The sequence below is a fragment of the Barbus barbus genome (assembly GCF_936440315.1).
Source record: "Barbus barbus genome assembly, chromosome: 46".
In the NCBI taxonomy this organism is placed as follows: Eukaryota; Metazoa; Chordata; class Actinopteri; order Cypriniformes; family Cyprinidae; genus Barbus; species Barbus barbus.
In genome coordinates this window covers 20,165,376-20,237,464 of record NC_136724.1, presented here as the reverse complement: position 1 = coordinate 20,237,464, position 72,089 = coordinate 20,165,376, and the positions used below count along the sequence as shown (strand labels likewise).

General features: G+C 34.3%; 3 protein-coding genes across 4 annotated transcripts; 2 read left to right on the top strand and 1 right to left on the bottom strand.

Moving 5' to 3' along the window:
• The first annotated feature begins 26,330 nt into the window (after positions 1–26,330).
• Positions 26,331–52,532, top strand: LOC306865078 (RNA-binding Raly-like protein). Of its 2 annotated transcripts, none has more exons than XR_013783836.1 (8): positions 26,331–26,609; positions 35,472–35,547; positions 40,063–40,241; positions 46,796–46,909; positions 48,518–48,687; positions 49,899–49,933; positions 50,483–52,013; positions 52,376–52,532. XR_013783836.1 is itself a non-coding variant. In XM_079409444.1 (8 exons), the coding sequence occupies exons 1-7, from the start codon at positions 26,573–26,575 to the stop codon at positions 49,929–49,931; spliced, it is 657 nt and encodes a 218-aa protein (XP_079265570.1). In that variant the 5' UTR covers positions 26,364–26,572; the 3' UTR covers positions 49,932–49,933; positions 50,483–51,845. The 2 variants fall into 2 exon arrangements, 1 of the variants encoding a protein (XP_079265570.1); XM_079409444.1 differs by lacking the exon at positions 52,376–52,532 and adding an exon at positions 38,270–38,317 and having other exon boundaries at positions 26,364–26,609; positions 50,483–51,845.
• Positions 52,533–61,840: 9,308 nt separating this feature from the next.
• LOC306864895 (ribosomal biogenesis factor-like) lies at positions 61,841–63,053 on the bottom strand. Its single transcript, XM_079409179.1, has 3 exons — positions 62,706–63,053; positions 62,503–62,619; positions 61,841–62,253 (listed from the first exon to the last, which is right to left on the bottom strand). The coding sequence occupies exons 1-3, from the start codon at positions 62,814–62,816 to the stop codon at positions 62,185–62,187; spliced, it is 297 nt and encodes a 98-aa protein (XP_079265305.1). The 5' UTR covers positions 62,817–63,053; the 3' UTR covers positions 61,841–62,184.
• A 1,264-nt stretch (positions 63,054–64,317) lies between these two features.
• LOC306865198 (carbonic anhydrase 2) lies at positions 64,318–70,972 on the top strand. Its single transcript, XM_079409665.1, has 7 exons — positions 64,318–64,450; positions 65,337–65,534; positions 66,251–66,369; positions 66,461–66,553; positions 67,729–67,791; positions 67,892–68,047; positions 69,196–70,972. The coding sequence occupies exons 1-7, from the start codon at positions 64,417–64,419 to the stop codon at positions 69,313–69,315; spliced, it is 783 nt and encodes a 260-aa protein (XP_079265791.1). The 5' UTR covers positions 64,318–64,416; the 3' UTR covers positions 69,316–70,972.
• The last annotated feature ends 1,117 nt before the right edge of the window (positions 70,973–72,089 follow it).

Here is a 72,089-nt window from a genome sequence, read left to right as displayed (position 1 = left end):
ATAAAACAGTTTGCACAGCAATACACTCAAAATGTCACAAAAGATTTAACTCGCTCGTTAGAAGTGCTTGAAAAACAAATAATGGATTTGCAAAAACTGATTCAGACTTCAAGTGATGTTAATTGTTTAGAAACCTTTTTAAGGAAAAAAAGATGAATTTAAAGACCTGCTAGATTATAAAATACAGGGGGCACTGGTCCGGGCAAAATTTTTGAACATTGTTCAGATGGATGCACCTTCTAAGTATTTCTTTGGCCACGAAAGGAAAAATGGACAAAAGCGCATAATTCATGTCTTACTTTCTGAGGATGGTATTTTGGTATCAAATCCCAGAGAGATTCGTGAGGAAGCGTTTTTACCGGTCCCTGCTTGGAAGTGAGTTTGAGCTAGAAGATGGGGAAAATCTTCCAAAAATCTCAGAGGAGTCCAATGTAGAGCTGGAAAGTGCCCTGACCTTAGGAGAGCTTTATGGAGCACTCCAGAGTATGGAGTCTGGAAAGACTCCGGGCATGGATGGGCTGCCGGTTGATTTCCTGAAGCTGATCTGCTGGAGGTGTTCAATGACAGCTTATTGAAGGGTGGGTTGCCATTGAGCTGCCGAAGAGCAAAGGTTACTCTTCTCCCAAAAAAGGAGATCGCTCTGAGATTAAAAATTGGAGGCCAGTCTCACTTTTATGTAGTGACTATAAATTACTTTCAAAAACATTGGCAATCAGGTTGGCTAAGGTAATGGGACAGGTGATCCACCCGGATCAGTCTTACTGTGTACCTAGTAGGTAAATTTTTGATAATATTTCTTTTATTAGGTATTTTATACAGGTTTCTAAACTATTTGATATCAAATGTGGCTTGTTGTCTCTAGATCAAGAAAAAGCTTTTGATCGAGTGGAACATTCATATTTGTGGAATACTTTGGAAGCCTTAGGTTTCCATGAAAAAATTTTAAGTATGCTAAAAATTCTTTATACTGACGTCGAGAGTGTAATTAAGATTAATGGTGGTTTATGTACTCCATTCAAGGTTAGAAGGGGAATTAGACAAGGATGTCCATTGCCAGGTATGTTATATTCTATTGCTATTGAACCACTACTCCAACAAATTAGGAAACGATTGGATGGGTTAAGAGTGCCACATTGTGATTTTAATTTTTGTTTATTAGCTTATGCTGTTGACTTTATAATAATAATCAATAAACAAGAGGATATACATGTCTTATCGAAATTAATAGAGGAATTTGGAAAATAGTCTTCCGCAAAGGTTAATTGGAAAAAAAGTGATGCTTTGTTATTAGGAGTTTGGAATGATGGAAAACCTACTCTACCCGAAGGTTTATGTTGGAGTAGATGGGGCATTAGATATCTGGGAGTGTTTTTAGGGGATGACAGTGTTTCACAAAAAAAACTGGGATGGAATGTTACAAAAAGTTAGAGGTCGGTTAGACAAATGGAAATGGCTTTTACCTAACATGTTCTTTAGAGGTAGAACACTTATTGTTAATAACTTGGTTGCCTCACTTTTATGGCATAGACTGGCATGTATTGATCCCCCTGCAAAATTGTTGGCTGAAATTCAAGCGGTTTTTGTTGATTTCTTTTGGGATAAACTTCATTGGATCCCACAGAGCATATTATATCTACCTAAAGAGGAAGGCGGTCAAGGATTAATTCATTTACAGAGCAGGATTGCAACTTTTCGGTTACATTTTCTACAAAGATTTCTTGATGGACCAGTGAATGTAAGCTGGAGGGCTATCGGTTGCATTATATTACAGACTGTTGGAAATTTTGCTCTGGATAGATCCCTTTTTTTGATGGACTCCAAATGTTTGAACCTCTCACACCTGCCTCCTTTTTATCAGAATGTTTTTAAAGTTTTTTTCACATTCAGAATGTGGAGAATTTTCATTCCATTTACTGGTTATTAAGGGAGCCTTTGATCTGCAAGGCATGATTGGACATTTCTTCCACTTTTTTACTGGGATTCAGCAACGTTCTACAAAATTCAGGAGTTTTTGTTTTAGATCAGTTACTGTCTTTAACTGGACCTCATTTTAAGGACACAGAGGCTGTAGCAAAAAGACTGGGACTCCGATCTATTCTCTCAATTAATCGGTTTTTAACTAAACTGACAGAGGCCTTTACAAGTGAAGAGAAGCTGATTCTGGAGGACTTTTTTCAGGGAGTAATATTCCTGATAGTGACGACCCCTTTCCCGGTTTTTGAAGAATGTTCAGGTATTTTATTAAAACGAGGAAGATCCTTTTTTGTTGATTTTTTTTCTTGTACGGGAAAGGAATTGTATAAAATGTTCTCATCCTTAATAAGAAAAAACTTGACAAAAGAATTGATACCCCATGGCGTTCGGTCTTTAAATTATGTGATGATGTAAAACCTGAATGGAGAGTGTTATATAAGCCACCATTATCAAAGAGAACAGGAGATCTGCAATAGAGAATTCTTTATGGAGCCATTGCGGTTACTTCTTTTATTTCTGTTTTGGATTCTAAGACTAACTCTGGTAGTCCTTTCTGTTTTCAAAAAGAAACAGTTTTTCATGCTTGTATGTACTGTTTTAGGCTTAAACCTTTATTTGTGTTGATTCAAGAAATGTGTGACAAGTTTAATGAGAGTTTCTATCCTGAAACCTTAATTTTGGTTTCAAGTATGCACAGAAAAACTCATTGTTTCAATTACTGAATTTTATTCTTGGGCAAGCGAAATTGGCGATTTATATGAGTAGGAAAAGTAAACTAGAGCAAGGGTGTAATGATGATGTGGTTATGGCTTTTAGGTCTTTACTCAAAGTAAGGATACTGATTGACTTTAGTTATTATAATGTCATGAATGATATTTCCACTTTTAAAATGAAATGGTGTAGTCATGATGTTTTATGTACAATAGCTGAAGATGAATTATTTTTCTGTTTCTGAGTGTTTAAAAAAATTATAATTCTATATATATTTACTTTGTGAAAATGTAATTTGATGTGTTTTGGGCATTTTGTGAATAAAGTGTTTTCAAAAATCTCTCTCTCTCTCTCCCTCCCTCTCTCTCTCTCTCTCCCTCTCTCTCTCTCTCTCTCTCTTAAGGCAATCACTGTTACTTTAGTAATATTGAGATGCTTATAGTTTTTATTAATATACTATTTTATACTATTTTTATGCTTATAGTTTTTATTAATATACTATTCATATTTTATTTTTATTAATATTTTGAATTAGTTTTTATTTTTCTACTTTCATTGTATTTTCAGTTAAAGTTTTAATTTAGTTTAGTTATTTTTTTATGTGTATTATTATTATTATTATTATTTTTTTTTTTTACATCTAGCTGAAATTTTAAAAAAAAAGTTTTTAAATGATTTTTTCTGTTTCAGTTAATGTTTAATTTATTTCAATACATTTCAGTTTAATTTGCTTGTTAGTCAACAATAATAACTCTGCAAGCAATACAAATCCAAACAGTTATATTAAAGGTGCCATAGAATGAAAAACTGTCTTTACCCTGGCATATTTAAATAATAACAGTTCTGTACATGGAAATGACATACAGTGAGCCTCAAACACCATAGTTTTCTCCTTCATATTTAAATCTCGTGATTAAAAAAGACCACTGAAAAACAGGCGAATCAGAACATAACACCGACTGTGACGCAACAGTCGGGATCACTACGCCCCCCAACATTTGCATAAACCCGCCCTTGTTCTAAGCCGGCCGAACCATCAGAAGCTCTGCAGGTATTGTAAATAAACAAGCGCGGACAACAGTGAAAATAACAAAATAAATGTTATGTTCCAGGCCGTGCAGGGGGTGTGAAGTGCAGGGATGGGTTGGTGTCTGTATTCAGAAAGGCACAGAAAGCAAATAACGCGAGCCACTAAAGGGACATGGTTAGCTCCTTGCTAGCGGTAGCCTGTTACAGTACATAAGATTTCACTCTCAGTAAGGAGAGATGAGGATGATGGCGAATGACTTACAGATCCTGAGCACCACTGACAAGCATCTGATCTTGTGAAATGTGTGGTAAGTACTGTTGCTCCATAATGTAAACATAGTTTGTGTGATCGCGTCTCTTGAAAGTGAACTATAACGCGATCGATGGATCGTTCAAAAGCAGTTTCAATGCCTCGCATATTAATAACGGCTCCCTGATGCCCGCGTTTTATAATACAGTATAATTACCCGACGATATAACTGCGAGAGAAAGTATTTAAATATATATTTTCCTCCCTGTGCTTCCTTCTTGCTGATGAGCCGTACTGTGAAACAGCCAATCAGAGCAGAGCTCATTATTATTCATGACCCTGCCAAATAAGCCAATAACAGACCGTTTCATTCTAGGGAGAAATCCTAGGGTTGTAAATGGACATGTAAAATCGTTTCTGGAGATTTTTTGCCCTTACCTAAGCCACATACCTTCTGTGTAGATATCAGAGAACAATTTAAAATACTGTATCAATGCATTCTATGGCACCTTTAAGGTAAATGCCTTAAAGGTAAAATTGACTTGTATCAGATTCATTGATTTCATTAATTTTTCCTAGGACAATACCCTGTTTTAATATAGCTCCATAGGAGTTTTATTGAATTCTGTTCCTGTTCACTAAGTTGGCATATCTAGAGAACTATAAAAAAATGAAATGGCACAGACACTGGAGCCTAAAAACAACAGTTGCGTGCAGGGAGTATTTACTGCTGGAAGGCAAATCTCATTATGATCAGACATTTTCAGAGGTGCAGGTACATCACAGCCTTTGTTATTCAGCCTCATTCTGTAAGGAAGCTTTTCTGCCGTCTCATTCCAGGTAAAGCTGTTTTTATGCTGTTACTACTGCAATAAAAATGATAGGAATCATCCTTCTAGCAGGCAAATTTCCACATGCTTAAGGGTCTCCAAATTGAGCACAATGAATGAACAGAGGCAAATCTATGTCTGCATTTGCCATGGCAACCGCAGAGAAGTATAATTACCCCTTTTCTTACCTGGTGCTTTCCCACAATGCTCTGTTTTAAAGGGCAATAGCAGGTCAGGACAGATCTAGAAATGACAGAATAGCTCACTTGCCAATTTTATTCCACTTAAAAGTAAATCCAGGAAAAGCAAAGTGGATTTTAATGACAGATAAAAACAAGTCCACAATGAATTTCTGGTTGAGAGAGGTGTGTGCATTTCTAAGTTTTAGTGAAATATGCTGTCATAATTTTAGGTTTTTAGGTTTTCAGAAAAGCTAATTGTCATAACTTCCAAAAAATGATCAAATAAAAGTAAAATAAAATTAAACATGTACACACACACACACACACACACACACACACAATCATTGTTATGTACTGATCACAGTGACTATAACTTTTTGAGGAGCTACAAAACATCCTAAAATAATAACATTAACTATTATTATTATTATTATTATTATAACTAGTATTGTTATTATATCTTGAAAAATGAATATAAAATAAAGTATAAATAAAATTAAATAACAAATGTACACATACATACACATACTGTGTGTGTGTGCATTTTTCTTTATTTAATTTTAATTATACTTTATTTTTAAATATAAAATATATAATTTTATATATTTAAATAAAATTTAAATATATAAAATTATATATATATATAATATATATATATAATTGTTATTATTATATATTTAAATATATTATTATATTATATTATTATATATTTATATTTAATTAAATGTCCATAATTATGAAAATCATACATAATTCAGTTTTACATGAGCTGTTATTCTGTATTTTCACTGCTAGACTGCCAGATTGATTTCTCCTTGTGAAACTGGACTTGTTTTGCAGTGTATTTCTGAGGCTGTTGTTTACTTCTTACATCCAACAAAGGGCTTCAATGTACTGGATTTGTCTTTGAACACTTTCAGCATCCTGTGTTGCGGCAATCTCAGACCAAATATTTCAAGGGCCAGACAGGGCCAGAAAACCATACAGCATTTTTGTTTTATTACAAAAAACAAAACAAAAAACATATATATACCTTGTCCTTTTTTTTTCAAGAGCTTTCCCTTCCGGCCATTTAGTTACAGCCATGGAACATAAGTATTGATTCGGTTTCTAATACTCAGCCTTTACACAAGACACTAATCCCTGCTTAATAACAGAAACTGAGCAAAGGTTATTTCTTTGAGGAAAATGTTGAGAAAGATCTGATTGCAGAAATGTTGTGACAGTATCAAAGCATTTATTAGAAAACCGATAGTTCAAGCTCTAAATTCAGATTGGAATGCGTCATGTTCAAAGCCGCCATAAAATCGCTATTCACGAAATAAAAGATGCGTAACATTAATTTCAAATCTGACAGGAAAAGTTTGTGTGCATCCTTATTATCGTCTGTCATCTCAATAAAAGTGTGTGCCTACAACAATCACAGAACGTGTCAAATTTGTGGTAAACTGGTTATTTTTAATAAATGAGTAAAGAAAAGATTCACAGCATGAATCAGCAGTTTGAATCAGATACATTAAATCAGTGATTGGTTCAGAGCCATTACTGTGTTCACAACTGATACTCTTGCTGAACTTTTATATGCTGGTTCTTTTAAAGTCAAAAAGTCAAAAAGATTCACGAAATTGCACAGATTATCCAAATGTATATATTTTATGAGGGGTCTAATTTGTGCGAACTCACTCGTATGATTTTACCCGATTTCTGTGAACGTTAAGTTTAGGGGCGAATTGTCCTTAAATGTAAAATACATACGATTTTTCACAAATCATAGGTGTGAGGTCATACGAATTCGTATGGATTATCCACCTTGTCAAATATATACGAATTGCTGTGAGATCAGCTTGGAATTAAAGGTTTGATGCATTCACTCACCGAATCGTTCAGAGCATTCTCTCACTCAACCGCGAGTCATTTTTCTGTTATGTCCGATTAGAAATGAACTGGGAACCATTACTGTGATGTACATTTATGTTTAGACGAGTCTGTTTACTATGAAGGTTTGTTTCCACCATATAAATAAATAAAAAATGGTAATTGCAACTCACAATCTCACATTTCTGACATTTTCTCGCAACTTAGACTTTTTTACTTACGTTGCAAGATATAAACTCAAAAATCCAAGATATAAACACTGAATTGGAAGATATAAATGCAGAATTGTGAGATATATAAAGTTGCAATTGCTTAAAATAACCTGAATTGTGAGTCGTTGGTTTGCTATCTGACAAAATGTAATTGACGATGCATATATAAATTAATAATGTTATTCTAAAATATATTTATTAATACATATTTATAATAATCAAAAATTCATTCGTTCCTTTATAACATGCAGAAATATTATTTTAAGAGTAATATTTTTGTCATAATTGTAATCAGGTTTGCGTGATCATAAAATGGTGGGAACCATCTAACCAATTTAATCAGAACCATATTTTATCCGAGAGCTGTGTCAGAGGGGTATAATAATGAATTATTATTCTCTGACAGAGAATAATGAATTATTATATTTCAGCATGTCATGCAAAGTTGTTATATGACTTCAGAAGACTTGGAATATAAAAGCAAAGTCTTTCCCCCCTCAAATTCATTAGAGTTTAATATCCCCTCTAGTGAAAGATGTACTGCAGATATTTACTTTATTCATGAGATGATCTGATGTGAAGGCTTTGAATGAATTATAGGGCTGAAGTTCTGCTGGAGTGTGTGTCCGTAGCATGTGTTTGCCCCGGGTGAAGAGCTGCTCTCTCCTCAGGCACGTGGAGGTTGTTCTGTCGGTGTGCTGCTTCCGCTTGTTCACTCCATATTGACTGCAGGATCCTTCAGTTCGATCTTTGTGTTTGTGAAAGTGCTGAAGTGAACCGCAGAGTAGATCTCTGTGTGTCGCACAGTGCCGTGTCCATTTACACATATGTTTGGTTCACATGTGCCAGTAGATGCCTCCAGACCTCTGGCTCCACTTGAACCATATGTGTTTTACAAAAATGCATTCTTAAAAGAATATGCATTTGTTATTTGCTTTTGTCATTGAAATAATTATAACATTTAAAACAACTCCCTCTAAACACCACACAAATTGAATTTCAGTTAATTCACTAAAACCTATGACCTCTAGCATGAAACCTGTTCTTTTCATTTTACTTAAAGGCATTAGAAATCATTACACTAGATTAACCATATGGACATATGGGCACATGCCCAGGTGCACCACATCCGAGGACCACCATGCAGGGCCGTATAAATGTTTCATAGCAGGAAACGTGGCGCTGTGGCCAAAGACACCCCATTAAATCTAATAAAATGGGAAAATTGTGTTTCAAGTTTATCTTGCAGTCAAACTGTTAGTGTCTTAGAAATATCACTGTTTAAAATGAACAGTTTGGGGTTTGGTAAGATTTTTTTAATGTTTCTGAAAGAAGTCTCTTGTGCTCACCAAGGCTGAATATATTTGATAAAAAAATACAATAATATTATTACAATTTAAAATTACTGTTTCTATTTGAATATACTGTAAAATGAAATGTATTCCTGCGATGCAAAGCTGAATTTTCAGCATCATTACTTCAGTCTTCAGTGTCACGTGATCTTTCAGAAGTCATTCTGCTCAAGAAACATTTATTTTTATTATCAACATTATGTTGAAAACAGTTGTGCTGCTTAATATTTTTGTGGATATGATACATTATTTTCAAAAGTTCAAAAGAGTAGCGTTTATTTGCAATAGAAATCTTTTGCAACATTATAAATGTCTTTAATGTCACCTTTGATCAACTAAATGCATCCTTGTTGACTGAAAATATTAATTTAATTTAATAATACTAGTGTTTTAGTATTGCCTAGCCTATACCAACATGTGTATAGTGCCATATTAATGTATTTATATGCTTAGTTATGAGTTATTGCATTATTGCTGTGCAATACACTGCATCTTAATATTACTTAATACATGAAAATAACCATTTTACTGAACTTTGGGAATATATGGTTAAAGGGATAGTTCACCCATGAACTTATTTCCTCACCTTCATTTTGAAGAATGCTGGTAACCAAACAGTTGATGGTAGCCACTGACTTCCATAGTATTTTTTCGATTCTATGGAAGTCAATGGCTACCGTCAACTGCTGGTTTCCAACGTTCTTCAAAATACTTTATCTTCTCTTTTGTTCAACAGAAGAAAGAAACTCGTACGAGTTTGGAACAACATGAGCATGCGTAAATAATGACATAATATTTGGGTGAAGTGTTTATTGCACATTTTCTTTTTTCCCACAAAATTTACATTTATGGATTTGGCATACGCTTTTATCCATGCAGCGACATTGCATTCAATAAACACTATTAACATTTTTGATCAGTTCTTGCTTGATCTTCTTTGATCTTGTTGCTGCAAGCGCTATACTCTACTGTTTGATTAACAGGAAAGCACCAAATTACAGCAAAGCTAAAATGTAGTTTCAGATCAAACAATAACTGCTGGAATCCTGCTAAGAAAAGTCTAAACTGGAGAATAATAAGTTCTTTGAAGAACTTTAAAAGGTTCTCTTATTACATCAGGCTGTAAAACCCTTTTTGTCCCTAATTTAAACCTAGGCTTTTGGTAGTGTTGATAAAGAACATACAGACAAGCATGCGGTTCCTGGCTCTAGTTTCTGAAGACCTCATTCTGTGCTGAAGATGATGAGCTGTGGTGATGGATGAGGATCCTCAGGGCAGCAGAAATTCTTGATCGGTACCGCTAGCCAGAGCGTGTGTTCCCTGGATGCGGTGCTGAGGACGCTGTACTGCTTAGTTGACTACAAAGAATCTCACGCCTGCAGCTACAGTCAGACTTTGGCTGCTAATGACATCTCCAGAGAGATGCACCTGTAGGAGACAGTTAGCAGGACCCAGGGATAAAAAAACGTCTGGTTACGAATGTCTACAGCACACCCGTGAGTTAAAGCCCATCTTACATGCTCAATGTTTCAGCAGGCCCAGACTAATCAGAGTTTATGATATGTTTTTTGACGTGCTGGGAATTGAGATGCTGCGCATATGAATTCATATACATGCATCAAATGTTTTTTTTGTTTTGTTTTTACACAGTACAAATGTTTTCAACTGGTAATAATAATAAGAAATATTTCTGGAGCAGCAAATCAGCATATTAGAATGATTTCTGAAGGATCACGAGAAATATTCAAATAGAAAATAATCATTTAAATTGTAAGAATATTTCACAATACTACTCTTTTTACCAAATTTTTGTATCAAATAAATGCAACCTTGGTGAGCATGAGAGTTTTCTTTCTATTAAAAAACTTACAAGTGTTAGAACCAAAACGACATCCTTTAATACATTTTTTTTTAGCATGTTTGTAACGGTGGATGACATATGCTTGGACAATCCATCATTAGTTGAATTTACAGTACAGGTTCATCGCTAAGACACTAGTTCAGTTGAACTTCAGGGTTAAAGGATGCGGATCGGTTCTCCAGACGCCACTGAGTGCAGGAATCGGATGAAAAAATCCATGTTAACGGCATTACAGTGAGAGAAATCCAACACTCAGTCATCGTTCGTGACGTTGAGATACACAGGAATGGCATAAAAACGCACTTAAAATAATCACCATGGCAAGAAAGCAACTATAAAGGCCAGACACATGGAGCCAGGAGAGGTCAATATCTGTCTTCCATCTTTTTATTTCTACTTTTCCCTACATCCCTTCTCCTGTCTGTGTATGAGAAGGAATGAGAGACAGAAAGAGGACGAAATATGTGTAATCATTTATTGGCACATGTAGAGCAGATCTCATACTCCAGCTGACCTCATTGTGTGCTATCTGAAGTCTATCTGCAGCGGGAGACACTTAGCCCCGACATTCTTCCAGACATCTATCTGTCTTCACCATTCATTGACCTTGTGAGCAATCGCAATGCATCCTGAATGATTGAGTGAGTCTGCATGTGTGTGTGTGTGTGTGTGTGTGTGTTTGTTTGTGCGCTCATTATAAGCAGAACGAGATGACTGCTGAACAAACAGTATTCTCATCTGACATCCCGTTGGCCGTGATTTGTGGCCCACTGGCTTACGCTGCAATCTGCTATCGGACGGTCACGGCATCATACATAATCGAGAGGGAAATGGGGTAGATATCACCTCTGTTTGTGGTATTGCTGAAATCTGAGTGTGATTGTGTTGTTCCAACTTTGATTACACAAGGTCACTCAGACCTGCTTCACAAACATTAAATTACAACAGGGAAGAAAATATAATTGAAATCCAGCTCCACTCTTGTTCAAGGATTGGTATCTCATATGCAGGATATTAATCCCTAATGCACTCTCTCACGGGTTGTATATAAGCTATGCATACACACACATAATGCATAAAATTGAATTTGTCAGGATGGTAAACATGCAAGGTTCCTATTATTATTTAGGTGAATCTGTCACAAACTCACAAAACACATACGTATGTAACCCCAAAAATATATTTTTTTATTTGATATATTTTACCATTTAAAATATTTTTACATGTTTTGAAAGAAGTCTCTTATGCTTACACAGGGTGTGTTTATGTTATATTTAATAAAAATACAGTAATGAAAACAGTAGTATTGTGAAATATTATTATAACTTAAAATAACTCTTTTCTATTTTAATATATTTTAAAATATAATTTATTTCTGTGAGGGAAGCTGAATTTTTAGCATAATTCAGTGTCACATGATCCTTCAGAAATCAGATGATGCTCAAGAAACATTTCTTAATATTATCAATGTTGAAAATAGCTGTGCTGCTTCATACTTTGTGGAAACCATGAGATTTGTTTTCAGTCTTTGATGAATAAAAAACTGAATTGAATTATTCATTCATTCATTCATTTAGAATTTAATTAATTTGCATTTTTGTTTACTTGTTATTTGCAGAAATACAAGAAATTGCAAAAATTATATTTAAGACCATGTAACATTATTTTCATGAAAGTTAAGCACTTTTTGCCTCCAAATCTTGTTACAATAAATTATAAATATTATTGTGAAAATTATAAATATTATTATTCAAATTATAATTTGAAATGTATGCTTTCATACATCATTGTAGTATTAGTTTTACTCACTTTATTGCTAAGAAATTCTTTGTATTACAATCATTTTATTAATATAATTAAAACAATTGCTGTTATATTTAGGAAAATTCCCACTGAGCATAGATAGATAGATAGATCTTAAATAAACTTTATTTTTTAATGCAAATATAATTTCTGTTTTGATTTTCCAGAGAATTGTGACCTGGACTTGTTTTCATGATATTTACCCGTATGCAGATTTTTCATTCAAAGAAAGCAGCAGACAGCCGTGCACTCGAGGATTTGCTATTCAGGGCTTTGATTTACAGCTTGGAATTTCCTCGCACATGAATTCTAATTTGTAATCAAAGAATTAGAGCTGTTTGTCCTAACAGTGCGCTCAGATAATCCATTTCACTTTGCCCACGCCGAAGCTCTGGCCCAGTGTGTAATGAGCATATTTTGGCACATGAACCCCCTCGGTGCTTCTCTCCTGGGTTTTATTCTGGACAGCGATGTCTACAGAATTACCCAAATTAAACACAACCAACTGACAGGTTTCATATGCCTATAGTCACAAATGCCATCCTGATATGAAGAGAAGAGCTCTGTTCCAAAACATAGTGGGCTGCCTACATAGACAGCATTTTAAAGCATGATGAATAACATAATGGTGCCTTCTAAGATACGTCAAGATACCACTCTTTTATTCATTCTGTATTTGATATAAATGGATATTAATCATCTTTACCTGCAGTACAGTCATTTACAAACTGCACTCACAAATAAAGAGTTGGCAACCCGATCTCATGAAGGTGTGTATGAATAGTAGGCCTACGCCAAATAAAAACTCGTGGTACTGATATGCAAAAATGGACTTTGGCGTGTATATGCTACATGATGGGTATAGGGTTAGAGTTGTGGGGTAGATGCGTATCATATGCATGCCAACAAACTTCGTATCATATGCACGTGAAAACTGCTTATTATATACACACCAAAGTCCATTTTTGCATATCAATACCACAAGTTTTTGTTTTAATTTGGCGTACTATTTATATGCATTTTCATGAGACCGGGCTCAGAGTTGCTTAGTAGTTGACAAATGATAGAAGACATTTGCGAGTTTTGTTTCGTACCATGAGTTGTAGGTAAATATCCACTTCATAGCACTCTTTTTGTTTCTATCTTACAAAATATCCGTTCACCACTTCGAAGCTGCAAATGATTCAGTGTGTGAGTGAACTATCGTAATGAATTGCGAACAATTTCAGACTTATTTTAGGGTTTCTGTGTGTTTTAAGAAGGTCTTAAAAAGTCTTAATTCGCCCTTCCACAATTTAAGGCCTAAAATCAGAGATTTAAAGACTTAAATTCATAAAAACATGGCAATCAATGTTGTACATGACATTAAATACGTGTATTGCAAATAAAATGTATGAGTATCTTTCTCACTATTTTTATTTGGCTTCCCAATACAAATATCTAAACACCCTTAAATGAATACACATTTGCTCAAATATATCAAGTCTTGTTTTCCTAGAAATTGGACAAAACTAAGTGAGCTTATGCTTAAAACAAGAACAAATATCTCTCCCTTTTTTTCTTTGAATTAAGTTGATTTTTTTAATTTTTTTTTCAATTGGTAGGTTTATGTTCTTCTTTTAATCAAACATTTTAGATCAATTTTTCATGAAACAAAACTGCTTCATTTAAGTTAATGTCTTTAAAAAGTAATGTAGATTTTTTGTAAGTTGTATTTTCTAACTAATACAAGACATTTACATTTAGAGACCATATTAATATATTGTCTTCCATTTATTTATTCCTTAAATTTGTATTTTGTTCTTTAAAAAGTCTTCAATTTACCTTCATAAAACCTGCAGAAACCCTATTTTTAAAAAGCAACAAGTCCATTTAAACCGATTAGATCAAAAGATTGATTAATTTGTGAATCTGGCATTGCTATTTCTGATTCTAAACAGCAATGACATGCTAATATATCATCAGAGAGAATGAATGAATCTCATGTTGGCTTTACTGGGGCTCGTACTCCAGTAAAATGGCTCTAGCGTGTGTATTTGTGGTTTGCATTATCCTGTGCCCTGTAAACATTGTCCCTGTGCCATGCCATGCAATAAAAAGAACACAACAGAATTCCTAAGTGTTGGGTTTACTGAAAACAAACATGGCGAGTTTGTACACAGAGGCCGGTTTTGGACGTGAGGCCTTTCATTTCTATTAAAAGGAATCAGCTTGAGCCCTCTGTTTGTTTTGATGCTGTGCTTTTTTCCCCCTCGTCTGAGACAGGCCGCGTTTTCTCAGAGCCAGAAAATCCGTGGGTAAATATCAGTGTGCGTGTGTATGAGTGTGTGTGAAATAAAGTAAGGTGAGGTTTTCATTCCCAGCGCTCCATTCGGAAACTAGATAATAAAATGTGTTTGTGCCAGATACAATGTGGCCGTTATCTTGCGAAGGCAGTGCTTGAAATCGTACAGAACATGCTCATTAATTGATAATAATATCTGTAAGAGAAGAAAAGAGGTAAGATAGGCGACAACCGGCATTATTATGACACAATCGGTGGCATGCATTCAGACATATCTCAACACAACTGACGATTATGCATAAGCCTCACAGGGCGCCCTGAGGCGGAGAGCGTTTCAGCATTTATTTGCAACCACCTTTGTATATTCAGATGGCTCCTTCAAATGCCTTGGAAATCGTAGTCAGCCTGGGCTTTATTTAGAGCGATTCTCATTGGCATCATCAGAAATGAAGATAATCTCCTATCAAGATGTCTTTCTGCTTTCTGATAAACACAATATGTGGTTCTTAACTAGCGAGGCACAATTTTGTTCTTCACATTCAGCAGGGAAAACATGTTAAATGCAATTAAAATAATGAAAGTCATTATAATTGCATATAATTGCACATAGATATGGTAACAAAAACAAATGGGCCTTTAAATGGGAGGAGAAATCCCAATAAAAGCTGTGCATCCAGGCAAATTCTTTGGTATTTTGGTGAAAATTCATCCATTACCTGATAGAAACCATATGAATTAAACTAACGAAACGTGAAACATTAAAGTGATGTTTATAATGTTACAAAATATTCCTGTTTCAACTGTTTTTAACATTATTAATAATAATAAAAGTTACTTGAGCACCGAATCGACATATTAGAATGAGTCCTGCAGAATGTGACAAAACATTTCAAAAACGCATGAACTGAAAAAAAAAAAAGTGTAAAAAAATAGAATAAATGTAGTGCTGTCAAGCGATTAATCACAATTAATCGCATCCAAAATTCAAGTTTTTGTTTACATAATATTGTGTGTTTATTTATTATGTATATATAAACACACACATACAGTATATATTTTGAAAATATTTACATATATATATATATACATTTATATATTTATATTATTATATTTTATATTATATATATAAATATATATAATATATAAACATAACATATTTTTCTTATATATACACATGCATGTGTTTGCATTTATATACACATAATAAATATACACAGTACACATACACATATTATGTAAACAAAAACTTTTATTTTGGATGCGATTAATTGTGATTAATCGTTTGACAGCACTAATATATATATATATATATATATATATATAATTTATTTATTTATTTAATTAGATGGCATCAACCACCATTTTCACTTAATCTGCTACATTTACATCAGTAACACGTTTTAGACAAATAAAAAAAAATATTAAAATAAATCCCTGGTCTTACTGACAAATGATGGACATTAAATGGGTTGCAAAAAGTTTTTATCTGGCAGTTGAGAACCACTGATGTAAAAGAGCTGAGGATGACTGCTGATGAAAGTTTATGTATTTAATTACTGTTGGATATAATATATAAGGCCTCTATTTCTCATACTTTAAGTCCAGCTTCAGTTTGTAACATTACACTATAGTTTTTACTCTCAGATGAAGCTGCAGTGAGGAGGTACAGAAGTCAATCCAGTTTAAAAACAGCCATTAAAATTCTATGCAGCTCATGTCAAACACACTTCAAAGTGCCCTTTAATGCAAACATGAATCACAGATCTGACTGGCTCCACGGGGGAAGGATGTACGTTTTAAATCAGTATGATTTAATGATAACAGAATGAATATTAATGCAATTCAAAACTTCTGGATTTCTCCTCAAATCCTCACTTCTTCACATCCTCATCCTCACAGTCTCATCTTCATCTTCCGATCCAGTCTCACAGGATTCTGAAAAAGCCTCAATTATCCTCAGATATCCTCAGATATTATTATGTATTTGAATGATGCTGTCAGTTGTTTGAGGAGGACAGAAGCAGGGAGAAAAGCAAAAGGCTAATATATTTTTCATTACAGTGCTGAATGAATATATAAGTTTGTGTCATTATTCTGCACACAACAGCAGCAGAATGAATTTCGTGAATTGAATCGCATTGAATTGAGTGCATGAATGAGTTTCAGACAAGCAAAGCGAAGTGTCAAGGCTTGGCCGATGAGAAAGGCAACGTTATGTCATCAGTAACTGTACGTTTCATAAGTAAAGTGCCCTTCTACCAAACATTTTCATCTTTGCATAGACACTGAAATGTATTTTAAAATACCGACAATGTTTGATTTTACATACTTTGGAACAGTAGAAATGTTTATTAAGCCATTTATTATTTAGGTTCATAGAATATTGAATTCGTGGAAATTAATAGTTTAATTTCATTGAATTTAATCAATGAGATGAGTATTTATTGTACAATACCATCACATCGTATTTAATGCATTTACCTTATTTTACATTAAAAGGGTTTCGTTTAACTTCAACAGTATTTGAATTGAATTCAAATATAACCTTTTAATTTTGCATTTAAGGCTGTATTTATTTAATCAAAAATAAAATAGTAATAATTTGAAAAAGTCACTTATTTTTAAATGTAATTTATTCTATTTATGTCATTTATTAAGCTGAATTCATTAAGCTTCATTGTCACATGATTCTTCAGAAAACGTATTTTTAACAATCTATACTAAATATTTTTTTGAAAATGATATTTTTCAGGACTTGTTGAATGGAAAGTTTAAAAGAACAGCATCTATTTGGAATAGAAATGTTTTGTAGCATTATAAATTTAACTTTAATGCATCCTTGCTGAACAAAACTTTTCAATCCATCCATCAAACATCCATAGATAGATAGATAGACAGATAGATAGATATTTACATTTAAAAAATTATATATTGGATAAAGAGTTTGTTTTTCTATTCATGTTTCCTTGTGAGCATCTGACAAATTTCTGATCCTTTTCCTCACATTCTCATCTTAAACCTCACATCCTCTTCTTCCTCGCACTCATCTCATCCTCCCTTTTGTATGGGGATGGGAACCTCTACATGTGACGAGAGGACAGAAAATGAACTTACATCCTAAATGCAGAGGTTTAATGGAGATGTCAGCCGGGCCGCTGAGCACACAAACCCTGCGAGACCTTTTAAAAGGATCTGCTCTTTACACTCAAACACACAACATCTTAGTTTCCATGAAGTGACAACACCTGACCTTTATCTGCAGGCGAACAGACTGACTCACACACCAAGCAGAAGTGTATTAAACACACAGATCGTGATGGTACGGGCCTTTCATCAGTGCACTGGCTGTAATGACTCTTACCCTGTAAGTGCTGCGGAGGAATCGGGTCATTCTCCGGGCACGTCTGAGAGAATTGCTCTTGTATTCTTGAGATTTTTCCTTCTACTAATAATAAATAAAATAGATTTTAAAGTGCAGGAAGTTCACGACTGCCGTGGCCTTGACAGCCATCAGCGCTGCATCAACAGCGTTTATGCCACAATTTAGTATGAAGCTGCCATAAAGCTCTTTGATCTCCTGCTGATGCCTGAAGGAAATACAAAAGATGTTCCATTTAAAAGGAGAAAAGTCATGGGGAGGAGGAAGGATATAGGAGAAGCCAGAGGGAAACAAGACCGGGGATGTTTACTGCAAATATATAACGCCAAACGAGAGATTCGTCCAACCTCCAGCTTCCTCTGGCTCTCAATAGCAGGAAGGAGTCAAAGAGAGTAATGTGTGATTTGCCTCAGGTTCCTGGTGCAATCTCAAGTAGGGGCGACCCAGAGTTCCTCAAATCCCATTGCTGTCCTGTCACTGCGGTGGCCCTGAGCAAAACACTTATTCCATGGTTGATCCAGGAGTCTTTACCTGCAGTTAGAGTAGTGATTTGAAGGCTAGGAAGAGAAAATCACTAATTAGGTGTCTTTAATATCGTAATTGTTTGGGTTAGACAACACTGAAATTCAATTAAGAACAAACAGAGACTTTTGCACAAGGGATGGGCAGATTGATTTTGAAGTATTGATGTTTGGCACTGAAATAAATGCATAAAAAACTGAAAATTGGCTGTATTAGCCAATAGTTGTTTAGGATAGAAGCTATTTTCCTATTTTAACAGGCAGAAATGCGTGCAAAAACACACAAACCAACAAAGAGCAGATAGTTTGTTTACATTAAAAAGACAACAACGCTAAATATGACATTTATTATAAAGTATTTATTTCATTTTATGTGTTTATTTGAATAGTTTGTAACACTTTATGTATAATGCATTATAAAGGGTTATTAAAGCCTATTATGCTTTATAATTATTAATAATGTGTGTTAATCATATCTTGTCGTAAATAATTATAACCGTATTTAAAGTGCATAGTGTAACAATGAATTGATAAGTGTTATAATGTATTAACTCTGGTTTTTTACAATTATTCATGAGATGGTACAGTGCATTATAAGGTGCATTACAAGGCATAATTAATGCATTAAAACTATTTTATAATGCATAAACTCAAAAGCTTTAAGGAAAGTGTTACCGAATAGTTTATTTTAGTTAGTATGTTAGTTGTTTATGCTGCTAAATATAAAACAATATATATTAAATATGAATTATTAATATTAAGTACCGAAATGACTCAAACTGAAACAAAAATAAATAGAAATATTAAAAAGACTTAAACTATAAAAAAAAAAAAAAATATATATATATATATATATATATATATATATAAATTTAGCGTATTAAAATCTTTACAAAGGTTTGGGGCAAATAATTTTATTTTTTATTTTTTATTATTATTTAAAAGAATACATTGCATTTATTTAATCAAAAAGACCATAAGAAAAAAATATTGTAAAATATTATTACCATTTAAAATAACTCTTTAAAATAATTTAAAATGTAATGTATTTACTTATTTTATTTTATTTTATTTTATTTTTTCTAAATGAGCTTTATAAATAAGCACTCATTTATTTCTAGTAACATATGAAAATCTGAGCAATAATTCTAGCAGCTTGGAGAGTCTATTATTCTTACAGTGCGTTCGGGGACAAGACATGTCAAGTGAATAAAAAGAGGTTACACTGTAAAATGAAATTTCTATTCTCCGTCCTTACTTTACATTATTGAAGCAGCAGCGGTCTGGAGTGTTAAACAAACTGACCCTTGACCTGATCTCACGGTGACATTATTATTATGAGCTCCTGCTGGATTTATACACTTCATATCAGTCAAGAAAATGAATCCATATTCCTCCCCATTCTCATCTCCCAACTCTGCTGTCACATGTAATTCTGTCTCTAGATAGGATGAATAACTCTTGATGGAGACTAAATCAGATCGTATTAACTAATAATTTCTTTGTGAAATTGTGTCAGACATCTGAAACGCTTTCAGGACTGAATTTTGATGCTCATTTCCCACAAGTACTGATTCTTAATGATCTTAGAGCGCCACACGGTGGTTGATGTTGGATTTAAAGCGGAAAATCAAAATTGGCTGGTCTTTCTTGACTCAGGCCATCCAGATCATCAACTAGGGCTTTGTTTACATATATAATCTCTGAAGTAACATATTATGTGTCTGTCTGATTGTGAATTTGACCTTAATACTGAGCTTGCTACATGAATTGGATTCATATATATCAGAAAAGGGTAAAACCTCTCAATTTTCTGCGTAATCTCCCTGAGATTATTACTGAATGAAGACTGTAAAACCATTCCCACCATCTCTAATCCCTCTTATCTTCAAAAGCACCTTCCTGTTTCATAGCAAGAGGAAGAGTGCGTCTGAATTTGTGACAGGCTTCAGATCGGCCTGCTCTCAGCACAGAGACCTGAATTAAATTAGCCAGAGTTTGGGTCCATGAGTGCACTGACCCCAGACCAGCTCATAATCAGACTAGTGTGTTACGGTTCATACAGAAAGCCGAAATCATTCATGTGGAACAGTGTTGCCTTTCTTTATCTTTTCCTTTTGGGTGAATATTATAAAAACATGTCTGAGTCACAGTTAACCCCAAAATCAAAAGAGAAAAAGGTTTTATATTTTGCAAGAAAATGTAACCTATTTTTGGATGACTTGAGTATGGTGGCATTGCTTTGATGTGTGTGTGTGTTGTTATGATTACCATTATTCCCAATGTTGACTCTCATTTCTATATGTGCTGTCAAATGATTAATCGCAATTAATCGCATCCAAAATAAAAGTTTTCATTTACATAATATATGTATGTGTACTGTGTATATGTATCATGTATATATAAATATACACACATACAGTATATATTTAGAAAATATTTACATGTATATACATTTATATATTGATATTTTATATTATATATAAATATATTTAATATATAAACATCACATATTTATCTTAAATATATACATGCGTGTGTTTGTATTTATATATACATAATAGATATACACAGTATACACACATATATTATGTAAACAAAAACTTTTATTTTGAATGCGATTAATCGTTTAAAAGCACTAAATAAAATATATAATATATATTATGTAGTATGGGAACAGTAGGACAGGAGAAGTGGAAATACATTTATAAATAATATAATATATTATATAAAATATTAGTATAAATAATGCATTTAAATATTTTAAAGAAATGCATATAAAATATAAAAAAAAAAAATAATAATTGTAAAATAATAATCAAATCATGACAATGAACGAAAATATATCTAAAAGATTTTTGAATGTTAAATTAATTGGAATTTATACACTGCTGTTCAAACGTTTGGGGTGGGTCAATTTTTTTTTAAAGAAATCTCTTATGCTCACCAAGACTACATTTATTTGATCAAAAAGCCCATAAAAATGGTATTATTACCATTTAAAATAACTGTTTAATATATTTTTTACAATGTAATTTATTTAATTAATTGAGATTTTCCTAAATGAGCTTGAATAAATGAGAACTCCATTAATTCTAGTCAGATTATGAAAATCTTATAATATAATTGGAATATTATATTAATCAGAATTTTTTGTTTTGATTTAAAAAAAATCAAATTTTATATAAATATAAATATTTAAGAGAAAATGAATGGATACATTTATAATGACATTTAATGATAAAATAAAAATAAAATAATTTCTAAATTAAAAATAAATAAAAACAATTCTTTGGCAATGATCAAATCGTAGATTTTAAATAGATTTTTGAATGTTATATTAATTAAAATCGTTATCATTATAATATAATTCGAACATTATATTAATCAGAATTTTGTCTTATTTTGAAATTTTAAAAAATATAAAAATGTGTCTTTAACACAAAATATTAATAATGACATTTATATCAAATAAAATAAATTGGTTTTAGTATTCAAAAGAATAATCATATGCTCACCAAGTAAAAACAATAGTATTGTGAAATATTATTTAAAGGGGTCATGATGCGATTTCAAGTTTTCCTTTCTCTTTGGAGTGTTACAAGCTGTTTGTGCATAGATACGATTCCTGAAGTTGCAGAGACTAAAGTCTCAAAACCAAAGAGATATTCTTTATCAAAGTTAAGACTCTGCCACGCCCCCCTAAAACGGCTCGTTCAAACACGCCCCCACATGTCTATGTCACGATGTGGAAATATTTGCATAACGTGTGTGTGTGTGTGTGTTTAAAGGTCACATGCTACTGTCTATCTCACTGAATAACTTTTAACTTCAATCTGCCGACAGACCATTAAGGTGCTCAGAGCCTTCTGTCCTCTCAAACAAAATATCCAAATCCATAACATCAAGATATACTTGATAGACCTTCTCACACTGCAGTTTGAATATATATGCTCAAATCAGATTTGATTTCAGCATAACCTATTCCTTCAAGCTGCCTTTATTCTAAACCTCTACCTTTCATCTTCAGTCCTTCTGCATGTGTTGTGGTAAGACTGTCATTCAATGTAGTGCGTTGCCATGTGCCATCCATCAGCCACACTCCATTAATCCAGGACTGTGTGCCATCATGCTGGATATCAGCACCACTGAACTGAGCAATAGGGAACAATGCTGTCTTCATTATGACATCTATTATTTGAAGGAGCCCGGTTGAATGGAAAAGAATGGAGGTTATCAAGAAAGACCCCTAAAGAGAAATAAAATGTTCTCTGCTGCCTTTTCCTCTCAGCAAATAGGATTCCATGCTTGATGCTTTCACTATTTTCCAGTGCTATTATTTGTTGGGATATTCGAGTGTGTGCATTTGTGTGGTCCGATGACTGACTCTGCAAGCGATATGACACTCCATTAAATCAATCAGACCCCAACGACTGTTTAAATGGCATTTCAGTGTTATAATGTGATTTTGCGCACTCTAGAACTCTCTGTCCCATTATGAGGCTATTATCGGCTATATATCATCACTTTATCCATTTACAACCATTTAAGTTGCCCTTTAATGTCTCTAGTTCTCACAGATAAATAAACAATTGAAAGGAATTATTTTTAGAGGACGTTACCACTGTGAATATGAATGTTAAGCATTACTGCACTGCCTTTTTTTCTATAGGAATAACATCCGAGTGACAAAAAGGATTGCAGTCTGCATAAGTGATACATCTTTGAAGGTCTCTTGCTAATTCTGGAAGTGTCTGCAGCATCTAATAAATCAAATTTCGTTATTAAAATCTGCTGCAGTGAAGATGACATTTAAATGTTTGATTTAAAAGGATAGTTCACAAAAATAAAATAAAATGTAAAAATATTAAATAAAAATTGTTTGTGTTGCTACAAATCCAAGGGTTGCTTTCATTATATTTTAATTTATTTAATTAAGTTTCTAAAAATGTATTTATTTATTTAATTTATTTTTATCCTTTTTTTTTGGATCTTGACTGCCTCATTTGCACTTTTACTGTATGGAAAACAGTGGCCAATACATTCTTCAAAATAATTAGTTTCATATGTGGAAGGGACCAAGTTGGGTAGAGGTTTGTGAACTGATTCACAAGAGAATGCATCTTGAAATTTCATATATTCACAGTTCACAGTATGGAAATCATAAAAGAAAAAAAGTGCTGCATTGCATTATCCAGAAGATGGCGCTGTTGTGTTTCCAAATTGCTGCTGGAACAAAACAGCAATTGTCTACCCATGTACATGCTATTGCTATACCTATGTTTATGTAATTGTGGACACTAATAATTCATAAATGAAGACAGATTACACCCAAAACACTTCTTTTCAATTAGCTATTACTAAAATATATCCTGACTTGCCCAGACATGCATTCATTTGCACCCCTCTCTTTCTTTAGTTTCAGATAATCAGAGCTGTTGTCACTTCTGTTAAAAGATAAGCAGCAGCCGTCCTCTAAATGTTCATATAAAATGTACTTTTAAATAACATCAGATATGTTGATGAGATTATAGAAAAATCCTTCTTTGCCCTGCTTTTTGAAAAGCAGTAATTGGTCATGTGCAAAGTAGGCCAGTTTATGCAGATATTGCCAGCATTGGTCTGGTGTCTTTCTCACTGCAGTCAGATTTTGAAAAGTACATTTCGATGCTATTTTGGTCATAACAACCCACACACTTATAGCCATGTACTGACAGCGAACTGAATAAATCACACATTATTAGAAGGATAGGGCTGTCCTTTTTCTTTCTCTGTCTCCTTAACAACACAGTCGCTAGCAGCAGAAAACATAACAAAACTGTATGATCATGATATAATCAAGATCATGGTTCACAGAGATGAAAATTGTGGGGTGCTTTTAGGAAAGAGCAGGCATGATTGCATCACATTTGGTCCCAGCATCTAACCTAAGGGCTTTATGCAACTCTATGCTAATTTTGGCACAAAAACTACATGGGCAATTATATATCTGAATATTATTGCATGCAAATATGCCTCCATATTATTAGACACTCTTTGAAACTTCTTCAAATTATGTATGAAAAAAAGAAAACATTTTTGGGGAAATGCAGGTGTAATGATGACAGGTGTAATTTGTAATTGCATTCCTGCAGTATTTTTTAAATTATATATATATGTGTAGATATATATATATATATATATATATATACACACAAACAGTGCCCTCCGAAAGTATTGGAACAGTGAAGACAAAATTGCTCTGTTGGATGTGGAGTCAAGACATTTACAAATATGATTATGATGAATGTAAGACAAAACTACAGAATGTCACATTTTATTATTGGGGGATTCAACACATAGATGTTTTACCAGCTAAGAAGTTCAGCACTTTTAGAGTTCATCCCTCTATCTGATGTGAGCATAAGTGTTGAAACAGTTGCCTCACAGGTCTTTCTAAGTGATCAGCTGTGTCCTGTTGCATTAATTCTTCAGATATTAAAAGCAGGGAATGTGTCGTATCAGTTATATCCATTACTTCTGTATTCTGAATCTTGCATTCGATGATGATACACACAAACCAGGATGAAGATGAGGGAGCTAACTTTGAGAGAAAAGCAAGTGATTTGGATGCTAAAAGAAAAGAGGAAGTCAGTTAGAGCTCTAACAAAAACAAAGGGCATGGAGAAATCAAGAGTTTGGAAACCACCAGCAACACCAGCAACCAACAACGACCTGATCGGCTGAGAAAACAACAGTAGCTGATGACAGACAAATCATAAAAGCTATGAAAATGAATCCTAAAAGACGTGTCTGTAAAATCACCAACAACTTCCAGAAAGCTGGGGTGATGCTCTGACAATCTACTGTCCTCAGGAGACTTTGACACAGAATTACAGATGCTACACAGCAAGATGACCTCTGACCAGCACCAAAAATAGAAAGGCAAGATTAGAGTTTGCAAAAAAGCACAAATGTGAACCAGAAGAGTTTTGGAACTGTGTTTATGGACCGATGAGACAAAGATGAACCTTTATTTAAGTGATGGAAAGCAAAAATATGGAGAAAAAAAGGGAACTGCAAATGATCCCAAGCATACAGCCTCATCTGTACCTCATCATGACCCAAAACACCCTGCCAGTTCAGTCAAGGAATTTATAAGGGCAAAGAAATGGAAAGTCTTAGATTGCCCAAGTCAATCTCCAGATTTAAATCTGATTGAACATGAATTTCACCAGCTGGAGAGGAGAGTAAAGGCAGAAACTCCCCAAAACAAGCAACAATTGGAATTGGCTGCATTAAAGGCTGGGAAAAGTATTTCAAAGGATGAGACCAAGAGTCTGGTGATGTCTATGTGTCACAGACTCACTGCTGTGATTGTGTGCAAGGGATCTGCAACTAAATAATAGCTTGTAATAATAATAGTATAGTAATAGTTTTGTCTCATATTTATCTTTTAATCATATTTGCAAATGTCTTGACTCCACAGCCAACAGATCAATTTTGTCTTTACTGTTCCAAGGAGGGCACTGTATACTAAAAAAATACAAATTGTACACATAAATATTAAATTAATTTAAAATATATTTTTAGTTCTCATGAAAGAAGTACTAGAATATTCAGGAAAAGTTAAAATGTCCCAAACTGAGAATAATAAAGAATGAACGAATGAATGAAAAAGTGCCAAATAAACTAACATTTACTGCATTCTGTAATATTAAATAAATAAATAATATATATTTCAAATATCTGTTCATGAGGGCTTTTTCTTCTTTAAAACAGTGACATAAATAAATAAATAAATAAACACTTAAAAGCTAATTTCTTGGACGAGTTACCCTTAGGCTATTAGTGTTTTGCATAAACTATACTTTAATGGATATAAAGTATATATATGATAGGTGCATACAAATACTGTAAATTAGCGCTTCAGAAAATGTTGAAATTACTAATCCTACCATAGCGAAGGGTCATGAATATTAATGAGAACGTGCTGACGTTCCGTGGTAACCTTCCAATGACGAAGACTGTTATCTTGAATATTAAACATTAGTGCTGACGTCACGTGGTTGCCGTCCAATTGTTAACGACTGGGTCATGAATATTAATGAACAAACCTTCACCGTAGTTGGAGCAGTATCTTATCTAGATAAATAGAAAAAAGCGCCCCTTTCTAGACCCCGTTAATGGTAGCGTCCGCTGTGATACTTGGTTTCGTTTCCTCACCTTCGGAAAAACAGATCAGTTTGTACGGAATCGCAGCTTAGGTTCGGTCTTTTCTTCCAGCGCGCGAGCAGGATTCTCAAGCCGTCAAACTGGAGCCCTACAGAATGAGCATGTTTAAAGGGAAACGTCGAAATCACCGGTGTAAGTTTACGACCATCAAGTGTAACTTTGAGAATGTGTTGTTTTGCATTCAGTGCATTTCGCATTATTTGCATAAGCTCGCAATTAGTCATAGAAAACATAATGATAGTAAAGAACGGTATACTGTATATGTTTGTATCTTTTCCATGCCCTTTCTGTCCGTATCACCTGCTCAGTTCAGTTGCATGTTGGCAAATTGTCAGTGTTGTGCATGAGTAGCGTTATCTGAAAGGTAAGACATCCTCATAATGCTGAATCCATTACTGAAGTGGTCTGATATGGGAATTTGCTATGTATTGAAACCCTTGGCAATTCTATTATGTGTTATTAGAGCATGATGGTTGTATTTTATTTTTTATTTTTTTGGCCATTCAGGAGCAGAAATGATCCATCTTGAGTGAATGGACGGTGTCATTGTCCTCCTCCAATGTTACACTGAGCCAGAATCAACTGAGAAACTTAAGTTCCATCAGGTTTCTTTTAATGGTACTTTTTATGACCATTGACCTCCTCCTCTTCATCATCATCATCATCATCATCATGACAGATCTGTGCAGTAATCCATTAGCAGCAACTAAACTTGAGATGCATGTTAAACAATGACATTGTGCACATACAAATGTGTGTTATGAGCAGAGTTAATGTAGTAAACTAAAACCATTAAAATAAATGTTAACTGAAAAAAACAACAACAATAAAATATATTAAGAAATTGCTTCATTTCAGCTGCAAATGAACATAAAAATGCTAAAAATGAACATAAGCTATATTAGACATATTTAAAATATAAAATATTGGCTAAAATTTTAACCAAAATTAAAATGGAAAATATAAAAATACTATAATGTTATACTATAATGCTATATCAATTTTAACATAATAAAACTGATTATTAGGATAGTTTGCATTTATTGTGGTTAGACAGTGCTGATTCCTAATTCTGTTAATAGGTAGTTGATATATTTTTTTTATGATTTTTTTTTTACATTAATTTTTATGCATGAAGCTTTAATGAGCTCATGTTAATAAAAAAAAAAAAAACTACACTCAGTGACACACTTTGGGACCATTTAAAATAAACTATCAAAAATAATGAAAAACTAGCAAAAACATTGGTGGTGAAAACAGCACATTGAATTAAATGTGAAATTCTGGAAACATATTTTCTTGAAGAGATAGTATTTATAGTAAAACATACTCTAATAATCTTTTTTTTTACAGTGTAAATTTGAACCTATATGATCTTGTGATAATACTTTTTATATTTTTATAGAGTAGTACTTTAATCTGAGCGAGACCATGTGTTAATGTGACCGTCTTTGACATCCTAACAGACTGGCAACCGTATTCTGCTGCTGCTGTGTGAACATAACCATACAACAGAAGCTAAACATATCTGTATCTCAGGATCTTGGACACCCATAAGACTTGTTCTTAAAGCTAGCACACTCCAAAAGAAGAAATTTCTAAATTTATGAAGTGCCCCACAGTACTTTGCATCCCTCTTGACATTCAGATGTCCATTAGGAGAAGAGAGTCATATAAAGAAAATGATCTAAATGGAAGACTAGAGTTGTTGTTTCTGCTCAGTTACTAATAATAGAGAGATTTTATTGTGCTATATTTATTAGGAAATCTTTATGAAACCTCCAGTGCCTTCCAGGCCTGTTGTCTATAGTGTGATAACCCTGTCAGTGCAAGTTTATAGATCTCAGAGCCACAATGCACATCTGACGGATGGATTTGACCTGGTCATCCCACTGGGCTGTGAGGAATGGGGCAGTGTGTGTGACGGTGATGAGTGTGGACTTGGTCCCAACTGCTGTTTAAATTTCACAAGAATTCCTTGTAGTCACGTGTCTTCTGGCCTCAAACGAAATTTATATACACAGACAGACATAATTGCATGGTAAAGTAATGCTTTTATTCATAGAGTATCGTTCTAACTAAACTCCTGCAGATGTTCTTGTTAGTTCAGCTAAGAGTTATATTAGATCTGTCATCATCACTTAATCATGTAATTCATTGCATTCTGCTCTGGTCTTATAAATTCCCAAAGCCCAGCTGTTGTGCCTGTTGGTGCCATTAAATTTCAGCTAGGTGTATGGCAGATGTCTTATGGTGCTATATCTGATGGATTATTTCAATAGTGACAGGAAAACAAAGGCAGTTTCTTGAGACACAGAATGAGGGGAAAAGCTTTATGAGACATCCAGTCAAAAATTTAAGTATTAAATGTAAAAAGAATGTGCTCTCCCAAGATAAAACGTGCTTTCTTTCAATGCGTCTGCAATTTTTGCTCTTCATTTTGTGGAAATCCCAGCCAATCAGAATGTAGGCCATTTAGAGCAACAGGCGAAATGCAAGGGGCCTTGATTGGTTTTGTAGTTCAAATACAGTGTTTTTCTTCTAAATTGCACCATTATATAATGTTAAGCACTTCCACAAAATTCAGTTAAATTTGCATTAAAAACTGGCAGCTGGGGTTTAGAAAAAAGTGTTTCTATATTATATTTTTTAAATGTGATTTACTATGCAGGTTGGTATTAATATATTATTATTCATACTATATTTATCAATATTTTAAATCAGTTTTATTTTTACTTCAGTTTTATTAATTTTTTTCATTTAATTTATTTTAATTTTTTTTTATTTTAGTACTTAATTTAGCTACCAAGGCAACACTTCTATTTTTTTTTTATTAAATAGTTTATTAATATTTATGTTTTATTCTGTTCCATTTTTAGTTTTAGTTAACAATGACAACGTCGTTCTTATAATTTTTTTTATTATTATATATGAATTATTTCTGTGGTTGTCTTTATTGTGTTTGATTCTATAAGGTGACACATTTTTATTAAGAAAATTGTTTGTTTGTTTTTACTGTAAAAGTACCTATATTGTCTTATGGAGCATTCTTTTACATAATTAAGTCAAATAGAGATTTCAAGCATAAATTACATGGTTTTACATTTTTGTTACGTATTTTCTTCCAAAAATCTGGATAATTATAGTTGTTGTCCATAAATCTCTTTTTTCTGTATATGTTAATTTTATAGTAAAATAATTAATTGTTTTTACCCAAACCCTAAAATTAAAAAAAATGTCACATAATGTCAAGACAGCATAACTACTCACCAGCCCACAATCATAAATTCAAAGTCTTTAAATCCTAGCTGGACTTCCTACTGTGGTTTCATTCTAAAATCTCTCGCTGATCTGTGGTTCAAAGCGTGGTAACAGGATTTTTTTAGGATGAGTACTTTGCCGTAACTGATTTAGTGCAAAGGAAAATTCTTCAGCCAGATTATCATCAAAAGGCATGATCGCCTCATACGGCTGGATTATCAGAGCCAACCCGCACTGGAGATGTTTATGTTTGCTTTAGCTGCTCACATCTCGCCGCATGCGTCTGATCATGGCTATAAACCCGTTAACACCCTGATCCCTCAGGCGCCTGAAGTGCTTCATTATTTACTCATTTAAAGCAGAGTTTGTGCTTGATGTCTTGGCTTTTCATTGCAACATTATATTGTCTGCACCAGAGTTAGGGCTTCATATGCGATGAGGCCGGTCTGCCTACGGAGGTCCCTGCAGTGCTGAGCTTTAACATTTCACCCACCAACTCATGTAGATGCAACTGTACGACTTCAAGAAATAAAGTGTGGCACATTTAATTAGGTCAGTAAATTAATTTTAAATGAATGCATAAGTAAGCTGTGGAAAATCTCTGCATGGACTCTTTTGTGGTCGTTACATGTGCTATTAAAGGAATAGTTCATGCGAAAATGAAATAAGCATCATTTACTCCTCTTCATGACTTGCTTTCATTCGTACAACATAAAAGATGTTTGCACGTGCGTGTTGATCTTTTGTTCAGTTTCCAAATAGCACCTTAAAAGTAGACGAGATGAGAATGAGATGCTGTGTTTTGCAGGCGATAACACTGAGAAAGATTGACATGTACACCACATTTCATGTCATATCATTAGATCCACCAACATAATTATCAGTGTACCTCCTGCTGAATATCAGGTTTTAAATAGACGCCACATGGAGATGTATATGGCTGGTAGAGAGTGAGTGTGTGTGTGTGTGCTATATTAGGGTGTGTGAACGTGTACCTTACGCTTGTTGTGACTTTCAGACGTGACAGTGTGCTAAGTGGAAGAAAATGAAGGGTTGGCTGTAAGCTGTTCTTCTGTTTAGCAAGCAGTAAAACAGATGGCAACTAAGGATAAATCAGCACCCAGCTGGGGTGTGTATATATATACATATATATGTATGTTAGACAGCTCACTGGAATACTTGATTCTAATTGGTTAGTATAGTTTTGCAAATGTTAAATGAAATTACTGACAGTTGTCACTGGTGGAGGACATGCTGTGCCAGTTACATCTATAATTTATTTATTTTACAATTTAATCTTGAATTATGAAATACATTTATTTAAAAATAATTCACATTTTCATTTAATTTATAACAGTAGACTTTGCTGTGCCAGTGGTGAATGCAATTTATTTATTTTCTTTATAAATTTATTTTGCAATTATTCAAATTCTTTTGATTTTATTTTATTTTATTTTATGGCAACAGATATGCATTTGCTATGCATTAACTTGAAATGATTTAATACATTTATTTTTGTTTACTTGATTTTAAAGTAAGAGACTTTGCTGTGCTAGATACATAATTTAAACTACTTTATTTTAAGTTCAATTATTAATACATTTATTTAGCAATTCAGTATTTTATTTTATTTTATTTTTTATTTTGTGTTTGCTGACAAAGTTTTAATACTAATTTAAATTTTTGTCCCAGTGTTTGCTGACAATGTGGTTAGTAAATAGGCCCTAAAATATAAGACTTCATTCTAATTTTCAATTTTAATGAATTTGTTTCCTCCATTGCATTCCAGTTTTGAACAGAATAATCTTAATTGAACAGAATAATCAGTTTTGTGCATAAATGTTACTTGTAATTATAATTATAGTTTCTGTTCATTTCACATCCATTCCACACATATTTCAGTTTCACATATCACTCCATCTCTCTCTCTCTCTCTCTCTCTCCTTCTTTCCTAAAAAAACATCCAAGTATTTTGAACTTGGAAATGATTACATTTAATGCAGTGGTTCTCAAATGGCTTTACAATGGACGTCAAGTGGTGGTCATGATTGCATATAACAGTGAACTGCACGGGCCCAACAATATGCAAAATTACACGACATGGGTTGAATAGGAAAATTACCATTTTGTGATACATAAGCAAGACCAGAAGTGTGGTTTACTGAACACACACCGGGAAAGCATTGCAGTAGTATCCACGAAATTACTTAGTGACCAAAATACAATAGCGTTTGATTGGATGCGCAGCTGAAGATGATGTCTTGTGATGCACCTCTGAAGATGTTTGTCTTATTTTTGAATTGAGGTTTGTGCCTATTTGTATTGTTTGGTTACATTATTTTTATTTACATTTTGCATTTTCCTGATATCCACAACCAAACCAGAACAAACCTGTGTTAATAAACCAGAGATTCAGAAAAGATCCTGACCCCACCGTTCCCACACAACAAACCCTCTGTGTATTTATTCTTTGCATAGTCTACCATCGCACAGAAATTGCAGCATTTTTGTGATTTAATGGTTGTACACTACTGCGTTTGTGGTGTGTTTGTAAGGTCAAACTGATAAGAGATCAGACAAGGTGCAGAAAGATGGAGGTTGTTCTTTATTCAGAGAAAAAAGGAGCATGATATACGGAAACAAAACAGCTTTTCATTCTTGAGAATTGTTGCCTGTCAGATTAAAATGATTACACAGGAGACTGTCTCATCACATTAACTATGGACATGTTCCACTAACATCTGACAGCCAGATGCTTTTTGTCTTCATTTTGAACAGTACATCTATTTTTTTTTATACTTTGGAATTTGCTTGAAAACTGTGCTTGTGCATATTTTTCTTAAAACCAATTCCACTAAGTTTGAATACTTTTTCTAAATGCATGCCATTTGTGTCCTTTTGAAGTATCAACATACTTTTTGGTAACACTTCTTATGTTAAATAACAAATGTTTGTGAATAAGGACTTGGTTTTGAATAAGACTTGTTTCAGATGCCAACCATGTCTCTTTGTGAGTGCCCGCTTCAATGGAAAGCTTTCATGGTGCTACGATCCAAACAGTGAAAAAGCTCCACTCTCCCTCAGCCAGCACAGGGTTCAGGACCACGGAGAGCTCCTCTCGGTTTGGCCTGTCTCCAGGCAACCATTAGAAGTCCAGCGGACAGATGCAGATGAATGGAAATTTTCCCTTGTGGCTAGAGCTATGTCCCCTCTATGCCTACCATCAATCAGGGAAAATGTAAAAATAGACATCACTCTCTTGCATCTCCCTACTTTATTGGACAGATGCCCTTGCATGGGTACCGCATACATCTGAAGCGAGCAAACAAATGCTTTATAAAATAGGAATCAGAGTCTAATTTCTCATAAAAGCATGCTGTTTGCAGAAGTGACGTTGGCTAGGCCACGTCTGAGTCACTTTGTGAGCCGATGTGCTTGAGCATTTACCCCAGATCTGCATATATAACAGGATTTCTGCAAGGAGATGCTTTCTGAAAAGGTTCCATGTTTTCTGTCAAATTTTATCCTCTCATTTTGATCCATTAGCACCAAGAATCGCAAGAAGCTTTGTAAACATGACAAAATGTCCTTGTTTATGTTCAGTACATTTGTTAAAGGAATAGTTCAGCCAAACATGAGTTTTTCTTCATCTGAACAGATTTTGAGAAATTTAGCTTTGTATCACTTGTTCACCAATGCAGTAAATGGGTGCCGTCAAAATGAGCGTCCAAACAGCTGATAAAACATCACAATAATCCATAAGTAATCGACACGACTCTATCATTTAACATCTTGTGAAGCGAAAAGCTGCATGTTTGTTAGAAACAAATCCGTTATAAAAAAGTATTAGACTTCAAACTGTTTTTTCAGTTAAAATATGAGTCATTATTCTCCAGTGAAATGTAGTCTCATCTGAATCAGGAGAGAAATATGCACAGATCAGGCACCGTTTACAAGCAAAAACAGGCTACAACAGTTCTAAACAAATATGTCAGTTGATTTTGATATTCAAAGGACAACAGGAGATGGACTTATTTCACTGAAGGAAGCATTATTATGGATTATGCACTCATAATTTGTCCAGAAGTGACAGTTTAAAGAGTAATGATGAATTTATTACAAACACCCAAGTTTTTTCACTTTACAAGGTGTTCATTTTAAGGACAGGAGTAATGTGGATTATTGTGATGTTTGGACTCTTATTCTGATGGCACCCAATCACTGCATAGGATCCATTGGTGAGCAAGTGATGTATAATTTTCACAGCTCAACTGTTACTAACCACTAGGCACAGTCTGTCCATATCTATCAGTGCGAGGTATCAGAGCTGCAGAATAAAATGTGACTGTAACCATATTGCATTTATCTTGAAGCTGTTCTATGGCAGAGTTTCCCCTTTGAATTCCCTTGTATTGCAGCGGTGGAGTGTTTCTGTGATGAATGCTGCAGACAGGAGTACTGGGTTGTGTGGGTCAGATAGTTGAGATAAGTCTCACATATGTTCTGTACTGTGGTAATGCTCAATGATGATGGTTTGATAAAATGCTTTAATGTACATATACTGTAGATGCACCAAGGTCAAGTGCTTCAGCATTCCTTCTCTTCCTATTCATCTCTTCTCTTTCTTTTACTGCGGCAGTGAAATTAATTTGTTTTAGTGTAGGTTCTCATCTATAGTTCTTTGAAAGATATACTCTATGGATAAACAATGCACAAAATTGACTGAAATTAAATGACCCCAAAATGTATTTAGATATGTTAGCCACACAAAGGAATAGTTCACCAGAAAATTTAAAATTTCCTGAAATTTACTCACCCTCAAGCCATCCAAGATGTTGATGATTTTGTTTCTTCATCGGAAGAGATTTGGAGAAATTTAGCATTACATAACTTGCTCACCAATGGACCCTCTGCAGTGAATGGGTGCCGTCAGAATGAGAGCTGATAAAAACATCACAGTAATCCACACAACTCCAGTCCATCAATTAATGTATTGTGAAGTGAGAAGCTGCTTGTTTGTAATAAACAAGACGTTTTTTAAATTCAAACCACTGTTTTTGACAAAAATATGAGTCCTCTATCTGTGTTTTATTCAGTCCTTTTTGGGTGAACTATTCTTTTAAAAATGTATGAATGTCATTGCATTAGTTAACAAAATACCAAACCATGTGGCATTTGGTTTACAAGACAGAGGACAGTCCATGCATATTTTTCAAGCAAAATGTTTTGAATTATTAAAAACAATATGCCACAAAATCACTACGGAGTCGCACCACATTACCTAAACTAGCGCTGCACTATTAATTTGCATGCAATGTTGATTCACAGAAAGTTCAGTTCTACAAAAATTCAGTTTGCCTGCTATATGTGAATTGTGTTTGTAATGGACTGCATTTCTCATATATATCTCATTCTAAGAAAGTAGATTGCACAAAATCAGTTTTAAAGAACAGTTATTTGGGAAAACAAAGTTCTGCAGTATTTTTGGAATACAGGATATGTTTTTTTTTTCTTGTTTTACAATCCCAGGACTTCAAATTATTTGCTGAACATCAAACAGGCACCACATTGTTCTACCCACTAGCTCAAGTCATTAAAGGCTGATTTAGAGAGAAGTTGCATGGATTTATTTACGCGGCCGTGGTTTGAAAATCAAACCCAACAACCTCAGTATATGCAATGAGAACTCATTACTACAGGTGTTTGATTCTGAATTCTTCTGTGTTTCTGCAGATATTAACATGGCCGGAGAGCCGAAACCCTACAGGCCTAAAGCAGGATCCAAACGACCCCTGACTGCTGTCTACAGGTGAGCGTTTCCTATTAAATATAGGCACTGTACTTATATAAAGATAACATGCTGCAGTGTAAATGAAATGCATTTGCTGTTCTTACATGCTCCTCTGTTAGGAGAGCGGATTAAAGTCTGGTTTGTGTGGCTGAATGAAGCCGTCAGCACATTTGTCATATTATCAGGTTTAGATAACAGAACAGCCCGCGGTCTGCGATTATCAGCACATTCGTTCAATTGCTGAAGTTGCAGTTGTGTCTCACCGGTTCGGTTAGATGGTTGGACCCTTAAAGGAAGCGAAAAGCTCTCCAGACACATCAGTGAAAACTAACTAAGCAGAAAATGAGTGAAAAATCAATGTTTGAAAAGGTATTAGGCATTTGCTGCTTTATTGACAAGCGTTTGTAGGGATTCAGAACAATACATACTAACTAAAGCTAAATAAATAGTGACTGGACTGTGAAACAATTACTGGATTAGCGCGGTTTATGTTTTTGTCCATAAATGTAATGCAATTTTTTCCCTCCTTTTATTAGCACTTAGCAAAAAATAATAGAATCATTTTAATGAGACATTAAATTCTGGATTTTTGGCAGTTCAATTACTTATGAGCCTGAAAGAGTGTCTATCCAAGGACTTTAGCTTTTTTTGTGTTATATGATTGTATTTTACTTTAGCTGATTCTGGGTTTTTAATTCTTTATTTCTCACTCTCATTATATTTTTTGAAATTAATTAAGTCTTGATTTGCATTTCAAATCAACTAATTCAAACCAATCCATTATGTAATCTGAGGTAGGCCTAATTAGGAGAGTAGAACAGGAGCAAACCAACAAAGAAGAGCTTTGAATGTTAATTAGTTTGGAATGAAATGGTCAGAGAAACGAAGAATATAATGAGTTAGATGACCCGAAATCATCCTCATTCCAGCTTCTATAGTTGACAGGATATTCATAATATGCATGACATATATTTAAATACACAATTGCATTAAATTTGACCTTGTTTGCATCCTAAATTGCTGTCCTGATGTTATTGTGTACAATTAATTATTAGTGCATGTTATGGAAATAGGAAAACATAAATTAACAATCATGTATTTATAAATTAACATTAACTTAGAGTAATAAACAAATTGAACCTTGGAGTATTGAACCCATAATTTAATTCTATAATTTAATTTCTATATACATACAGTAAGTATATATGTATGTGTGTGTGTGTGTATTAAGAAATATATGAATTTATTATATTAAATATTTTCATATTTGTATATTTAATTATAAATATTTACTGATTTATTTTGTTTTTAATATTGCAACATTTCATATAACATTTATTATATTTTATTTTATTTATTTATTTAATATATTTTAGAACTGAAGTAATATAATCTTTTTTTCTTCTGATTTGTGAGTAATTTAACGGAGTGTGATGGAAGAGCGCTAAAGGGTTATGTGTGTAGGCTAAGATGGTGAAGATGAGGGGCAGGTTTAGGCCTCAGGTGTAAGGTATGATTTGATAGAAATGATTGCACATGTGTATAATGGCTGTGTATGATCTGACAGAGATGGATGTATATGTGTATAATTACGTGTATGGTTTGACAGATATTAATGTATATGTGGATAAATGTGTATGTGTGGGGAATGTTGAGAAGACAGTATGGGGAGAAGGGGAAAACTTAGGCCTAAGTTAGTTCATGAATTTATTCATCGTAGGTGTACAATATTCATAGATTTTATTCATGCTATAACCAGCAGGGAGAGGCTATTCAAACTCTGTACGACTTCAATGTCCCTTGATATATCAGGTGTAGTGTTGTGTTGCATGTGATCGGTGTAAGTGATTTTAGATGCCTGGAAGTTTGAAAAAACATCTAAGAATAGATGTGCAGTGAGAGACTCAGCTTGTAGCTATTTAAGCAACACTGGAGAGCATCCCTTCTTCTGTTTGACCTGCCAAGATGCTCAGTCAGCCTATAGCACAAACAAATTACGTAAAAAATCAAATGTATAAGATTCAACACTATTTGTAGCTAATCAAATAAACTCCTTTCAAGATGTTCTTAGTAACATTTTCAAATCATGCAACAGAACATTCTGAAATTCCTATTCATTTTCAGTTCAATGTATGGCTCAAAAGCTAAAAATATAAACTGTAAAGAATTCAAAATAGTGTTTTCATTCATTTCCTATTGCACTCTGCTGTACATGAAATGACTGAAGAAGCATCCCTGTTGCTTACCTTGTCAGCTGACATTATAAGTCTTCTGAAGAGATGTTTGGTGCTGCTGGTTCACACAAAGTTTACTGGTTGAAGTCGAAGTAGGGGTCACACACAAACTGGAGAGTGTCTGCCTCTCTGTCAAGATCTAAAACAAGCCACAGTCTAACTCCAGGAGGTTTCTCACTGTAATTAATAAACGACGCCGCTTTGATTGCTGCAGTAACTGTGTTCATGGGAGCTCTGCATGCTGTCTGAAGGCTGAAGATATTATTGATTTGTCTGTCAGCAGGGTGTTTAAATAACGTGTAGATGGATGGGATTGTTGTCAGATGATTTGAGTTTAACACATTTAAATCTCAGGTATAAATTGATTTGTGTTCAAGTGTAAAATCTTCCTGGCAGAACAATTGAGCTGTAAATATAAGTCTAAATCAAGGGGCTAATTTGTCCTCCATCACATCCTGACATAGCAAATCGCACTTTACACTGTGCCTTTGTTTTGTCTTTTTCAGTGGTTATGAATTTGATTATGATTACTACAGGGATGATTTCTACAATAGGTATGTATGCATTTATTTACCATTAATATGACTGCACACATTTTGAAACACTCGAGTCCTTCAACAGCATGATCTTTCATGTATTACTTTAAGCTTCGTCAAATGTCAGTATGTAAAGATGAAAAGATGCATACAAATTAGGGCTGTCAGTGGATAATCTAATTAAGTTTCGATTAATTCAATTAATTTGACTGAAAATACCCACAAAAGATTATTCAAAGCTATGTGTTAAATGAGAAAGTATCAATTAGACATTACAAATTGCAGCTTTAGAAATAAATATTTTATTTGATTCAACATAAAATGTATTGTCCATAAACATTTAGGCTACAACAGCCTAACGCAAGCTATGGAACATAAAAGAAGATTTGAGAAATTTCTCAGTATTTTTTGTTCATACAATGAAAGTCATTGGTTTGTTACTAACATGTTCCATATGTTCCAAAAAAGAAAGGTTTGAAACGACATGAGGGTGAGTAAATAATGACCGAATTGAATTTTTTGGGGTGAACTGTCCCTTTAATGTTTTATTTTTATTATTATTATTTATTTATTTTTCATGAAATGATACTCTAAGTTAGAAACTAAATCTGCCAGCAGGTGGCGGTAAATGTCTTTACGAGTCATTCAATTCAAACCGCTGATTCATTCAGGAATGAAGTAAACGGCTGTCTTTATGAATAGGCTTTGAATCATTGGTTCACACAATTCGTTCAAAACGTGTTCAAAATTAATTCGGAATTCGTTCAAAATTCATTCAGAAACTAAACCACTGAGTTGCTCGGAGACCCGCAACAATTCTGCCATGGCTTTAAAGGTAATATGTTCCCTGCAAAATTGTGCAAAAAACATTGTTTAAAATAACGCAATATTAACTTCTTATTTACTGAACTGTTTTTATAAAATCACATTTGCACTCGTGGTATTCGGACATAAACAGCACTTGTCTAATATTGCTCTAGCTGCTGGTGTAATATCGCTTATCGTTTGATATAAATATGAGACAAACACAGGAGCAGTGTTTGCACCAATATTTAGAATTTTAGGGCATAACTGCATTTATGGAGTTGTTTCCCTGCATCATATTTGTCAACTGTATGGAATATAAGATGATGTACAGGTCTGGGGGCGGGGCCAGTGCGTTTACTGCATTCAAATATTTTAATCGCGTTATTTTTTTCATAACTAATTAATTAAGTTAAACTGACAGCCCTAATACAAATATATGAACGTAATTAAAAATGACATTAACAGATCATTTATCTTAAACACCTACAGTTCGTCCGTGAAAGAATTTAAGAGAAAGCAGACATTGTGGAGAAAAATTCATAAGCTTTGAGTAAATGGAGCTCGTCTTTAATTTCTAAAAAAGCTCTTTTGCTTCTTATGATCTCATCTTTTATTAGCAGAGACATTTACTAAATGTCAGCTGGGTGGAGAGCTGTGAATATCCAGGAGAGATTGATGCGAGAGCAAGGGCATGTGCCTTTGTTTGACATTTTCTTGTACCTCCTTTCTTTTCTGTAACTTCTTTTGAAAAATTCGCCTGCCATGATGACGAATTTCAAAAGTAGCTCTGCTAATTGCAGGGAAACCAGAATCTAGGAGTCAGAAATGTTTTTGGGGGTGAAAGAACTTTAGAAAGCCATATAATTCCGAATCAAAAGCCTGGTTTTGAGTGTTAATGATGTTATGACGTCTGTTTTAAACTCTGCACATCTTCTTTGGTTCTTTTATCCGGTTAGGCTCTTTGACTATCACGGACGGGTGGCTCCTCCTCCGAGGGCAGTGATTCCTCTCAAACGCTCTCGAGTGGTGCTTCCATCCACTCGACGCGGGAAGAGTTCATTCCCTATTAAAACCTCCTCCTCCTCTTCCTCAAGACCACCATCATCATCATCGTCCTTCTCCTCTGGGATGAAATGTAAGCCATTATAAATATCACATAAACGTCTAAATATAAAGAAAACTTAGAATTTAATACAAGTTCACAAAATAACTTGTGGCTGTAGAATAAAATATTTAACTACAATTTATTTCATAATTTTATTGAGTAAACTCAATGTAGAATTTAGATAAATTTTAAGGAAAGAAAGAAGCAAAACTTGCTGTGCATTTATTCTTGTGGTTGAATATGTCTGCAAATATATGACAGGTCAGTTTCTCGCAGACATGTTGCTCTTCCCTCTGCACAATAGTACACACTGTCCTGTTCTCCTCTCAACCTGTCTGAAAGCACAGAAACCATTATCAGAGTACACGCAGTTATAAACAGACACTATTCCAGGCTCAGTATACAGAAACAAGATATTCTGTTTTCTCAAACTTCATTAAAAAGCACAGGAAATGCTATGAATTTAATGTAATATATATAAACATATAAATATTTATATATTATCAACTGCCTGATTTATTTTGATGTTGTCATAAAATACCTATTTTTCCAATATAAAGTTAGATATACAAGTATATTCAGCTTTATCTGCATACGTATATTATACTGGCATAGGGTGATACTATATAGCAAACCTGAACTTTTTGATTTCTTATATAGTTGCTAAATGAAAGCTAAATTATCTCCTTACTCTAATCTGCTAAATGCAACTATAAGACATGAAGGTATTTAAGATATAAACATTAACATCATGATTTTCTGTAAAGCTGCTATGAAACAATGTGAAAAGAGCGATAAAAATAAATTTGACTTGACTGAAGATTGCAAATGCCACTTGGAAAAAAATGTCACGAATGCCACTATTTGGTATTTTGGTGTAATGCAATGACATTCATGCGTTTTCACTGAACTCTGGCTTTAGCAGTCTATGGCACACTTAATGAAATCCATGAGCTTTATTCCTCATTTCCAATTGCTGGTTTGTTGTCTAGCACAGTAGCTCTCTCTTACAGGTTACATCGAGTGAAAAAGAGACTTTTTATATTTCATGGGAGCAAAAATCAAGAACATATTGATTTTTTGTAAGCACAGAGCATTCTGAGACTTGCGGCTGTCTGAAACGCTCCTTTAATTCTGCCTGGGATGCGAGCCAAACGGCAAGACAGAACATCATGCGGTCGTGTTTGTAAATTAGAATTCATAACACTAATTCAGATTTTATCTGTAACCCACAAGTAGCAGCTTTCACAGCATCTGTCAGCATCCCACCGTCTCCTCCAAGCGCAAAGCTCAGAAGTCGAGATTAGCCGTGGTGCATGACACTAATGCTCTTAGCTGTAGTGCTGTGGCCTCTCCGCAGGCTTTTCTTATATCAGTGCAATTCACGGGCAAAAATATCCATGGCATGTACACAAAAGTGCCAGTGTTTACCTTAATCTGCTTTTCACTGGAGTTCTCCCTTCTCTTCACAGAGCAAACTGGAGATTAGCTTTATACCACACCGAAATAGCATTTAATTTGGCTCGAAAAGTTTACTTTGGCTGTTTTGCACAAAACCACTAAATATTTTGCTGATGATTATGCAGTCGTTCTCTGTTTAAGATCAGAATTGTGATGTTTTTTCATTGCCGCCAGAAAACACTGATTGCTATGTAGTAGAGGAGATGTGAAAACACAACTACTGCAATTTGTGTCCCAAATAGAGGTCAGCCACAAACCAGAGTGACATGAATAGCAAAGCCTGTTTTATTTGCCTCTGTCTGTGAAATAATTTCGGGAATTTGATTTGTGACATGCTGTACTCCATCTAAATATTTTAAACGGGATTTTGCTAATTCTATTATGCATGAAGCTTTTGTGGCCTCTTATTAATACCATGAGCTTGTATGGAATATTTGGACTTTTTCATTTGTCACACTATAAGGAGCATTTAAAATGAACTGCTGGCAAAAAGGTAATTCAAAAAAATTAAAAACCAGGTACAGGACATAAGACATAGGGCAGACGTAATCAAACTTTTTATTCCACTGAATATTTCTCAGGGTAATAACATTACTGTTTAATTTCTGTCTGTAAGATTTTATTAATGTTTTTGAAAGAAGTCTCATACCAATATTGCATTTATTTAAAACAGTAGTATTGTGAAATATTATTACAATTTCAAAATAATTTTAAAATGCAATTTATTCCTGTGATGCAAAGCATCATATCTCCAGTCTTCACGGTCACATGATTCTTCAGAAATCATCCTGATATGCTGATATTAGATATTTGAGAGACATTTCTTATTATTATCAGTGTTGAAAACAGTTGTATTGCTTAATATTTCTGTGGAAACAATGCATTTTTTTTTCTTATGATAAATAGAATTAGTAGATTCTATGATAAATACAAAGTTAAAAAAAACAGCATTTATTTGAAATAGAAATCTTTTTGTAACATTATACACATCTTTACTGTCACTTTTGATCAATTTAATGCATCCTTGCTGAATAAAAGTATTTATTTATTAAAATAATATTCAAATCCTGTTTAAAGGACAGAAATGACTATAATTAAGAGAGCTTAGAAGTTACCTTACAGTTACTGAGATATAGAGTTTGTGACAACTAGTCACTGCCTCCCCTAGACTTTCCATTACATTTTAATCTAGTCTTGATCTTGGAAAACAACACGTTGTGCGTCATAATCTGCCGCATTTCATGCAAGGCGCGTCACACATCCTCTAAAAGATTCACAAGTAAACCGCTTGAAACAAGTGATAAAAGAGAAAGTTTCACCAGCCCTTGTCATGTCAAAAACAAATTGATGATAGGGTTGTAGGTTGCCCAGATTAAAACTCCTTCAGAATTCACGTTTGCAAAGCTTGAAGGCAATTTTTGGACATGTTGTCTTTGGAGTTTGGAGCAATTTGAATGGTTGCACACAGACACGTTCATTGAATTTCAGTAGATACGACGTTCCGTCAACTAAACACCTACACACGCAGAGCTTTCTTCCTCGAGCGGGTGATGGCAGGTGACACCATTTTGTGAGGTAGTGGAAAAGCTGGCAGCGGTGTGACAGAAGTGCTGGGTCACGCTGTGTTATCAGGGCTGGAGGCGGTGACAGCAAAACGACAAGCTTCAGCTTTCTCAAGGAGGGGAACGGCTCGAAAAATACTGGGAAATACAGACTAATGAATTTTTCAACAAAGCATTTATATGTATCCTGGAGCTCCAATTATCATGAAGAAGCAGGTTTTTTGTGTCAAGAGATGCAGCTGAAAGTTTGTCACAGAGGTCCATTCAACCAACACTGCATTTCCCAGTCATTTTTCTAGCGTCGTTCAATATATTAAAGTAGTAGATTTTAGAAAAAAGATTAGATTTTGCCTCTGTCAATGAAAATGGTTCCTGAAATGTATTATTTATTATTAAATAACTCAGTCATAAAGACAGGCACTTGTTATGTCCCTGAACAAAGGAGCTTTTTTTAAACAAATTCAGTTGAATGAATGATTCAGTGACTCGCTCATAAAGACAGTCTACTGTTTTGTAGACTTGTTGAAGCAGATTAGTTACATTTTTGTAACTAATTCTCATTCATATAGAAGCCACTTGTTTAGTTCCTGCGCTAATTAGTATTTTTGGTTGAATGAACCATTCAGTGTCTCTCTCATAATGATATTTCACAAATTTATTAGCATTCTTAAACAAATCACTAAAAGAGTCAATGACTTATTTAAAAAAGGTGGTGTTTTGTTGGTGAACGAAACACGATGTTTTTGAACAGATCAATTAAATAATTCAAAGGCTTAATCATTAAAAACAGTTACTTGAGTTTTTGAATAAATCTCTTGAATTAATCAAATTAATTATTCAAGAAGCCACTTGTTTTGGTCCTGCATGAATTAGTATTGGTTGAATGAGCCATTCAGTGACTCTCATATAAAGATAATCTGTTATTTCACAAATTAATTAGCATTTTTAAACAAACTGTTTGAATGAATGATTCAATGACGCATTTAAAAAGTAAATGTTATTTAGTTTGTGAATGATCGATTAAAATGATTCAAAGGCTTAATCATAAATACAGTTTTTGAATGAATCTCTTTAATTAATAATCCATTAAATGAATCATTCATAAAGAAGCGTCTTGTTTAGTTCCTGCATGAATTAGTACTTTTGAAGAAATTGGTTGAATGAGCCATTCAGTGACTCATAAATACAGTCTGTTATTTCACAATTAATTAGCGGTTTTAAACAAATTTGTTGTTTCATTTGTGAATGCTTTTGAACAGATTGCTTGAATCCTTCAATGGCTTAATCATAAAGACAGTTGCTTGTTTAGGTCCTCAATGAATTATTATTTTTGACTGAATCTCCTGAACGAATGATCGTTTTTTTTTTTAACTAATCAGTTGAATGAATAATTCAACGACTCATTTTTAAAGACAATCTGTAGTTTAGTTGACAAATAATTCAACATTTTTGAATGGATCGGTTAATCATTTAATGTATTGCTCCTGAATTAATTTGTTTTTGAATGAATTGGTCGCATAATTCAGTGACACACTCTTAGACAGCTTTTTTAATCAGAATTTTTGAGTGAATCATTTGAATGAATGATTCCTTGACTCACTAGCCACCACATACTAACATAAAGATGCAAATGCAGGAAGAATCATACAAACACAAATCTACGGAAGGTGAGGTTTTGGGCTGATTTCAAAACACATGAAAGCAGGATATATTTGAAGATGTCCCATTTCCATATTTTTAAACTGATCCAGCGTTGGATATTATTTGCTACCCCTTTTTTCAGCCTATTTGGGTTTTCCTTCATGACCAAGGTCATTCTAAGTGTTTATTAGATTCAGTGTGCGTTCAATGGTGTAGTCATCTGAGGGAGATTAATCTGACAGCTGTCAGATGGAAAAAAAAGCAGTGGACATATTTAAAGCACTGAATATTCACATAAATTAGCAGCATGAATTAAGATAGCAGACATTGAGCAGACTTTTCATCCCATGTGACGCAGTGGATTCATTGCATGGAGAGTCTTTCAGGGTGACCAGAGGTTAAACGTTTCATGAACTCATAATGCCGGATTTTAAACTGTATAGTTGTTTTTTCAGACTGAACTTCAACGTAAGTGTTCGCAGACCAGATCTATAGCCAGGTTACAGTTAAAGACATCTACAGTGTAAAAAAAAGTTTTTTGAAGCTAATATAGCAAAGATTATCAGAGTATGTTTTACACAAAATTCTGTCTTTCTGCTTCAAAATTTCATGTTTAATTCAACATCAGAATCTCATCACGGTGTCTCTGTGCATTCAAAATGCCATCAATAAAATGCATCTGTGTTCGTTGTCCATAACATACGCCTACCCATACCATAACCCCACCATGGGCCACTCGATCCAAAACGTTGACATCAGCAAACCGCTCACCCACGCGACGCCATACACGCTGTCTGCCATCTGTCCTGTACAGTGAAAACCGGGATTCATCCGTGAAGAGAACACCTCTCCAAAGTGCCAGACGCCATCAAATGTGAGCATTTGCCCACTCAAGTCGGCTAGGACGATGAATGCAGTCAGGTCGAGACCCTGATGAGGACGACGAGCATGCAGATGAGCTTCCCTGAGACGGTTTCTGACAGTTTGTGCAGAAATTCTTTGGTTATGCAAACCGATTGTTGCAGCAGCTGTCCGGGTGGATGGTCACAGGTCTCATCTTGGAGGTGAAGATGCTGGATGTGGAGCTCCTGGGCTGGTGTGGTTACACGTGGTCTGCGGTTGTGAGGCCGGTTAGATGTACTGCCAAATTCTCTGAAACGCCTTTGGAGACGGCTTATGGTAGAGAATTGAACATTCAATTCACGGGCAACAGCTCTGGTGGACATTCCTGCAGTCAGTATGCCAATTGAACGCTCCCTCAAAACTTGCGACATCTGTGGCATTGTGCTGTGTGATAAAACTACACATTTTAGAGTGGCCTTTTATTGTGGCCAGCCTAAGGCACACCTGTGGAATAATCATGCTGTCTAATCAGCATCTTGATATGCCACACCTGTGAGGTGGATGGATTATCTCGGCAAAGGAGAAGTGCTCACTAACACCGATTTAGACAGATTTGTGAACAATATTTGAGAGAAATAGGCCTTTTGTGTACATAGAAAAAGTGCAAAAAATGGGGGCAAAAACAAAAGCATTTAGTTTATAATTTTGTTCAGTGTGTGTGTGTGTGTATATATATATAATAGAAAAAAAGCTTCAAACTTGATCGTGTATTTCCAACAGGCTGAAAACAGGTCTTGTTAGGTTTTATTGACTGATAAAAGCTGTAACCATGAAAACACATGTAGTAACATGGTTTTACTTGCATTGGCTGATATCAACCAGCGTTGAATGAGATTAGGGATAAAACTAAATTAAAAACCACAGGACAGGGAACTCTTTGAACTCTTAGTTTAGAACCAGCAGCCCTGAATAAGTCTTCTTCAGACTTGAATTATCTGTGGCGATAGAAGGATGAGCATAGCGCTGTAATCTCCTCAGGTTTTAACTCATGTGTGTGTAATGTATTTTCTTTTGCAGTGAAGTCCGATCAACTCCAGACTATCAAACGTGAACTGACTCAGATCAAGATGAAGATCGACTCTCTTCTGGGCCGCCTGGAGAAGATCGAGAAACAGCAGAGATCCGAGTGCGGTGAGGCAGACAGAGAACTAAGAGAGCAGGAATAAAATCCAGTCTAGTGGGATAGGGTTGCAAACATCGGCTCTACGGGGAGAAATATTGGGAGTGTATATGCGCTATCCATCTCTGTGACAGGCGAGGAGACAGCAGCCAATTTATCAGAGCTGTTATACAGGCAATCTTGCACTGTTTTACTATAGCAAATCCCATTTCGCTTTGTTCGCCAGTAGATGAGAGCACTGTTTTCATCTAGCAGACACACCGAGAAACGGCATAATGCTCGTCGCACATTCCTGTATCAAACTTTAGGTCTATTGCATTTGCTTGATCCATACAGATTCAAGAAAAAGAAAATTACAGTTCTTTCATCATTTACTGTCCCTCATGTCGTTCGAAACCCTTATCACTGACTTTCTTTGGTAGAACTTCTACAGTTTATTGTAATATAAAGCCTACTGTATATTTTCTAAGCAAATTTCTAAGGCCTCTAAATGATCAATCTGATCAAAATTTTGCAGAGAAACCTGTTACACACAATCTATTTCATGGCTTCATTCATATAATTGATAGTTTAGCATGTTAAAAATACTTTTAGTATAATTCTAAAAACAGGTTGTGGTGTGTGTTTTTTTTTTCTTCTGTGAAATCTTTACTTATTTTTATAAAGTAAACATAAAAATAATTTTTATATTGTTAGTAATATTTCAAGATGAACACTGACAGGACTGAAACAATTGAAAAAATGATCCATACTTTTTTTGTTTGTTAAAATTGTTAAAATGTATCAAATATGATTTAGAGCGTTGAGCATAAAACTAAGCATTTAAATATCATAGTAGTAATACATAACTGGGAGATATAGATCGAAAACCTATTTATATATATTTTATGTAAGTTGTCTGCTATACTATTATAAAGATCACATTGATTTACATTCTAAAAATTATTTAAAAAAAATTACAAATTGAATAATCAATATTCATATTCATATATATATATATATATATATATATATATATATATATATATATATATATATATATATATATATATATATATATATTCATATATATATATATATATATATATATTCATATATATATATATATATTCATATATATATATATATTCATATATATATATATATTCATATATATATATATATATATATATATATATATATATATATATATATATATATATATATATATATATATATATATATATATATATATATATATTCTGACTATTATTTCATGTCAGGATTTAAATTATTAATACATCATGTTTGCATATAATATTCTGCCTAACTTCTTTCATATTTCATACATATTTTTGAGTGAAAACATTTTAATTTTTACATTTATATTTAGTCATTTAGCAGACTCTTTTATCCAAAGCGACTTAAAAATTAGGACAATGAAGGCAATCAAAATTAACAAAAGTGCAATGATATGCAAGTGCTATCTTTTTTTTTTTTTGCTATCCACTGCTATCTAGATTTTTAGGTGAAAAAAAAAAAAATCATTTTGGGATGGAAAATGTCATTTTTGCTCTCAGTATGACCAATATTTGTGAGATAAGCCATAATCGTCTTATATCTCCATGTCGTTCCTTCAGAGTCTCATAGGAAATATGAGGACAACTGCGACTCTTTGCATGAGGGGTCGATATCAGAGGCGGCAGACAACTCTGGAGAGGAGGGAGGGGAAGGACAGCTGGATGCGGAGGCGGGAGAAATGACGGATGGTGGCGAGGATGACTACGACGAGGAAGGCAGCACTGATCTGGTACGCTGGCCCCCCATTGGGCCTTTCTGGCAGCAGTGGCTCTGAAAAGCCCCGCTGAAGCTAATTCTGCAGATTTATTCATGGTTGCGGTCATGAGAGATGCAGGGTCGGCAGAGCAGAAGCTGACAGGGTTCCACTGGGCTGCTTCCTGCTCTCTTAACCCTCACCTGTCACGCTCTGTAATTAAAACCGAGTCAGAACCTGGAGACACTGGGGTCCAGCAGCACCGCAACCAACAGCAAAGTCAAATTAAGATTTAGGATGTGCTTCCCATTGCGGAGACAGGCTGACTGTATTTTAATGAGCTTGTGCGTTGGTTAAACTAGAGGGAAACGTCGAGGCGAAATCCTGCTGGAAAGATTCCCAACAGTGTTACAGACATTTCAGGTCAGAGCGTGACCTCCAACACAGCTGGGTTTGGTAGATACCCAAACAATACAGATACAAATTGGCTGGACTTTTTAAAAGAAACTCTAGAGAAGGGATTTTGGACCCTGAATATCTACAAAAGGGAACTTGAGGTTACAGAATTGTTTATATATTATGATGAATGTGAGCATTGGGCGAGTAAATCTCAAGGTCTTTTGAGAACCTGAGCTGCTCTTTCTAAGCAGATGAATGGCTAGACTTTCAGAATACATCTGCTTTTCTGGTGCCATGCAGCTTTTGTTAATATTCATCTGCCTGTCTGAGAAAGTATGGGTTGTTAGATATGATGTGAATGAGTTTGAATAAAGTCTTCATGGACCACCTGAGGCATTTTACACAAAATGGTTAGATTAATTGGATAACTCTTTTTGGTACCAAGTTAATGGTGCCTCTTATACCAAGTTAAATACTGTACCTCTATTAGATGGAAAGTTTTTATTTTTATTTTTTAATGTAATTTCTGGGGATAAAATGACTGAAAAGCCATAATTAAATAGGTCTAAACTGCAAATGATCAGAACGTAACAAAAACATATTAGTCTTTTCACAGTAATATAACCTGTGGAGAAATAGTTCAATTTAGTTTCAATTAGAAATCTTTCATAACATTATACATGTCTTTATTGTATATTTCTTTATTTATATTCTGGTATGGTTATGTGAGACTAAAACTGCTTATAGCAGTTTATTCTATATACAAGTGCATTTCTAATTTGAAAGATCAGATTTTGCTGAGCTGTTATGTATTCCTAAACTAATTTTCTTTTTTGTTTGTGTTTCAGATGGAGAATCATGTGTCTGATATTGACAACTGAATGTAAGTTTATTTTATTTCATAGATGTATTTAAATGATATTAGACAGTATATGTGACCCTTTACCACAAAACCAGTCATAAGGGTCAATTTTTTTAAATTGATATTTATACATCATCTGAAAGCTGAATAAATAAGATAGCACAATATTTGGCTGAGATACAACTATTTGAAAATCTGGAATATGAGGGTGCAAAAAATATTGAGAATCACTTTTAAAGTTGTCCAAATGAAGTTCTTTGCAATGCATATTACTAATAAAAATGACGTTTTGATATATTTACGGTAGGAAATTTACAAAATATTTTCATGGAACATTATCTTTACTTAATATCCTAATGATTTTTGGCATGAAAGAAAAATGGATAATTTTGACCCAAACAATGTATTGTTGGCTTTTGCTACAAATATACCCCAGCGACTTAAGACTGGTTTTGTGTCACATATATTCTTAATTTCATAAATGCATTATTTTCTGAATCATTTTCATGGTGACTGAATGAATCATATTGATCACAAATACAAATAAGTGCAATACAGTCTTGTTTTTAGAGTTCTGCATCCACAGAAGAAATCAACTCTGCATTGAACAGAAGACATGAAACTCTGTGAAGACGGAAATCTCTTCTCAAAGAGGCCATGAAGGCTCTCGATTGGCTGATTAGACGCAGAGCAAATATTTTGACAAGTTTAGCATCTGCTAGTCACTTCCGCTGTTTTTCATTTAATAGCATCTGGCACATTCAATCATATATAATTTGCATATCTCCAGTAAAAAGCAAAGTAGTTCACATTTAATTTTGAAGTTCATCATGCAAACACTAAAGTTTGTTTTTTTTCCCTCGAGGATAATTTCCTTAAGCAAATATGAAAGGTTTTTGCAGTCTGTGTGTGGAAAATGAGCCTTAATGGCATTTTTGAAACCTTCAGTATTGACAGAAAACTTATTTAAATAATTCTAAAATTTTAAAGATTTTCAAATATGAGGTCTGAAGCCAAAACCTTTTTTGCGTGTGTGTGTCTGCTTGTTTTGGATTTCTTGCATCTATATCCCCATTTTTCTGAAAACGTTTGTGTGTGTGTGCGTGCGTGCGTCTAAAATCTGATTGTGTAATTGTACTCCATGGATCAAAATACATATAATTTTCCCAAATCAAGGTAAATGACTAGTCAAGTGGTTTAATGAACACATTTTAGCTCCATACTGCCAAATAAGTTTCATCAGACTTCTTGAACTTAGACACTTCAGGATGACTGAAATATTGTCAGACTTAACTTTAAAAATTGAATTATGTCTTAATGTGTCATAATTTTTAACGATACTGTAAAGATGTTGTCACTGTATTTTGTTTTTATCATGCATAGCTGTGTGTAATTCAGAGCGATTTGTAGTAGTCACTGTTTCCGTTCTCTATGATGTCATTCAGTATGGAGTGTGTTATAATGAACTCTATTTTTGTATGGCAGATTTACAGAAAAAGCTTCAGAATATTCATATTCATATCGCTCTGCTGACATTTTCATTCTGCTACTTTACATAATTTGTTTAATTCAGAATGTGGAAAGATGTGTATAGCATAAAAAAGAAAAAGATTGATTGAAAATGGATCCATTGGGAAAATGATTCTTTTCTATATTCTAGAAATCAGCATCATGTATGAGAGAAAAATTATTCTATACCGTTTAGGTCGCTGGTCTCATAACAGCTCAGCTCAGAGACCTAGTAAAATTACTTCATATTGTATAGAAATGTAAACTATTTGTAAAGATATTTTTATGATTGGCATGTTAATTATTTTAATGTATTTTCCGTTGTCTCTTTTGTTGTCTGGCTATAGGCTTTGTGGTTAGGAAAAGACTGCCATTACAATCACTATATAAAAATTGCGAAAAATTAAAACTTTTTTTTTTCTATATTTATTGTGAAGCAGAACCGAATGCAATATTTCAAATTCAGCCTAAAAGGCATTGGCTTTAAAGGAATGGTTAAACTTAAAAAAGCTAATTTCCATCCAAGATATTGATAAGTTTGTTTCTTCATCAGAACAGATTTGAAGAAATGTAGCATTACGTCACTTGCTCAGCAATGAATCCTCTGCAGTGAATGGGTGCCGTCAGAATGAGAGTCCAAATAGCTGATAAAGACATCACAAGTAATCCATACGACTCCGCCAATTAATGTCTTGTGACGTGAAAAGCTGCATGTTTGTAAGAAACAAAAACATAATTAAAGGTTTTTAAATCTTAAACCATTTTCATTGTAAATGACGCTTGATCTGTGCATATATCTCTCCTGAATCAGACAAGATGACTTTTTCAATGCAAAAAGCAACATTATGGATAGAGGACTCATATTTTTTAGCCGAAAACAATGGTTTGAATTTAAAAACGTCTTAATGATTCTTTCTTACGAACTCTCATTCTGACGGCACCCATTCACTGCAGAGGATCCATTGATGAGTAATGCTAAATTTCTCCAAATCTGTTTTGATGAAGAAACAGTATTGGATGGCCTGAAGGTGAGTACGTTTTCAGCAAATTTTCTTTTTTGTGTAGCTGTTCCTTTAAGAACAAAATAATATTTACTGGTGGTCATAAGGCTATTCATGTGGCTGTGAGTCATTCAAACACTAGAATGCATATTAAAATATCATTTATCAGCCTCAAAATACCACTTTTGAGTAACATTAAGCCTATAGATTATTCTTCACATCAGAAAGCTGGCGCTGGTTTTGTGTGTATGTGAGGTTGGGAGGAATCCCAGCACCTGTCGTGGGTTTAGATGCACCTGAGTGCAGCTGTAGCAGATGGTGAATCAAACACACTCAATTTATCAACATCAAAACCAAATGTCTGGGTTAATTAGGGCCACTGGCCACTTCACATGGAATCAGTTCATTGTATTAACTTCTTGCCGATCTCATTTCAGGAATATTCATGAGACAATTGCCACTAAAATGAAAGAAGCTGTTTAGAAAGCACTAATTTGATTGATTAATTATATTAATATAAATGACCGAATAACCATTATGTCATCATACTGACTTATGACAGCCATAATTAGCATTTTTATTTTGTGAATTCTCAAGAAAAAATGGATAGCAACATTTTTATATGCAATGACTTTATCGTAAACAAAATCACAACGATATCGCATGACATTTGTTGTTTACAAAATACTTTTCAGAATCCAATTATCATGATTTTATACATGGATGCATTATGAATGAGGAAAAACATTTGCATTTGGATGGATTCCAGCTGCATTACCATTCCCCAAATAAGACTGAAAACAATTATACAGGTTTCAAATTTCATATTTGCTTAAACTGATAGGAATAGTCATATTTTTTCATTACTCAGTATTGGCCTAATTTATTTTACAGTCAGCTGTGTTACTATATAAAAAAAAAAGGAAAGAAGGAATCCAATATCCAATTTCATATCCAAAAGTTAAAGCGATTTTGCAGCATTATAAATACTCATCTCCCAGCTCACTGCACAAATCTTCATTAATATTTATATTATATTAGCTCAGGGCTGGATATGGACTTTTTTTCCACAGGAAAAATATTCAAATGAAGTTGGTTGTTACGACAATAATCTGTGCAATGTTTTCGAATGTCTGGCACTGCCATAAAAAATAAATAAATAAATAATAATAGAAAGAGTTTTGACAGATCATCTAAAGTTGAGTATGAAATAACACTATTTAACATTTCTTAAATTATCTTTGCAGACTTGATAGCAGGTTAGGTATGAACAATGGGACAGATAAACAAGTCAAGGTCATCTGATCCGAACCAGTTTCCATCGTGAAAAATAAAATACATATTCTTAGTACACAGAGAAAAAAAATTATAGAAACAACTTTCACTCAGAAATTGCTAGTAAAATTTACAATAACATAGAAGTGACAAGTAACATTTAAATGTGAAATTTTCATCTTTAAGAAAAACTGAAAGGGTATTTTCTTGTAAAATGTATTCCAATAATATTTTTATAAAATTCAAATATATATATGTAGATAGATTATATTTATTATTATTTTTTAAAGTGTAACACTTCCCAATAAGTCATTAGTTAATGCTCATTGTTAATGAAATACATTTGTTACAGTTTTTTTAAATGTCTGTTAATGTTACTTTAATTTTTGATAACATTAACTATAAATATCTAAACATTTAATTTTTTCTGATTAATAATTTCATGTTTAATTCGATGTTACTTGCCGTTTCTTTGTAATTATTTGTGAAAAATAGCCATTTCTCCATGAAAATTTTCTACACCATTTTTCAGCATATTAATAAATGTTGAAAATTTATATAAAATAAACGCATTATTACTATTAGTAACAGACAGAACCTTTAAACTGAGACTGCATTTTAATGCCAAATAAAGCTCTGATTTCTTGTTATTCCATGCATCTCTTTCATTTTTAAGTCTTACCACTCACCAGCTAAATCTCCATTCATTTAGATTTATTAATGCAACTCTAAGTCATTAAGTCTTCAGGCGGAGTAGTTTAATTACTGTCGTCTGAGGAACAAATGCTGTTGACCCAGCTGTTCAGAAGCTCAGGTGCAAGGAATGGAAAATGGATTTTTTTAGGATCCAGTGCAGATTCAGAGAGAAAATTGCATATTGATTTCCTTCAGCACTGCTGAAGTGGGAAAGGCTTCCATGTCCTCATCAGCTCCTGATGTCTGGGGTCTGTATGTCTCTCTGTAGACTGATGTTCCTTCAGTTTTGATTGAACAGACTGAACTGCTTCTGATGGGCAATGACTTGAAGAGGTCACGCGCCAACAGCGCTCAATAATTATTATCTGCTATGATTTGAGATTTATGAGTTTCAGACATTTCAGATGTGTGCAGTCTGTTCTCTGGATGAGACTTGACTCCATTTATGGCATATGACCTTCGTACACTCCACAATAACAATAATATTAATAATAAATATACTTTTAAATGAAAATAATTTAATTTTTTAAAACAGTTTAAATTATCTTTGTATAAATTGTTTTAATTTTATTAAGGATAAATTTATTTAATGCCAAATTAAATTTACCTACCAAATGGTTTTATTTTGTTTTGTAAAAGCTCATATTTTTAATTGATTAACTGAATTTCTAATAAATATATACACCATTTTAGATTGATGAAATTTTGTCATACAATTAATGTCTTAATATTATATATAATATATAATTTATAATAGGGCTTGACCCCCTCAAAGTCATAAAATGATTCCAGAAAAGTTTCATTTTAAAATGTTTAAGTTAGCACAAATGTTATTAGACAAATCATAAATGTTATATTAGACAAAAACATAATAGAAACTTGGAACTAACCAGTCTTCATCATTTTTTCATTTGTTAAATAAGTTAAAAGTTAAGTAAAAAAAAAAAATATATATTTTTTTTTTAATTGCAATTAAAATAATCTTAAAATAAATTTAAGTGAAAAATCTACTGTCTGGATTATGTTAATGTAATTAATAATTCAATAATGATTTATATCGTCAACCACAAATGCATTAATTTCCTATTTATAAATTTAAGTGGACTAATATAATGAAATAAATTAGCGATTGAAATGTTCTTTAATTTTCTTGCATTAGTTAGGAATAGTTCACCCAAAAATGAAAATTAGCTGAAAACATATTCACCCTCAGGCCATCCAAGATATGAGTTTCTTTCTTCATCAGTACAGATTTGGAGAAATTTAGCATTAAAGGAACGCTCAACTTTTTTTGGAAATAGGCTCATTTTACAACTCCCCTAGAGTTAAACAGTTGAGTTTGACCGTTTTAAATAGGGAAAATTATCCAAACTATTTGGTCATTTTTGATGACCAAATGCTAATGGTCTAATCCGATTCAATGATCTATGCTAAGCTAAAATAAAAGTGCTACCGCCAGACCCGGAGATCGGCTGAATGGATTCAAAAACGGTCAAACTCAACTGTTTAACTCTTGGGGAGTTGTAAAATGAGCCTATTTCCAAAAAAAAAAGTGGAGTGTTCCTTTAAATCACATGCTCAGCAATGGATCCTCTGCAGTGAATGGGTGCCGTCAGAATGAGAGTCCAAACTGCTGATAAAAACATCACAATAATCCACAAGAAATCCACATCACTCCAGTCCATCAATTAAAGTCTTGTGAGGTGAAAACTGCATGTTTGTAAGATCAGGTAAATTAAAAAAGCTAGAGCATGTTTCCATAAAAAGCTACAGTAAAACACAATTTGGCTAGCTGCTACTGGAGCGAAAAAGGCTATTCAGGTTGTGTGAGATGAAACTCAATAGACTGAAAATTAGCAGCAGTAATTCCTTCTCCAAAAGTTCACCACTCTGAAAGTCACTAGATAATAATGACTGAAGGCTACAGCAGTGAAAGGGCAGGAGGAGAATCACAGAGTCAATCCCGTTCCAGAGCTGATACCAGGATCAGACTTTCCTCTGACTGTCTTCAGGTCATGCACCCAGCAGAAAGACTTCTCAAGGGTCTTTATGCAATCAGAGAGACTTTATGTAATCAATACTGGCGAAGGAAAATGGACTGAACATGAAGTAGCTGGTGTAGAGGAAGAGAAGTCTGGAATAATGCGGCAGCACAACTCTCCGTGATTATTCTCAACAAGATTTTTTTTTTTTTTAGTGACATACTGCCACATATGGTGACCCATACTTGGAATTCGTGCTCTGCATTTAACCCATCCAAAGTGCACACAGCAGTGAACACACACACACACAGACCGTGAACACACACCCGGAGCAGTGGGCAGCCATTTATGCTGCGGCGCCCGGGGAGCAGTTGGGGGTTCGGTACCTTGCTCAAGGGCACCTCAATCGTGGTATTGAGGGTGGAGAGAGCGCTGGACATTCACTCCCCCACCTACAATCCCTGCCGGCCCGAGACTCGAACCCGCAACCTTTGGATTACAAGTCCGACTCTCTAACCATTAGGCCACGACTTCTGATATGAAAGCATACTTACAGCTGTCCTGATTTATGATTACTCTTCTGATTCCTGGTCAAATCAGCATTGATGTGCCTCCTACCAAATCCACATCAGGCTTTGTCAGAAATATCAATTTTCTGTCAAGCTGTGCAAGTAGAGCAAAAAAAAAGTCAGTGTTTCACTCTGACTTGTAGCATCGATCATGCGAAAGTTGTATAAGAACTAGGGCTGTCAAAGCAATCAGTAGTTTTTATACACATGCAGTTCCTCATAAGGCAAGAAAATTAACTAAATAATATAATGCATAATATTGCAAATATAAAGTTATGCAGTTTCTTTCTTTTGATGAACACAAAAAAGATCAGACAGTTGACGGTAGCCATTGAAAAAAAAAATACTATGTAACTCAATGGCTCCCAAAAACTCATACAGGTTTGGAACCAGCAGGGGGTGAGTAAATGATGGCAGAATTTTCATTTTTCTTAGTTTAATGCATGCATGCTTAAAGGTTTTCAGTTCATCAGTGCATGTTTCTTCAAATAAATATTTTCATCAAAATGCAATAACTTGCTCCACGAGTGAAATGACTTTTGCTTTTGGTTTCCCATCCACGCTCATTTATGAATCTTAAAACTCAGAAAGAAAATCCTAAATTAAGTTCAGAAGAGGTCTCTCCAGCTATTCAGGCGCTTATGAAAGCACAGTATATACAACCTAATTTGTGGTATAGTCAAGTCTAAGACCATTTGCATTAAACATTAAAGAGTTTTCTTTAGAAGTCCAAGAATACGCTTGTGTACAGTACAGGTTGTAATTCAAGCTCAAAAAACAAGAGGGGGAGAACATGTAGTTCTCACTTACTGAAGGTCAGCCATGGTTTAGATTAATGGTGCTTTTCTTTACGAGCTCTGGAGCAGCTAAATCAATTTGAGTCTTAATGTGAACAAAAGCAGCACCTTTTTTCATCTTGGTGGCATTCAGGGCATAACGAGATGTGATGTGAGGACGTAGGGTTAATCACCAGATTGTCTATAATTATGAATGTCTGCGGTGAGCAGTGAGTCATTGGTGTGTGAAACGAGCTCCGCTCAGACCTTTAAAGAGCTTGAAATGCACACACACTGAGCCGCGCTCAACCTCGGCCTTCTCAAACAATCTCTAATTGGCCGGTTAAACGACTTGCACTGTGTACTTTTGGAAATTTCAGTATTGTAAATACGGGGAAAGCCCATGTGCGTATTTTTACAGTAAAATGTGCCATATTGGAAAACAACAAAGACTGAAATTGAGGAAATCTATGTTATTATGATTTCAGTTTCGGCACGTGAAAGAAAACAAATGGTGGTTGGTCACTGTACATAGCCTACCGGTCAGAGGGTCTTATATAAGGGATTCTTGCCAAAATAAACTGCAAAATGGAGCCCATTTCTGATGAGAATATCTGTCGCTATGTGCGAGCCTTCGGTGTCCACTACAGCAGAGCTGAGTGAAGGCTTTCAAATGGTTCGCTACAGACTTATGTCAGACGCCATCCTGAATTCAATGAGATTTTTCACCCAAAAATAAAAATTCTGTCATTAATTACTCACCCTCATGTTGATCCAAACCCATAAGACCTTTTTTCCTCTTTGGAACAGAAATTAAGGTATTTTTGATGAAATCCGAGAGCTCTCTGACCCTCCATACAGCAAGGTTACTACCACGGTCAAGGCACAGAAACTTAGTTAGGATATCGTTAAAATAGCCTAGTAGGCCTATTCTCGTAGCTTCGTAAAATTATGGTTGAACTAATGTCACATGCACTGTTTTACCGATGTTCTGTGCATTGAATGTGGCAGTTTCCTTTCATTTGTGTTCTGAAGATGAATGAAGGTCTTATGGATTTGGAAGGACATGAGGGTGAGTAATTAACGAAAGAATTTTCCTTTTTGGGTGGACTATCCCTTTAATGCAGATGAAAATAATACCATGAGGGGTAACACAATATTTATCAAATCATGTAATTTTCACAACTCAACTTTTTTTTATGGAGAATTTTTTTCAGCTGAACTTTCAGCATGTTGTTAAACAACATAGCCCATTGAACCCACTGCAATTCTATTCCTCAAAGACTCGTTTTCATTTCTGTCAAAAATTAAGTATGGTGCTACCCTGACTATGGGAACTGAGCAGCAGGGGATTGTGGGATTGACAGCAGAATGGAGCAACCTTGAGAGTGTCAAAAGGGTGAGATATTTGCTCTGAGGAGAAGGCACTTTGAAAGCAGCCAAAAGTGCTAGAGTTTCCAGTGAATTCAGTGTTCAAATCATATTATAGACACTGTATGTGGGTGCTTCTTCAACAACTTAAAGCGATGACCTTTTTTTAACTTCAAAGAACTTCAGCTTTTAAGAAATGTCACATACCTTGCATTTTTTTTTCATTCGACTGCCTTTGATTTAAAAAAAAATTAAATGTTTTGTGATTGGTCCCTAACTTTCCACGCCTCTTAATAAATGCAACACTCATGTGTAAGACACTGGAGAAAAAAAAGTGACAATATGTGACGATGTAAATAAATTACTATTGTGACTGTTCATTGTGGTGGAAATCACTATGAGACCATTTTTCCCCAATATTTTTTCCCCCTTGTATACCTAAGAGATAAAATACTGAAAAATCACCCCCTTGAGTTGCTATCTTACAAGTATCATAACCAATAAGCAGCTGGATCACAACTGATCTGAGATAAATACAAGCACCAGAACCAAATGTGTATCTCATTGCCAATGCAGCGCACTGCAAAGCGTTACTGAGGAATTAACATTGATTTACTCTTTATCCAACTCGGGTTTCTAGGGGACTGCATCAATACCAGCTCGACCTCACAGTTTGTGGCTGATCTGACCTGTTTTGAAGAACTCTAGGAGGTTTTGCAGGCAGCAACAACAGCGGTGCGTGGAATTCTAAGTGCTTTCCATCAGACAGTATCAGTAATGCTGAAATTACCAGAGAGACCTAATGCTGAGCTTCACCACACTAATGCAGAGCCAAATTAGTGTGTTAGACTCGAGTTTTATGCTGTGCAAGATTGTGCAGAAACCGTTTGTGTGTGGATTTTTACCACCTCACAGACAGCTAACTCCTCTCCTGACCCTCGGAGCAAATCCCCATTTCCTGTTTGAGGAAGACTTGGACACCTAGTGCTCAACAACTGCTTGTTATTGTGCGCAGAAAGCAATCATGTCTTTCTGCAGAACCGACTTTGCAAAAGCTGAACAACATGTATTGAAGAGATGCTGCTGATTTACCAGTCGAATTATATATTTATGCTTTTCACTGCCTTATGAAAGACCCCCAGCTGTTCCAAGAGACAACATAAACAGATGCTAAAAAAGCCAAGCACAAAATATTGATCCTAACACATAAAAATGCTATTTCACAACATTCTCAATTTTGAGTGATGCGAGACATACATTGACAGCCACATTTGCACAAATCTTAGTGCCTGCAGATTTTTATTCCTGAAAATGTCAAAAATAGCTTTTTGGAGGGAAGAATATTCTATTTTAAAAGAGAAAACAATGTGCTTTGCATTATGATATTATGAGCTTACTTTATAGCTTAAGGTATTTTGCTACAGTGTATAATTATATGACACAATGAGACAGCAGCTCATTATTTTCATCCTTCTTAAAGGTTTGATATATTCAAGTCCTCGGTTAAAAGCTCGATGGCAGATTGAATGAATCTCAACACCCACAAACGTTCTGCATAGACCATGATACTGTCAGGATGGCACATACGCACCAGTGAACTCTCATACTACTCTCAGACTAGAGAAAGGTTTAAACAGACAATGTGTAAAGCCACACTCCAAAAAATAAAGGTTCCAAAGGGGGTTTTCGCTGTGATGCCATAATTGAAGAACCATTGTGTTCCCAAAGAACATTTACATAATCTAAATAACCTTTTTCCTCTATAGAGATCCTTGTTGTTCCATAGATGTTTAAGGTTCCTCATGGATCAAAGATGCCAATAAAGAACCTTTATTTTTAAGATTGTATTATAAGAATGTTTGTTTTTCTTAAACACTGCATGCTTCATTGTGCCAGCCACAGATGCACACTTTAGTTCATAAAAAAAAAATCATTTACTTGTCCTTACATTTAGTTACATCTAAGTGAATAGGAGAAAAATAAGTATATGTCTGGTGATCTGCAGTCTTGCTGTAAATGTAGTGCTATTATAAATGTCTGGCCTCTAGTGGTCTTGAGCTGTCATCACAACACAGGAAATAAAAGAGGAATATTCACATTAAAAGAGCCTCTTCAAATAAAATACACACTACCTTTCAAATATTTGGGGTTGGCAAGACTCTTTTGTTTTTGAAAGGTCTTTTATGCTCACCAACTTATCTGATTAAAATACACTGAAAACAGTAATATTGTGTAATATTATCACACTTCAAAATAACTTGTTTTCTATGAGCGGAATTCTCAGATGCCAAAACTCCAGTTTTCACTGTCACGTGATTCTTCAGAAATCATTCTTATATGTTGATTCAGCGCTAAAGAAAAAAAAAAAAGTTTACTTTATATATTTTTGTGGAAAACATGATACATCGTTTTTTTTTTTTGGATGAATAGAAAGTTTAGAACAGCATTTATAAAAGACAAATCTTTTGTAATATTAGAAAGCAAACATTTTATCTATTTGATGCATCTTTTCTGAATTAAAGTATTAATTTCTAAAAATGAAGCTTGAAAAAATAAAAAAAAAGTCCATTCGTCTTCAGCCCCTCCTCTAAAGGAAATAAAACACCAGCTAACGATCTCAATTCCAGCGACTTGAGTGGACATCTCTCTTTCCACTGGGTCACAAGTTCAAACATTGATCCGAAGAATATATAAAGCCTGTTACAGCTGACTCGATATAACAGAAGCACAACTCATTACAAAACAGCTCTAATAGAATTCAGCCTTTAATGACTTTGTTCCTTATGCTTCAGCAAGCATAGACAATATTCAAATCAAAAAACAAATCAGTGCTCTAGGAAAACTTACTAATGTATTTTTTGGACATTAAGCTCAGTTGTGTGATTAGCATACACTGTTGCAGAGTGCATTTACAAAACCAGTCCTACGAGGGCAATAGAAGTCATGCACAGACTGCAAAAAAATAAACTACACGGGGATATTCATGCAACAAATAATATTGATGATCGGCAGTCATTAAGAACTGTTTTTGTTTGAGTATTTTGGTATGAAGTGTCTGTGATTAGACTATTTTCAGCATGTTAAAATGGTCTTCTACAGTTGAGAGAAAAGCTGGGCAGCATTATCCACATTGACAGCTTCCCGTGGAGCTTCTCTGACCACCTGAAATATACAGTTTACATGCAATGTGATGGTCAACATTACACATTTACAGTGCAAAAAAGCATTTGGACACATGAAAGTCATTGCATTTGATAAAATATAACAGTGGCATTTAGAGACAAAAACACATTATGCAAAACATTCAAGTTGCAGAATGTATTTGGACATTGTGGCTGTTTATTATTAGTACATGAGTACATCTAATCTAGTTATCAAATTTAAAGCTACAAATAAGAAAATAAAACTGACCTTTTGTGCTTTTTTGGGTTCACTGGATATAGATTTTGATATACTTTTGACATCTCGCTGTACTTCTGTGAACATCTGATTTAAGCTCTCCACTTTTTCATTTCTCAAAGTGTTTATCTGTGGGCAGAATATCAACTTATTTATATTTAAAATCTCTAAAACTGTAATGGCGCCTTACTGATGTAAACAAAACTTGAACTCACATGTTTCAAGGAGGTCTTGACGGGTTTCGCTTTGGTCTTGGGTTTAGACTGTTTGTTCGCAACCTGAAATACATTCTGCTGCTTTTTGCCTCTCTGTTTATTTTTGGCCATTTCTCCTCTGGACTTTCTGAGACCTGAACGACTAAACAGACAGCAGACAGAGACCAGTATGTGGCTAGACCACGCTTAGATGACACTCGATTCTAAATTAAACTTATCTAACAAAACAAATACAACTACATATAAAAACGTCGCATCTATTCCATAAACAGAAAAGCGTAGTTTCAACAATCAACAGCTCTTCCCAACATCCACGTGTCTGCTGTGTCTGTGCTTTTCCTTCACTGTACAGGTGCGTCAGCGCCATCTAGTGTTGCGGAGAAGACGCGAAAACATTAAATAAGGTCACGACAACTGATATAATCTATTATAAATCACCGGACACGACTGATTGAGATAAAAAAAAAATGTTGAAACAACGTATTGCGCACTTTATTTGTCCAAATATGAAACTGAACTACTCTCAGCCGTAAGATTGCAATCAATGTTTTATGGAAATAATTACAAATAAAAAATATATAGAATAAAGTAATATAGATGTAATAATAATTAATGCAATCAGCTATTAAATTAATTTGATAAAATAATTAATGAAACTGTAGGCCACACGCACACACTCACACACACTCACACACACGTAGCCTATATAAAATTTATAAATTCATATTTGGTCTACACATATACTTACAAGACAATTTTAAAAGCTACATTTGGCCCTTCTTTATTGGTGAATTTAAATATGCATTTACTCATTTGTTTGTTCATATATTAGAAATCCGACACTCGACCACCAGATGGCAATCAATCACTTTCTATTCGCAAGTTCAGCTTCAAGTACATTGATAAAGAGCTTTACAAATTCAGAACTTTACATATGCATACACATTTACAAATAACATCCACGCTATTTAAAAACATATCTCGACTAAAATTGCATTGGTTCCAGTATCTGCAGAAATTACAAGCTATTTTCACTATTGTATTCTATAAATTCATATTAAAATCCACAAAGTTAATATTTATTCTTGAGCCAATAATAAATAGGCACAGTAAAAAAAAAAAATAATAGCCTACTTATAATAATAACCTGATACAAATTACTCTGGCTGTTATAGTGTATCTGTGGACATACGCTACACATGGACATATATAGCTTAAAGGCATTGTGTTTATATCATTTGAGTAAAAAAATATATATATATTTCCATATATCTGTCTTCAGTCACAGGGTCTTTCTTTGTAAAGCGTCAAATGCCAGCTAAAGTAGCAGTGTTGTGCAAAACCGCCATTCATTCTCCGTAGTGATGAATCATTACTGCACTCATTGTCATTATTACTATGTCACTCTGTCACTCTACGTCACTAGAAACAGCGCGCCACAAGTATCAGATTATGCAATCACAGAATGATAAGAATGAAAGAATGTAGCAGCAGATCAAAGCTGAAGATTCCCGCATTCCGAGAGAGACGCGGATGGAGAGCGCGCATTATCGATCCCTCTGTAGCTCCTCCTGCTGCTGATCACACTTAATGTACGGTCATGTGGGCGAACAGCGTCCAGAAAGCCGCTATATAAATCCCCAGCTCATCTGTCCGAGGACACTGACACTGCTTCAGGACACTTGAAGACTCTTGCGCCGCAGCTGTCATAATGTCTAACGGATGGGGATACGCAGACCATAACGGTAAGACCCCCCTGCAATTAGGATTTTAATAATTCAGACTTTTTTTTTTTTTTGTCTCATCTGCATTTGCCCTCTTTGAAACTAAGACATATTCACCTTGGCTACTGCACAGTCAGCACCATCAGTGACAAGTGCAAAATGTACAGATTTTATGCATATTATGTGCACAACTATGCATATAAATTTGTATTTTTGTGTCAAATGTATGTACTTTTTTCTTCACACGAATGTGGATTTTTATTTCATACCAAACGCAGAAAATACCTTAGACACTGCAATTAAAATGCATTTTTCTTTCCATTAAAATGCACAGAAAATAATAATAATAATAATAATTATTATTATTATTATTAAAGGCAATGATGTTAGGATATTTTTTCTTCTTCACATAATTATGGATTTTTATGTCATTCTAAATGCAGATAATACAATGGACACTGCTATTCAAATGCATGTTTTAAATGCACATAAATATATATTTTTAGATTATTACTGTTATTATTATGGTTATTAAAGGCAATGATGTAAGGATATTTTTCTTCTTTAAATAATTGTGAATTTTAATTTAATCCTAAATGCAGATAATTCATTGGACACTGCAATTCAAATGTTGCACAAAAATATATGTATTTATTTATGTAATTGCTGAAATAAAATACAGGCTACCTTTAGTTTCTTTTTTGTACATTTTGTCTCAGATGCATACTTTTTTTAACATAAAGGCATATATAATATTTGTATTTTGATTTTATTTAGCCTTAAAAGCAAGGATGTAGCTGCTGTCAAATGTGCAGAAAGTGGTCTTTAAAATAAAATGTTATGTGCTGTAAATGTATTTTTGTCCCAGATGCATGTTGTTTAACCTTTGTATCACCTTCCACTGTAGGACCCAAGAAATGGTGTGAAAACTTCCCCATTGCTAATGGACCTCGCCAGTCTCCAATAGACATTCAACCCAGTGGAGCATCTTATGATAAATCACTGAAACCGCTTAAACTGCAGTACGACCCCTCCACTTCACTGGACATCCTGAATAATGGACACTCCTTCCAAGTGACCTTTGCCGATGATGACGACAGCTCAAGTTTGTGACCTCTAAGTTCATTTTTGATAATCAACTATTCCTGTATTAATCATTAGCTTTACTTAGGCAGAGGGTTCTTGAAACGACTGCAGTGTTAACCTAGATAATATTTAGAAGGAAAAGTTATATAATAATGAGGCTGCGTCTGACACTAATGCAATCCCGCAGTATTATATTGCTGAATATAGCTGCATGCTACCAAACATGCTCTTTCAGGAAGCATTGGAAAGCATTTGAAAAGTTGGCTTTTGCTCTAACTACGTAGTTAAACATTAATTTACAATAGTATGCTGTACTAGAGTGTTTAAAAGTCTTTAAATAGATAGTTTGCACACTATTTTTATAGGTTATGTTTATTTATGGGTTATAGTTTATTTTATTGCATGTCTAAGCAGGTGTAAAGTCAAAAATTAAATTAATGTGTGAAAATACCAGTGCAACACCTCCTTGACCCTTCAGCTATTTCTTCCTCCAGTGACACAGCAAATTTTGCTTAGAATTATGGGAAATCACACATGTGTTCACACAAATAATTGCACTGAAGCTGCTAAGCAGTGAATGGTTTAAGTGTCATTCATGTGAACTTTGACAGAATCAGTCGATGGAACCAGTGTAGCAAGTTTAACCATGTTTAGCCTGTTTAACAATTGTAACGTACTGTATAGATTTTCTTTGACATCACATTTATCATTTTTTTCTGTGTTTGCCTGCATTAGCTCTGATGGAAGGCCCGATCTCAGGTAAATACAGACTCAAGCAGTTCCACTTCCACTGGGGAGCCAGTGATGACAAGGGCTCCGAGCACACAGTCGATGGGAAATGCTACCCAGCTGAGGTATGAATCTCTGAGCATACTGGGAAAATGAAGATATAAGATGTTTTCTTTTATAATTAAGTATTAATGTTCCTAATAATCTCATCTTTAGCTCCATCTGGTCCACTGGAACACAGAATATCCCAGCTTTGCGGAAGCAGCCAGTAAGCCTGATGGTCTTGCTGTGGTTGGAGTTTTTCTAGAGGTCTGTGTGCAGTTGTACATTTTTAGAGTCTATTTACTTACCGCTTTGTAAGCATACACTGGGACGAATTCACTAAAATTATAATTAGAATTAAAATTGACTTTTTTAGGACCTATTTTCTAACCACTTTGTCAGCAAACACATTTACAAATTTACTAAATAGATACATCGCTTTTGCTTATGACATTTATGCGCTAAAATGAAATAAAAATATTGTGCCTTAGTTGCATTCTTTTAAAATTAGTATGAAGTCTTTCATTTTTAGGGTCTATTCACTAACCACTTTATCAGCAACACAGAGATTAATACACTAAATAGCATCATCACTTTTGCTCATTATATTTTTGCAAAATAGAATAAAATAAAATAAAATGCCTTAGTCACATTCTTCCCACAAATTTTCAAAATTGGGTTGAAGAAAAATTTAAATTTAATGTAAAGGTCACTGGACACCGAGTCCGAAATTTTCGCATGTTAAAAAATAGTGCTGTCAAATGATTAATCGCGATTAATCACATCCAAAATAAAAGTTTTTGTCTGCATAATATATGTGTGTGTACTGTGTATATTTATTATGTATATATAAATACACACACATACAGTATATATTTTTGAAAATATTTACATGTATATACATTTATATAATTATTTTTTTTAAATTATATATAAATATATTTAATATATAAACATAACATTTTTCTAAAATATATACATGCATGTGTTTGTATTTATATATACAGTACATAATAAATATACACAGAACCCACTCATATATTATGTTAACAAAAACTTTTTTATTTTGGATTCGATTAATCGCGATTAATCGTTTGACAGCACTATTAAAAAATAAATACGACATCACGTTATGTCAATCATGTTTACACACTGCCTTCGAAACTTTCATCTGTCTTAAAAAAAATTCGGATCAGGTTCAATTTTCTGCGTTTTCACATCCGTAGCATGCACTTTGATAGGAAAGGATGAGGAATACGACAAAAACGGAAAAACGCACGCGGAAATTTCGTACTCAGTGTGCAATGACCGTAAGTCTTGCATTTAGAGCGTATTTATAAATAATATAAAATAAAATAAAACAAAACAGTGTGTCTTAGTCACATTTATCTCACAATTTTTTAGTTTAGGATAAAAGTAAAAAAAAATTGTTTTCTCATCAGATTGGTGCAGACAATCCTAATCTTCAGAAGCTTCTGGATGCTATGGATGCAATCAAGTGCAAGGCATGTCTACCAATTCAATTACATTTTGTTGTCAGTTTTACTTCATGCTAAATATTGAAATAAGTTCTGCTTCATGGTCCATTTGTGTGTTATCTTGCAGGGAACGCAGACCTCATTCACAAACTTTGACCCAATCGTCCTGCTCCCTGAGTCTCTGGATTACTGGACGTACCTGGGGTCTCTGACCACCCCACCTCTGCTCGAGAGCGTCACATGGATCGTCTGCAAGCAGTCGATCAGCATCAGCTCAGAGCAGGTCATGCTCATGACACAATTTATACCAGTAATAAAAGCATAGATTGTGGAATTTATAAGTCACATGCTTAATAGTGAAGTGTGGCATCTCGCATAGCAGAGATTTGGATGTGCATCTTAAAGCAGAGCAAAGAACACCTTGCTGACTCAATTTGAACAGGATTAAGATCACAAATTATGTCTATAAAATACAAATTTGTATAACCTATTAGGTTGTGTAAATAATATGAATGAATGAATGAATGAATATATATAAAAACTATTTATATACTGCAATCAATACTTAAAACATTATTTGAGCTACCCAACTGCATGCAGTCTAACAAAAAAACATCTAATTATGATTGACCAGAGGAAATTGTAAACAAATGTACAAAACCATCATAGTCAGTTGTATTTTCTTCTCCATTCAACCTCTGCGGCATCTAGCCCTCATGTGCAAATTAACACGTGACCATATAACCCTGTCAAATGTTTACATCACAACTTTGGTTCAAGGCTGGTAATGTGTACATAACCTCAGGTGGCCAGGCCTCATTTCCTAGCTGCCTGTTCAATTATTGACTTCAAGAATACAAAATAACTTAACATGACATTCCGTTCAAAATATAAGAATGAATGAAAATGAGTTTGCTTAGGACAGTTAATGTTTAACCAGTTTGCAAACTATAAGCATTTCCCCAATACAAGTCAAATCACCATTATTTAAAGTACATAGTGCTTTATACAGTACAGATTAATTCAAAGCAGCAAAGCTGTTAACAGTAATTAACAGATTCAGATTCAGCTTGAGTCAGTTCACTGTTGATTCAGTTCAGATCAATTCAGCCCAAATCAATTCAACGAGATTCAATTCAGTGAAATTCAGCTCAAGTCAGTTCATTGTTGATTCAGATCAGTTCAGTTCAGCTCAAGTCAGTTCAGTGTTGATTCAATTCAGTTCTACTTAGCCCAAATAAATTCAACGAGATTCAATTCAGTGAAATTCAGCTCAAGTCAGTTCAGTGTTGATTTTTTCAGTTCAATACAACCCGAGTCAGTTAAATGTTCATTCAGTTCAGTTCAGCTTAAGTCAGTGTCAGTTCTATTACATGAATAGGAACAAATGCTGAAAACTTAGTATCTGTCTTTCTTTCTCTTCCTCTACAGATGAAGAAATTCCGATCTCTGCTTTTTACAGCAGAGGATGAGGAGGCCTGCTGCATGGTGAACAACTATCGCCCCCCTCAGCCTCTAAAAGACCGTGAGGTCCGTGCTTCTTTCAAATGAAGGACCCTCCGGACCCCACCTCCTCCTCCCCTTCCCTCCCTTCTTTAGCATGATATGCAAGCGTGGGGCCCCCGGGTCAAGGGCCTCAAAGCACCTTCACCTGTCCAGCAGACCAGTTCATTATTGTTCATTATTAGTGCAAATGCTTGAATTATTTGGATTTAGAATATGGTGCCAATTATGTATGATGCTCTGATTTACATGTGATTCATAGACAGACAAGAGAAGTAATATATAGACATGGGGTATTTAATATGTAAATGGAGTATATAAGTATATTTGTATTGCTGTAGAGTGATGACCTTTGATTTGGCCTGTCATTTTATATTTACATTTATGCATTTGGCAGATGCTTTTTATCAAAAATGACTTATATTGCGTTGATGGTATACAGTTTTTATTAGTTCATGCATTCCTTTTTACACTGAAAAAAGGTAAAATGTAAAAAAAAAAAAAATCACGTGAATTTGATTAAAAATAAATCAAACATTTGTGTTTATTAAATGAATTTTAATATAATATAAACTATAAAAATGTTATAAAATAAAACAAATTATTGCTTATATTAATGAACAATATAATTATACAATAATTAAAACATTATAAATATAATGTTTTAAACAAAACAAGATTAAATAATTAAAAAAACTTTTATCAGAGCACAGAAATTCTATTTATCTTCTTTCTACTACAAAATTTGAAATCTAATTCAATGTGTTACTTGCCATTTATTCTAATTATTTGTGAAATTTACTAGCAATATCGGAGCAAAAACAGTTTCTACACCAAATTTTTTTTCAGAGTAGATGGAGAATGCAGAATTTATTTTTGGCTAACAGCCCTCGATCAAGTTTGGTTTCTGGTCCTTTGTATTAAAGTTTGGGCGCCTCTGCTCTATAGACTAGACCAGCATCTCAGATTAAAATGCAAAGATACGGCAGATCGGCAGATTCCCGCACAGATGCCATCTGTCCTGCTGTCCTTCCCTGCCAGGCTGTAATCTCTCGCTGTCTCAGCAGTGCTGAAGCTTTATGAAACTCAATACTATCAGATTGCGAGATCTTGAAAAGCCCCTATGGTAAATGAACACATGTGGCAAAACATCCACGTCAACACGCAGAGAAATCACTCACAAAATCTAGCACATACTGTACAATCAGATTAGTTTTGATTTGAAATATTTGTGCCTCAGATAGTAATTGCATTTTCCTGTGTGTGTTCCTGAAAGATATCATTTATAACAATTGATATGCACAAGATTTCAGTTTAAAAGCAGTAGCAATAATTGCATGAAACCCCTATGTAATTCCTTAATGTGCCGTTTCTTGTTTGGACTTTGAGTAATTCGTCTCTTCAGCTGTATTGCAAAACGATGCACAAGCAACACAGTGAGTCTTAATAAAAGCCAACATGCCAATAGACAAATCTTGCAGGTTAAGCAAGGAGGTCAACATCAGCTCTTCTAAAGCACTGGGACCAGGGCTCAGATCTTACATAATGTGTTTATAAAGTCAGCAGGTTTGAAATATATTGTGTAATGTGTTATTCAATGTAATGTATTTGAATTTGAGGGCTTTGTTAAGCAATATTGTTCAGCCATACTCTGTTCTGCTATTTTCAAAGAGGATATTTTAAGTAAAGATATTTTATGCTTATCATATCTTGTGTTTTTGTGATGATTTACTAATGCTCTATTTGAATGGCAATTGATTTAATATGTGGAACAGGATGTAATTTCAGCAATTAAAGGTGCTAGGCAGTGATTTTCTTGCCATCTATGGAATATGTATGTGTTTTCTAACCATCCTATCTGAGCTACATTTTCAGGGATGCGTATCACTTAATTCCCATCAAGTCATATATTTATATAGCACTTTATACATCACAGATTGTTTCAAAGCAGTTTCATAAACAGAAAAATAATACTGTCTATGTTGCAAAGTTCATAAATTATGAAACAACTTCAATTTCAGCTATAAAGCTGCTCCACAATAGACAACAGTGTTATTATTCAGTTCAGTGCTGATTCAATTTAGTGTCAATGTCACAAAGTTAATTGATTACGGAAGTATTTCAGCTATAAAGCAGCTCTACAGCTCAACTGACCCTTCGCAGGGAGTTTGACTGACAGGTGATATGACCAATCATAATGCTGAATCTGTCATTTTGTCTGACAAACAAACCAGACAGAAGAGTAGATTAAAGTTGGTGGTCTTGAACAAAACAACAACCATAGCAGAAGCTTGATTTTGTGCCCAGTGACCCATTTTTGTGTTGTTTTTGAGGTTTGTGTTTGGATTATTGTACGGTTGGAAGATCCAGGCATGGCCCATTATAAGATTTCTAACAGAGTCAGTCACTTATTGATTTTTTATCTGTTGGTATTTGATAGAATCCATGATGCCATGTGTCTAAACAAGTTGTTCCGGACCTCCAGCAGAAATATAGGCTCACAACATCAAAAATACAGCAGTATATTTCATTGTACACATGGGGTACTTTTTATCCCTGTGTTCACCAAACCCATCTTGCGTGTTTGCTGCTAAAAAACTCATTTCTTAGTTTCATCTGACCATAGAAGCCAGTCACATTTGAAGTTCCAGTCGTGTCTGATAACTGAATATGCTGGAGTTTGTTTTTGGATGAGCTAGGAGAAATTTTCTTGAAACCCTTCCAAACAACAATTCTGACCCCGAGAATTTTCTGCAATTCTCCAGCTGTGGTCCTTGGAGAGTCTTTAGGCACTCAAACGCTCCTTCTTACCTTGCATTAGG

What these genes read in the sequence shown, in the direction of transcription:
- LOC306864895 (XM_079409179.1), bottom strand. Translation starts at nt 62,816, where the DNA reads ATGGCCAAAAATAAACAGAGAGGCAAAAAGCAGCAGAATGTATTTCAG. An exon ending in TCAAGACCTCCTTGAAACAT is followed by an intron (nt 62,620 to 62,705) that starts GTGAGTTCAAGT and finishes TTCTGCCCACAG; the next exon opens with ATAAACACTTTGAGAAATGA. An exon ending in AACCCAAAAAAGCACAAAAG is followed by an intron (nt 62,254 to 62,502) that starts GTCAGTTTTATT and finishes TGTATATTTCAG; the next exon opens with GTGGTCAGAGAAGCTCCACG.
- LOC306865198 (XM_079409665.1), top strand. Translation starts at nt 64,417, where the DNA reads ATGTCTAACGGATGGGGATACGCAGACCATAACG. An exon ending in GGAAATGCTACCCAGCTGAG is followed by an intron (nt 66,370 to 66,460) that starts GTATGAATCTCT and finishes TCTCATCTTTAG; the next exon opens with CTCCATCTGGTCCACTGGAA. An exon ending in TGGATGCAATCAAGTGCAAG is followed by an intron (nt 67,792 to 67,891) that starts GCATGTCTACCA and finishes GTTATCTTGCAG; the next exon opens with GGAACGCAGACCTCATTCAC.
- LOC306865078 (XM_079409444.1), top strand. Translation starts at nt 26,573, where the DNA reads ATGAGCATGTTTAAAGGGAAACGTCGAAATCACCGGT. An exon ending in CCCCTGACTGCTGTCTACAG is followed by an intron (nt 35,548 to 38,269) that starts GTGAGCGTTTCC and finishes TGTCTTTTTCAG; the next exon opens with TGGTTATGAATTTGATTATG. An exon ending in CTTCTCCTCTGGGATGAAAT is followed by an intron (nt 40,242 to 46,795) that starts GTAAGCCATTAT and finishes TTTCTTTTGCAG; the next exon opens with TGAAGTCCGATCAACTCCAG.